Below are 54,627 nucleotides of genomic sequence, written 5' to 3' on the forward strand. Positions count from 1 at the left end.
TTTTGGCCAGTCCTAGGGCTTGAACTCAGGGCCTGAGCACTGTCGTGGGGCTTTTTTTGCTCAAGGCTAGCACTCTACCACTTGAGCCACAGCGCCACTTGTGGCTTTTTCTGTTTATGTGGTACTGTGGAATCGAACCCAGGGCTTCATGCATGCAAGGCAAGCACTCTACCACTAAGCCTCTTCCTTTGTTTTTTTTTGTTTTTTTGGGGGGGTCCGGTGGTGGGCCCTGAACTCTGGGCCTGGGTGCTGTCCCTCAGCTCTTCAGCTCAAGGCTAGCGCTCTACCACTTGGAGCCACAGCGCCACTTCCGGCTTTTTTCATTTTGCTTATGTGGTGCTGAGGAATCGAACCCAGGGCCTCATGCATGCAAGGCAAGCACTCTACCACTGAGCCACCTTCCCAGCCCTCTTCCTTTGTTTTAAAAAGCCCTTTATTTCTGCCCCTGGCTATACCCTCCTTCCTAGTAGAGAGTTTTCTGGTTTTGTTTCTTGCTGCTGTTTCTCAGTCCATGGTGAGACATAGCCTATCTTTTTGTGGGATTCCCAAAGTAGACTCCATGTTGGCGATCGCGGTTTCCTAGACTCATTTCAGGATTCTGATGTTGAGCAGCATCAATCAGAGTACTGGCTTTGTAATTATATAAACCTGCCACTTATGGGTCACCTGAGCAGCCTCGTTCTAACCTCAGGCAAGGAGAGAAGTTACCTCATAAATTACGTCATGGACTTAAAGCCCTTAGCACAGGACCTGGTGTGTAAGAAACACCTAAGTACCTGCCTCCATTATCACTATCCGTACAAAACATTTCTGGAGAATCACACTGTACCCCATGATCAAGCCTTAAGCCTAATTAAGAGGTGGGATCTCTTTCAGGAAGGAAGTGGATTGCCTTAATTTAGTGTGATGATACTGTGATCCCATGCACACAAATTCTTAATTGGGAGTTTTATGTGGCTTTGGTAAAAAAAAAAAATTTTAAAGATACTACTTACTAAATACATTTGGGCAGAGAAGCATTGCCGACCTAAAGTGTGGAGTATAGAGAAAAAGGAGTCACAGGGCCTGACTGTCTAGTAACTATGCAGTCTGGCTAGCAAATTTCCCTTGGTTTTTTTAGACAAGTCTCACTGTGTAGCCCAGTCTGGCTTCAAATTTTCTATCCTTTTGCCTTAGCTTCCTGAGTACTGGTATTGTAATGTACCATGCCTGGCCAGAAAAAGAAAAGGAAGGGAGGGAGGGAGGGAAATAACTTTTTTTAAATAATGAAAGTAGCATGGACCTTGTGACTAGGCCTCCCTCAGAAGCTTTTGCTGGGAATATACATTAAGCAGAGCAAGCAATGCTGGTCCCATTATGTCCCATCATGAACAAACGACTGAACAAAGACTTGAAGTGAGAGAAGCTGAGGGAAGCCACCAAGTACAAACCCCCATTCCCACCCCATTGTACAATGGGGAGGTAGAGAATAGAAAAGAAACTTGCCCCTGATGCCCCAGCCATCCCATTGTGGAAATTTTCTTCTAAGGTCCCTCACTCTATCTAGCATCCTTTCAAACAGACCAGGATCCCACCCAGAAGGGACATCATTCTGCAGCATTAATGAAAGTCACCAGGAAGTTCTTCCTAGATGCAGAAACCATTCTCCCTACTGTCTTCCCTCCACACCTTCTACCACTAAGAGCAATATCCTCTGTCACACATCTGTTAGTCCTGACAAAACAACAAACAAGTGGAAGACTATAGTGCTGGTCCACAGATTCCCTAGTTTGAGTGTTTAGAAGAACTTCTTGCAGCACCCTTAGCTGGAGATGCTGGTTGTATGCATCAGAGATAGGTCCTGAGAATATGTATTGATGGGTTCATTTACATGATTCTTAGAGCCAAGAAAGTTTGGAGAAAGCCAGAGTCAAGCCAGGCTACCAAAGGCTTTTGCCTTTAGTGATCCATTTGCTACACTGTGCTGTTCTTATAGCACAGAATTCTCCCAGAAGAACCGAATTCTGGGCACACATGACATCTCAGACATGTTGACCTACTTTAGGAAATGATTTCAGTGGAAGACACCCAGCCTCGCCTGGCTGACATTAACGTCTGTCTCTCTTTTGCTTTGTGCTTAGACTGAAGAACCTGGAACTGGCTGCGGTGAAAGGATCAGACGTCCACGTGAGGATGCTGGCAGCCCCTATCAATCCATCTGACATAAATATGATCCAAGGTAACCTTGGTTTCGGGAGCTTATGTTAATTGGCTTTTTCAATCTGCTGCCACCTCATTTCTGTCCCTTCTCAGGTGTGGTGGGTGTGACATCCCTGTGATTAGCTGAAGCTGTTCACCAGAGGAGCCAACTGCAGTGTTCTCCTTCTGACCTCTCTCCTCAGGACCCCCAGGCTTTGTGAGAGGCAGAAAGAGTGCAGTGGAGAGTAAAGTGAGCCCCAGGAAACTGCTGGGACATGACTAGGCTCCTTCCTGGGATTTTTTTCCTCCTAAGTCTGAGCAGTGTTAAAGAGGATTAGCCCCCTAGTCAGGAAACTGAGGCTACAGCTTGGTTAGGTAGACACCCTGTTAAAACCCAGGTGGGCTCAGGTCTGACTGACTCCAAAGTCTGTGTCCTATCACTGCCCAGGCCTGACTAGATGACCATCTGTGCTCTTCTCCCTCAGGGAACTACGGCTTCCTTCCCAAGCTGCCTGCTGTCGGAGGGAACGAAGGCATCGGGAAGGTGGTAGCCGTGGGCAGCAGTGTAACTGGGTTGCACCCAGGAGACTGGGTGATCCCAGCAAATGCTGGTTTGGGTGAGTTTCCCCAGGTGTGAACAGCCTTTTCATTCATTCAGATGCTGTTTTGCTCACTCTGGAGACTCCTACTCATTGGCTTAGTGTAACTAAGCAATGTGGATGCATTAGTAAGTTCGTAGAGATGGGAACTGAGTGAGGAGTGCAGAATTCTATTTCTTTTGCTCTGGAAGAATCACTGCTCAGGGGAGCTGTGATTCTCTGAATCTCTAAACCCTTGTTCTAAAGTTCATGGAGAATACAAATCATGTAGGCCCTACCCTCCAGGAGCTTCCATTCTAATTGAAGAAGTCTGTAAACCCATAACCTTAATAAAGGGAATGGTCTAAGTACACAGGAAGTAGAGGTGACTCTATGTGCATGTGTGTATAAGAAAGTACTAGAGAGTTAGCAATGTGGCTCAGTGGTAGAGTGCTTGCATAGCATGCATGAAGCCCTGAGTTTGATTCCTCAGTACCACATGAGCAGAAAAAGCCAGAAGTGGTACTGTGGCTCAAATGGTAGAGTGCTAGCCTTGAGCAGTAGAAGCTCAGGGACAGGGCCCAGGCCTTGAGTTCAAGCCCCAGGATTGGCAAAAAAAAAAAGGAAAAATAAGTACTAGAACAAGAGAGAGGCAAAGACAGTCCTAGAGAGGGGTCAGAAAAAACATTGTGGAGGATGTTTCATTAGAACAGGTCTTTGATGGATTGGTTTTATTAGGTAGAGATGAGCCAAAACTCATCTCATGCAGAGGATTTAAAATGAGCCCATACAAAGGTGAGTTTGGGAAATGGTGGAAAACCAGTGTGTCTCCAGAAGAAGATTTGTATGTGGAGAGGGTTGCAAGAAAGAGAAGGTTAAAAAGATGAAGAGGGGCTGGGTGCCAGTGGCTCACACCTGTAATCCTAGGTACTCAAGAAGCTAAAGTCCAGAGGATTACAATTCAAAGCTAGTCTATTCGAAGCTAGCTTTTCCAAATGGAAAGTTCCACAAGACTCCATCCCAAAAACCACTAAAAAAAAAAAAAAAAAGCAAAAAGTCAGGTTGGAGGTATTGGTAAAGCACTAGCTGAGCAAGCAGATACAAAGCGCTGAGTTCAAACTCCAGTAACACCAAAAAAAAAAAAAAAGGAAATCAAAAGGTGAAAGCAGCCACAGACAGGGCAAGGCCTTCCTTACAGAGCCACACTAAGGAATATGGCACTGTTCTAAGCACTTCACACATATGAACTCAGTCATTCCCCCAACATGAGGTAAATACTTTATTCTCCACATTTCACAGATGAGATAAATGTCAGGGATTATGTAATGTGCCTGAAGTCACCAGTCATAAAAGAGCAGTGCCAAGATTGAAATCTATCTGATATGTAGCATTCATAGATGACCACCTGCAGCTTGAGGTTTGCATCACCCTGAGAACAAACAAATAAGCACACTCCACATGACCATCTGCTGTCTCTCCCCTTGCCCAGCCATGAAGCAGTCACCTGGGACACTGGCTGGACCACTCCAGTTATCCTGGTTGAGTCATTGTTCACTTCTGTGGTACAGAGGGTGGGGCCTTGTGGTAGACAGCTCAGAGGTTAGGAAAGAACACCTCTAGAGAGAGAAAGGTACTAGACAGGGAAACGGCTGTGACAGATGTTTACAAGCTCTTCTCTGAGTTCAGGGAAGATGCCAAGAATAGCTCCACCCTCTCCCACACCCACCTGGCACTGAGAGAGCCCAGCCATCTGAACACTTAAGAGAGGTATAGGACTTCTGAAATACTGCTAAGCCCTAAAAATCCATGTCAAAGGTTGAATTTCCATTGCTGTGCCAGAAGGGGACATAGAAAGCACCCTTATTTCCTACACTAGGTGTTTGGCACTTAGTACCATAAGTGTCTCTGAGATAAAAGGGCATAATGTGTATGAAAATTTGACTACCAGGCTAAATGAAAATGCTTAGGTACCTCCTAGATTCCAGAAAATCCTTTACTTTACCAACTCTGACTTTCTCAGCTACAGAACTACTCTAGGATTGGCAGGACCTTTGATGAGTGTTCCTGCATCCCTGCCCTACCTTCCCACCTCCACTCCCCTCCCCAGACCCTGAGGCCCACATTGTCTCCCTCCTCATGAAGCATGGTTTTTTTATTGCCTGGGCCACTCTCTGCTTCCCACAGCTGGGCCACATGATTACAGATGCTGTTAGAATCTCAGCAGCTGGCTAGTTCATGGGCAGCCAAAAGCTTTAGAAGCTGGTTCACAAGTCCCTACGATATCCCAGACACCAAGCACTGGACTAACAAGACTCAGAGCAGTTTCTCCAAGGTGACATAGAGAGAACACAGTGGAGAAAAGGATTGTCTGATTCCGAGGCCCATATTCTCTTTGTCTTCCTCAAGCAGCCTCCTGCCTGTGAAAGGAGCCTCCCCTGTCACCCATCCTCACCAGATCCTGTCGATTCTGCTTCATCCCCACTGCCAGTAGTCAAGTTCAAACCCCTAGAAGGCTATCACCTTAGAACTCATCCCCTGCCCACTATCTCTCCCATACTACCCTCTCTCCTAGTCTTTCCCCCCAGCAACCTAGAGATCGTAAAGATGTCAGAGCTCCTTGATCCCCGTCAAGGCTTGTCAGAGATTTCCCCTTCTAAATAAATCTACTGCTCACTATGGCCCTGAGCTCTGTGTTCTCAGACAGTAGGCTGTTACCCATAAGCAACATCAATCTAAACACTAGAAAATAGTTTTTTTTTCCCTTTTTACTAAAATTGAGCAGAATGGAATAAAAAATAGCAGAGTATGGCATATGCAGTACATTAGTCACTTTCTGTGGCTGTGACAGAATCAGCTTTAGAAAGAGGAAATTTGTTGTGGCTCACAGTCCTGAAGGCTCCAGTCCATGACTGGTTGGTCTGGGCATATTACTTTGTGCCTATAGCAACCCAGGACATCAAAGTAAGAGCACGTGTCAGAGGAGGCCTGCTGGCTTACGGTAGCTGGGAAGTAAAGAGTAAGAAGAGGGCCTGGGTCCCAATTATCACCTTCAGGAAAACCCCTTAATTGGGGGACATTTAAGATCCAAACTTTAGCACATAATAAAGATAAATATTGCTCCATAGCACTTAGACTTCTGTTATGTACGTCTACTTAAATACGTTTGTAAGACTCATGGTTACCCTGGCTCATGATCAGGAACATCCACCTGACATTCCTCTAGCCTGTGCCCCATCATCAGTCCCATCAGCTCTGTCCCTCCAGTGGCTCTTCCATCTCTCCTCCAGTGTGGGCTCTTCAGTATTATGCTTATACTCAAGAGTGGTTATAGCATCTCCATCTTGTATCTCTTTACCTGTCATCTCCTCAGAAAAGACACCCTTGATTCCCACCTAAAGTAACGCCACTGCTACTGTCTCTATAATTCTAAGATCTACTTGTTTGTTTCTGGCCTGTTTTACCATACTAGAGTAGCAGTAAGGGATATAACAGCACAGAACTCGTTACTTGGGACAAGGAGGCAACAGAAGACCATAGCTGTTTAAAAAAAAAAAAAAAGCAATATTGGTATAGCTCAGTGGTAGAGTGCCTGCCTATAATGTACCAGATTCTAGGGTCAAACCCCAGCACCACAAAAATAAAAAGAAACTAGTGGCGCTGGTAGCTCATGCCTGTAATCCTTACTACTAAGGAGGCTGAGATCTGAGAATCATACTTCAAAGCCAGCTTGGGTAGGAAAGTCTGTATGACTCTTCTTATCTCCAGTTTACCTGAAAAAGTCAAAAGTGGAGCTCTGGTTCAAGTGGTAGAGTGCTAGCACAAAAAAGCTTAGTGATATGCCCAAGCTCAGAGTTCAAACCTAGGACCAACAAAAATAAATAAAATGAAATTTTAAAAAGAGAGGGGCTAGGAAGGTGGCTCAGTGGTATAGTGCTTTCCTTGCATGCATGAGGCCCTGGATTAGATTCCTCAGCACCACATAAGCAGAAAAAGCCAGAAGTGGCGCTGTGGCTCAAGTGGTAGAGCACTACCCTTGAGCTAAAGAGCTGAGGGACAGTGCCCAGGCCCAGAGTTCAGGCCCCGCGAATGGCAAAAAAAAACTTAAAAAATAAAATAAAAGAGAGGAAGGAGGGGCTGGGAAGGTGGCTCAGTGGTAGAGCACTTGCCTTGCATGCTTGAGGCCCTGGGTTTGATTCCTTAGCACCACATAAGCAAAAAGAAAAAAGATGGAAGTGGTGCTGTGGCTCAAGTGGTAGAGCGCTAGCCTTGAGCTGAAGAGCTGAGGGACAGCGCCCAGGCCCAGAGTTCAAGCCCCATGACCGGACCAAAAAAAAAAAAAGAGAGGAAGGAAAGGAAGCACAAACAAGTGAAGGTCTATGTCCAGAGCCTGGTGCAGGTAGCACATGCTTCAGCTCTGCTCACATGGCCAGGAAGCTATGGGCAGGTCATTCCATCAATCTCCATGTCAGATAAGGGGGTGACAGATGGGGGGTATTGAAACTCAGTAAGGGTCTTCTTGGTACTGAAATTCTGCATTGCTTTGGTTTGGAACTAGAATGTGGGCTGGAATAACAATCATTTCTTTCCAGTGGCACAGGATTTGTTCATATCCTCTTATCTCCTTTCATTTGTATACAGCCAGCTACAGGGGAGGTCAGTTTTGAGTGTCAAATCTGTTGGCTTCCACCTTGACATTTGTTTTCTGTAATCTCCCAAGTCAGCCCTTGAGGAAGCTATGGAAGGTGGAGAAGGGGCTTCTCAGAGGCCAGCAGTTAGTGGTCCTCAGCCCCTGCACTGTGACACACACAGACACAGGACACTCACACACAGACACACACACACAGACACACGCCCCACCCCAACCCCACCTTGGAACATTACCTGAAGTTGGCTGTCCTAGCTGCTCATGTACCCAGGAAGGACGCCCAGGGTTGGGTGTGCAGAAGATGCCTCCTCACTGCTCTGCCTGTCCTCTGACTCAGGAACCTGGAGGACAGAGGCCGTCTTCAGTGAGGAAGCGCTGATCCAAGTTCCCAATGACATCTCTCTTCAGAGTGCTGCTACCCTGGGTGTCAACCCTTGCACGGCCTACAGGATGTTGATGGACTTCGAGCAGCTACAGCCAGGTAGGGGCTTGGGGGAGTGGGTATGGGGGTAGCTGGCCAAGGACTCCCCAGCAGGTGTGACTCAATTCTGGTTCTGCAATTATGGGAACTTGCTGAGGAAGACTCTAGGAGGACAACAGCCTCTAACCTAGGTGAGTGTGTTGTTGCTTTTACTGAGAAAAGTGTCTAGGTTCCTAGAAAATGTGCTGAAGTCTCACTAGGAGCAGGCTCTGGGAAACTGCTAAAAGGTCACATTCTCTAGAGCTTGGGATGGAATGCTGTCACCCAGCAAAAATGCATTGAGCTGTGCTAAGCTCTGGGGACACAAAGCCAGACAAGATAGACGCCATCCCTGTGTTTTCAAAATGCTGAACTTTGTTTTAGGGATTCTGCCCACCATTTATACAGCAATTTCTGTTCACATAGTGCTTTCACACGCATAATCCCCATGGACACACATGGAGTATGTCACGTCTTCAAAACACTGAGGTTGAGGTCCAGCCCCAGCCAGGCAAACTTAAGGCTGGACCCAGTCTTAACTTTCTCTCACCAAGTGAATTCAAGTTCCACTTGGAAGATGGAGAAGAGCTCTGAGGACTGATGGATCATTGCAGCATTACACTTAGTACAGGACCTGGCCTAAAGTGCTGTGGTATAGTGACCATGAGCTGCTTTTAGTAGTCTTTGGAGGGTTTTTTTGTTTGTTTTTAATCAATGGGGAAAGAGGCCCCAAAAGTTTGGCTGTTTAAATAAAATCATGCAGTAAGTAAACAGCAAAGCTAGGCATTTTCTTGGTGCTCCACTGAAAAGCTCTACTGCCAGGTCCCAGGCTCCTTTTGATCCTGAGGCCTCCATCTCTTGCCCTATGCTAGGAATCCTGTCTGGAAGTCAGGTCTACAAGGGGGCCTGACTTTTTCTCTTCCTGGTTCCACAGGGGATTCTGTCATTCAGAATGCATCCAACAGTGGAGTGGGGCAAGCAGTCATCCAGATCGCTGCAGCCCTGGGCCTAAGGACAATCAACGTCGTCCGAGACAGGTGTGTGGGGAGGACTAATTCCAAGGCCAGGACTTGTGCCTTTCCACCTCATGATCCTGTAGGTGCCCACATCTCCACCAGATGGCACTTTTGCACAAACAAACGGCCTACTTTATGGATAGTTAAAGTTGGATGCTAAAGCAGATGAGTCAACCCCCACAAATGAAGTTAAGGTGACCTTTGACTGTATCTCTAAGATGTATAGACAGCAAGGAGGAGATGGAGACTACTCGTACTAAACAGCCAAGAGTGGTGAAGACTTGACTTAGGATGTATTTTCAAAACCACAGTTGACATTTAGGAAAGATTTGAGTTGCCGTGTACTTGGCTAACACCTGTAATCCTAGGTACTCAGGAGTTTGAGATCTGACTATCATAGTTTGAAGCCAGCCTGGGCAGGAAAATCCTTAAGACTCTATCTGGAATTAATCACACACACATACACATACACACACATACACACATGCATGCACATGCGCGCACGCACACACACACACACATGCACACACACACACACACACACACACACACACACAGTTGGAAATGAAGTTGTGGTTCAAGCAATAGAGTGCTAGGTATGAGCAAAAAGCTCAGAGATAGTATCCAGGCCCTGAGTTCAATTCCTAGAATTGGCACTAAAAGATAAAAGAAAAAAGAAAGGTTTTAATCCTGGGCTATTCCTCCTGTGAACTGTCTAGCCAGAGTTCCCTGTCCCCTTAGGTTTTATACTAAACTCAGCTGTGAAGGAGATGGGGCAGGTTTGTCATCTCTCTTACAGATGAGGAAGCTGAAGTTTCAGAGAGAAAGCAGCATGCTCAGGAAGACACGCAAGTCAGTAACAGATTATTTCTATTGTTTACCCAGTTCATTTAACCCTCTTCATTCCAACAATATGGCCATGTCTTATCATGGAAGTCCAGTCTTAGGAGAATTAATACTTACTTCAATTCCTGGCTCCTCAGTGACACTAGCAAAAATTATTGTTTGTCTTGGACAGAGAAGCAGGGTACCACCCATTCCTGGGCTAGTTTATGTTTACACAATACTCTGAAGAGCCCCTTGAAAAGAGGAAACTAAGTTTGTCATTTCAGTAGAAAAAACCCGGAAGTGGGTTGGCTTCTCCTGGGTACACATGGTTTCTAGCATCCATGAGCTGGCAGAAGCTACAGAAATCTCCCAACCTGGCTGGGTGCCAGTGACTCATGTCTGTAATCTTAGCTGCTCTTGAGGCTGAAACCTGAGGATTGCTATATGAAGCCAGCCAGGGAAGGAAAATCTGTAACTCCTCTCTCCAATTAACCACCAAAAAGCTGGAAATGGAGCTGTGGACCAAGTGGCAGAGTACCAGCCTTGAACAAAAAAAAACCTAAGGGACATGGATTCAAGTCCCAGTACATACACAGACGCATACACATCTCTCAGTCTTGCTCTGTCTAGTTGGAATGGCCAGTGAGGAAATGAAGCCAAGAGCTGTTGGGATGTGACTAATTTATATGACTGGCCCCTGCTCCAGATCTGGCTAGACCCCAATCCCAGTTTCCCAAAACAAAGTATGGCTTCTTCCTGCTGTGGGAGAAGGGCCCTGAAGCCTTGTGGCAAGAAAGCCAGCAGGTATGACCAGAGACCTTGGATTGTGTTTGGTTTCCAGACCTGACATCCAGAAGCTGATGGACAGACTAAAAGACCTGGGGGCCGAGCACATCATCACAGAGGAGGAACTAAGGAAGCCTGAAACAAAAAACTTCTTCAAGGTACCAGGAAGAGGACATTCCTCTAATGGCAGGCCCTTCTCCCCACAGAAAGCTGACTTAGGTAGAAAAGCTGGAGACTAGTCCCTTGCTCCTGTGTGAAAACCACCTTTGCCTTTTCTTAGAAGAATAAAGCCCATGCCTCCCAACCAGGGGACAGTGTGTGTGAACTGCCCGGATGCATGAGGGAGGCAGGAGAAACAAAGTTCAGGAAACACTGTATGACCTGCAGTCTTAACATCTACAGTTTCAACCCCTTCAAGGGATATGTGTCTTAGAACTGAGAGAGGGCCTGAGGAAACAGGCATAGAGAAGGAAGAGAAAGAAACTACATTCCTTCTGTCTCTCACTTTTCCTCCCAACCCTAGAAAAGTTCAACAAAGTAGTTGTCAGCAGTTTTGTTTTTGTGCTAGTATCAGAGCTTGATCTTAGGGCTTTGCACTCTTGCTTGACTTTCTTCCTCACAGCTGGTACTCTACCACTTCAGCTACGTCTTCTGCCCACATTTTGCTAGTTAACTGAAGACAGCATCTCAGACTTTTCTTCCCAGGCTAGTTTCAAACCATAATCCTCTGTTTCAGCCTCTTGAGTATCTAGGACTGTAGGCTCGAGTCACTGGCGCCCAGTTTTGCCACCAGTTTTATAGATGAAGAAACCCAGACTTAGGACCAAATAGTTACAAATGATATGTTAAGACTGGCCCCAGACAGATATCCCTTCCAGAACATTCACCCACAGCAGGCCCAGGGAGTAAGCAAACTCTGAGTCTCTTTGAATTAGACCATCTGGAAAAACCAAACCCACACTATCAGGAGTGTTTGGAGAACTTTTATGAAGGTTGAGGTTAGACATTAAACAGAGGAGCATTCAGGAAGCTGAGGTCCCTTGAAATTGAATGTAGATGCTTCTTGTCTTTTCCTTCCCAGAAGAAATAAATTTTGAGCCAATTCCAGAAATGGATGATAGGACAAAATTGTTAAAAGGCCTGAGCAAATTCAAAGCAAATTCAAAGGCATGAACACATTCCACTTCCTTCACTCCTTCCTTCTGACAACCTGTGGGTCAGGGCAATACTGTTTGTTGCAGTCGTCAGGTCCTCCCCTCTCTCTCGCTCCCTTCCCCCCTAATCTCCCATCCTGCCCTACCCTCCCCCAGCAGCATGACAACTTCCTCACTGCAGGGTCCTTATTTTCCAGGACATACCCCCTCCACGGCTTGCTCTCAACTGTGTTGGTGGAAAAAGCTCCACAGAACTGCTGCGCCACCTAGCGTAAGTTCCTCAGGCTGCAAGTCCAATTTTCACAATCCCTCCAGATCGCTACCAAGGAAGACTGTCAACTGACCAACAGACCAGGTCCAGTGTCAACATGAGCCAGCATAGAGAAGGAAATTAAGTCTTCTATGGAGACTTCAGTTTTACCAGGGACCGCAGAATTAGAACTTATAACCTAGGGCCCTTTTAAAGGTCACTGAGCTGAGCACCAGTAGCTCGGCATTATAATCCTAGCTACTCAGGAGGTTGAGATCTCAGGATTGAGGTTCAAAGCCATCCCAGGCAGAAAAGACTGAAGTTTTTATCTCCAATAAAGCACTCAGAAAACCGGAAGTGGCCTGTGGCTCAAGTGGTAGAGTGCCAGCCTTGAGCTGAAGAGCTGAGGGGGTGCCCAGGCCCAGAATTAAAGCCCCATGACTGACAAAAAAAAAGTCACAGAGGGCTGGGAAGGTGGCTCAGTGGTAGAGCGCTTGCCTTGAATGCATGAGGCCCTGGGTTCGATTCCTCAGCACCACATAAGCAAGAAAAAAAAGCCGGAAGTGGCGCTGTGGCTCAAGTGGTAGAGTGCTAGCCTTGAGCTGAAGAGCTGAGGGACAGCGCCCAGGCCCAGAGTTCAGGCCCCATGACCGGACCAAAAAAAAAAAGTCACAGAGCCTGAATTTGGTAGCTTTACCAGTTTTTTTTTAAAGTTGCCTTTTAAAACACACATTATGCCTATTAAAAAAAAACATTTGGGAGGGGATATATAAATACAAGAGGAAGGGTGAACATATAACTTATTGCCCCTCTCCATAGCCAAGGAGAAGAAACTCTGTTGCTGAGGTTAGCTGTGCACATTCTATTCTTCCCACTAATGTAGATTTCTCCAGCTGTAGGGCAAAGTGCCTGAAAAGACTCTGCCCAACTCGTATAGGTCCTCCCAGGTGAATCAGGTAAGGGATATGGAGAGCACTCATTAGCTCTCAAGTGCTGAGATTGCTTCACTGAGGGCAGGAAGAGAAACCACCCAGCCAAAGAACTGCATTGCAGTTGACTCACAGTGCCATACTCTCCCACCACCCGTAGGCCATGGCTGCAAATCCACATTCCTTCTATTTTTTTTTTCTCCTATTTTGTGTTGAGGGTGTAACCCAGCATGCTAAGCACATATTCTACCACTGTGCTACACCCAACCCCCATCTCCATTTTATACTTAAAGAATAAGCAGCTCAGAGAGGGTAATCATCTTGTGCAAGGCTTAGTAGGCAGGACAGCCAGGCTTGCCCCGGAAGGTTTCATCCCAACCAGCCTCTGAACTCCTATTATGTAGTTTACAGTCTTCCATCTATTGTCCCAAATATGCCTCCAGTCATCTTGAGCAACAAACTCCAGAGAGGGGAACAAAGACTCCTCCCTCATTAGGACTGTGTGTGTGTGTGTGTATGTGTGTGTGTGTACACATACAGGTGCATATACATGTGTACACACTTAATTTTTTTCACTCAAGGCTGGTGTTCTAACATTTGAGCCATACCTCCACTTCTGGCTTTTCAGTGGTTAGTTGGAGATAAGAGTGTCACAGATGCTGGGCGTCATTGGCTCACACCTGTAATCCTAGCTACCCAGGAGGCTGAGATCTGAGAATTACAATTCAAAGCTAGCCTGGGCAGGAAACTCGTGAGACTCTTATCTCCAATAAACCACTCTGAAAAACCAGAAGTAGCTCTGTGGCTCAAGTGGTAGAGAGGCTCGCCTTAAGCTGAAGAGCTGAGGAATAGTGCCCAGGCCCAGAGTTCAAGCCCCACGACCGACCAAAAAAAAAAAACAAAAAAAAAAAGAGTTTCAGACCTTCCTGCCTGGGCTGCTTTGAACCATGATCATTAGACCTCAATTTCCTGGGTAGCTAGGATTACACACAGGCATGAGCCAACAGTGTCTGGTTTCATTAGCTTTTTATTTTTTTATTTTTGGACAGTTGTGGGGCTTGAACTCAGGGCCTGGGCACACTGTTCTACCACTTTGAGCCACAGCGCCACTTCCTTACTTAGCTTTTAAAATTACATTATCCTCACTTCTGCTTGAGACAGCAAGTACTAGAGGGAACATATCCTGCAATGCAAGGACAATCATTGTCCCCTACATTGTCCTATCATGACTGCAGAATTATTTCATGGTACTGACAGTCAGGATGAGCATGAGAGGTGAAGTGACAATGTCTGGGCCATTTTCAGTATATTGCCCAAAGTCACATTCCTATAAGCAGTGTGGAGCAAGCTGAACCTGGCTTTGGACTCATCTCCAGCACTTAGTCCTTAGCCCTGGCTAAGCTTCCTGGTCTTCTGGGGAGTATGGCAGGCTTTAATTGTTTTGTTTTGCTTTGCTGTATTGAAACAGGGTCTCACAATATATCTAAGCTAGCCTGAAACTCCATAGGTAGCCCAGACTAGCTTCAAACTCATGATTCTCCAACCTCAGCCTCCAATGCTGGGATTACAAGTGTTGTATACCACTATAACTGGTATGTATGTATGTGGTTTTTATGTTGCTAGAGAACAAATCCAGGACCTTACACATGCTAGGCAAGCATTCTACTCAATTAGATTCCCATTCCTGTGTATTGTTTTCTTTAAAATAACTTCTTGCCTCCTAATTCTAGGTCAGGCCTAGAAATCTGCATTTTAATCCTTCCTGGGGATTCTGGGAAAGAGCTTTAGGAATTAGGGTTGAAAAAAATCAGTGTTGTGGTGGGTTTCCCCAGGGGTACTACTGATCATGTCAGTTTCTTTCTGCCTGCACGTACTCTTTGTTCCCTTTGGACTGTGCAGGCCCGGAGGAACCATGGTGACCTATGGAGGGATGGCCAAACAGCCTGTCACAGCCTCTGTGGTAAGCTAGGGGGAAACATGCCTGCAGACCAGGGTCCAGAGGCCCCCACAGCCTCTTCCCTGCCTCTGCAGGTGTCTACACTCAGGCTTAACCCCCAAGTCTGGAGGGATTCTGTGCCCTTAAGTAGTACCTGAAGTTCTCACCCTCATCCCAGCATGTCCCCCCTGTGTCCACAGAGCATGCTCATTTTTAAGGATCTCAAACTTCGAGGCTTCTGGTTGTCCCAATGGAAGAAGAACCACGGTCCAGGTAAGTAGATGATGATCTGATGCCTAAGATCATAGAGAGCAGTGTCTACCATGACTTCAGAAGCCACCAGCTTCTCTGAGCCCCACAGCGTTGAATGGATGCCAGCCCCAAAACAGGATAAAGGAAAACAGCCTCCAGCCACAGCTGTAGTCAGCAGCTAGAGTAACTCGAAGTATCAAATAAGTAGCAGGACATGGGTGGCTCACACTTGTAATCTTAACTACTCAGGAGTCTGAGATCTGAGGATCATGGTTCATAGGCACCATAGGCAGACAAATCCACAAGATTCTTATCTCTAGGTAATCAGCAAAAAAGCCAGAAATAGCCTCACTGGTGGCTCACACATGTAATCCTAGCTACTCAGGAGGCTAAGATCTGAGGATTGTGGTTCAAAGCCAGCCCAAGCAGGAACCTCCGTGAGATTCTTTGTTTTGTTTTTGTTCCCTCCCCCTCTCCCATCATGAGGCCTGAACTCTGTGCCTGAGCACTGTCCCTCAGCTATTCAGCTCAAGGTTAGCACTCTACCACTTGAGCCACAGCGCTACTTCCCACTTTTTCTGCTTATGTGGTGCTGAGGAATCGAACCCAGGACCTCATACATGCAAGGCAAGCACTCTACCACTCTGAGCCACCTTCCCAGCCCCTCCGTGAGATTCTTATCTCCAATAAACCACTCAGAAAACTGTAAGTAGCTCTGTGGCTCAAGTGGTAGAGTGCTAGCCTTGAGCTGAAAAGCTGAGGGACAGCGCCCAGGCCCAGAGTTCAAGCTCCATGAGCGACAAAAAAGCCAGAAGTGGAGGTATGGCTCAAGTGGTAGAACACCAATCAGTAGCAAAAAAAGGCAATCGAGAGCCCAAGATCTTGAATTCAGGCCCCAGTACCAGCATGCATGAACGCGCATGTGCACGCGCGCACGCACACACACACACACATGGCACTGCCCTTATCAGGCCCCAGTACCAGCATGCATGAACGCCTGTGTACCATGCATGTGTGCGCGCACGCACACACACACACATACACACCACTGCCCTTATCCTAACGGCCCCAGTACCAGCATGCATGAATGCCCGAGTGCCATGCGTGTGCCTGCGCACGCACACACACACACACAAACACACACCACTGCCCTTATCCTAAAGGCCCCAGTACCAGCATGCATGAACGCCCTGTGCGCACACGCACACACACACACACTGCCCTTATCCTAAAGGGCTGACAGTAGGAAAGACTACCAAGTAAAGAAAGCAGGCTGGGCATGGTGACTCACACACACCTGGAATCCCAACATTCAAACAGCTGAGGCAGGAGAATTACAAGTTCCAGATCAACTTTTAACTACAGGCCTACACAAGGAAATACCATTCCCAAAAAAGGGCTAGGCACAGTGATTCACACCTTTAATCCCAGCTATTTGGGAGGCAAAAATTTGGAAATTGGGGTTCCAGGCCAGCCCAGACAAAAAGCAAGACCCCCATTTTTGCCAGCAAGCTATTTTTATTTTTTGTTTTGTTTTTTGGTCTGTCATGGGGCTTGAACTCTGGGCCTGGGCACTGTCCCCAAGCTCTTCAGCTCAAGGTATTGCTCTACCTCTTGAACCACAGCATCACTTCCAATTTTCTGGTGGTTTATTGGAGATAAGAATCTCACGGACTTTCCTGCCCTGCTGGCTTTGAACCTCAATCCTCAGATCTCAGCCTCCTGAGTAGCTAGGATTACAGGCGTGAGCCACCGGCACTCAGCCCTATTACTTGTTTTTGAGCTAGCGTCTCTTTAGTTTTTCCCAGGCTGGCCTTGAACTTGAGATCTTCTAGCCTTTGCCTCTTTAAGTGACTGGGCAGTGCCACCATGCCCAGCTCTTGAGGCTTTACTGGCATTCAGCACCAGCTCCTGCCCACAGCCCTATCGTCCTGTCTGACATCCTCCCATCTCTCACAGATGAGTTCAAGAAGTTGATCCTTACTCTATGCAACCTCATCCACAAAGGTCAGCTCACAGCTCCAGCCTGCTCTGAAGTCCCTCTGCAGGACTACCAGCGGGCTCTGGGAGCCTCAATGGAGCCTTTCGTGTCTTCAAAGCAGATTCTCATCATGTGATCATCCTAGAGGAGCTGGAGGGAGGTGGGAGTGGAAGCAGACCAGTGGGGCTAGCTTTGGGTCTCTCCTTCAGGCCCAGCCTTCTCAGCCAGGAGGATGGAGTGACCAGCCTCACTGTTGTTAATAAAGCCTGGACTTTTAAGAACAAAGACTATAAATCATCTCTGCAGACATGGTCCTGTGCAGCGGCCACCTCACAGCACTAAGAAGCCCCTGCACTGCTCTTCCCTCACCTGCTCCCCAGTGGGCATCTCCTCACTCCCTGAAAGCAGTCTGGGTGTATGCTGGCAAGTGCAAAAGCCAGTGAGCTGCAATGTCTGCTCCTAGGCTGTATAAGCCTGCAGAGAAGAGTTTCATAGAAAGGTTAGACTTGTTTCTTGGTAGCCTGTGGCTCTGCTCAAGCCTGTGGGACCAGCTACAAGGAAGAAGTGCCAGAGTGAGGTCAGCAAGGCCCAAGGAAATGAGGACGGTGGTCTCAGGTGGCTGGCCCAGCCCTGGCACCTCCATTCTAACTGGAGAAATACGGTTACTCAACCAGAGTAACCAGAGGCAGTATTTCCCCTGGGGACATTTTTGGCTGTCCCAACTTTGGAATGGGTTGTAAGAAGCCAGTGGTGCTTGTAAACATCTTGCAGAGAAGACTACGGGTGCAACTCAGTGGTAGAGTATTTGACTACCTTGTGTAAGGCCCTGGGCTGTGCCAGAAACCAAGCCTACAGTGCCTAAGCCAGCTCCCACAACAGAGTCATTGGATTAAAAGCGTTCATAGTGGTGGTGGTGGTGCTGCTGCTGCTGCTGCTGCTGCTGCTGAGAAAACCTGATATACAATCCCCGGTGGAGTAGACAGATGGACCCTGAGAAATGAGCATCATTCAGAAGAGCTGCCTTAGTTGACTTTGATACTTAGTTGACTTTGCATCATGATCCACTTGATCAAAGCAGAATACAACCTTGGTGATGTCTTCCTTGTTACCTGGCCCCTTGTACACATACACATTTCATACATGGAACATTCATTGAGTGCCTACTGTGCCCCTAAAGCTAGGGGTGCTCATGTTGTATAGCCTAGTACAAGAGACAGTATTAAATGTGAGGCCACAGAAAGACCGGGGACCCCAACTCAGCCTGAGGCAATTAGGGAGAATTCCTGGAGGCAATTTTGTCGAAGCAGGCAAATGTATATACCATGCAAAGGCCACAGCTTGTGGGAGTTTGGAGTCTGAAAAGATTCTGGCCCTTGGGAGAAAAGCATGTTATATAGGCTGACTGGGAGGGGGTGAGAACAGAGGTGGGAGCAGTGGCAGGAGGAAAATGCCAAAGGGCCTTGTAGTCAGGACTGATGCTGAAGTCCTGAGGGATTTTGAGCAGCAGGGTAGTAATGGAAAATCTGGATGGGAGGTTTAATTTCATGCAAGTGTGTATACATGCCCCAAGAGCTGGGAGCTTCTTTTAACCTCTGGAGAAAAAACTCAGCTTGAGCCTGTGACCAGGCTCTCAGAATCAACCCCACTCCCCCCTTTTTCATTTCCCAATCTGTCCTGTACGTTCTGGGACAAGCAATTTGTATAGGATTCAAATGTGGGCAAGTGAGAAGGCCGCAGGGGAGGGGAGGCTGCATGGAGGCTAAAGGAGTGAAAGTTAGGTGAGGGTCTTAGGGGTTAGGGGACTGACAGGCCCGAGGCCAAGAGGAGGCTGGCAGGAAGCATTCCTGACACCAAGCTTAATGTTGCAAAAGACAGTGATGGGAATTTGGCCCTGCCTTTGGGGGTCTGGAGGTATGACATTTGGGCTGGTCTTGAAAGGATAACTGCAATTCACCCAAGGAAGGAAGACAAGCATTTCATACTCAGAGACCAGGTAAGCAAAATTACAGAGGCAAGGCTTTTAGGTGGGAACTTGGTAGGCTGGACTCCACTGGATTTCTCTACCTTCCTTCCAAGTAACAAGGTTGACCCATAGTGTCAGCAGAAGTGTTAGGTGTGGGTTTCTTAGGAAGCTCTTTAAAATGTACATACTGTGCATCTTGTATCTCTCTCCCCTTCCAATTTCCTCTCAGCAAGAATAAAAATATGATTCCTGGGGTATACACTACCATGTTTGACCTTGGCAAGAATGGGACAGAGACCCCAGCTGCCTATTTCAGGGCCCTGTTACATGTGAGCAATTAGCCTGTACCTCACTGTAGGCCCTAGTATGTGACATTTCACTGAACTATTCCTAAGTGATACCATTCACTGTCTTATACCAAAATCAAGTTAGCCCATATGAAGCACAAAAAGTTAACTGGCAAGTTATGATTCCCAGTGAAGGAATTTAGTCTACTCATTGGTATTTAGGGACAAAAGATTTGTGAACCAGAAGAACCTGCTCTGGAAAAATCTCTGGCAGTATATTTACAGACAATTTGGAAGAGGGAGGCTTTAAAGAAAGTTAAAAATTCTCAGGCTTGGGCTGGGAAGGTGGCTCAGTGGTAGAGCACTTGCCTTGCATGCATGAGGCCCTGGGTTCCATTCCTCAGCACCACATAAGCAAAAAGAGAAAAGCCGGAAGTGGCGCTGTGGCTTAAGTGGTAGAGTGCTAGCCTTGAGCTGAAGAACTGAGGGACAGCGCCCAGGCCCAGAGTTCAGGCCCCACAACTGGAAAAAAAAATAAAAAAGACTAGCAGAGGAAACAAAGCAATGTCTCAGGGAATATAACTTCCGATGGATCATCAGCTCTTCTAACAAGTGAAGGAGACTTTATTTTCAGATTGAATAATCTGTGGAGTTAGTATGACTCTTCAGGTCCTCTAAGAAAACACCTTTGGTAAGTAGGCTCTGGACTCCAGAACTAGAAGACAAACAAGTATTATTTCCTAAAGCAAAACAAGTGCACCTGAAGCCCTGCAGTGGCCTCATTGCCTCTCTTTCTCCTCTTCTGGGACCAGCCACCCTGCAACTCCTACAGCCACTGCCACAATATTGGTAAGTGCCTGAGCCTTGGGAGATGAGCTAAGTCTGTTTTCCTCAAGGGAAGGACAGTTTCAGGAGAAAAGTTCTTGCATGTGCACACATGTTACAGGCATCACTGTTCTCATGCCTGAAATCGTCAGTAACACACCCAACACCCACAATGCCTACTGGCAGACACCAAGCCCTAGGGCCCTAGGTAGAGCAATAGTCCCCTCCTGAACAGCCTGAAGCTGTAAGCAAGAAAATGCCTGGGTAGACATCAAGGCTAGCCCAAAGCAGACAATGGCATCTTCTGGAAGGGGAAGAAAGAAGCCTTGCTTTTTTTTGGGGGGGGGGGTCCGGTCGTAGGGCCTCAACTCTGGGCCTGGGCGCTGTCCCTCAGCTCTTCAGCTCAAGGATAGCACTCTACCACTTGAGCCACAGGGATCGAACCCAGGGCCTCATGCATGCAAGGCAAGCGCTCTACCACTGAGCCACCTTTCCGGCCCCAAGAAGCCTTGCTTTTATCCCTAACCTTTAGCCATGCATAAGTTTCAAATGCATTTTCCTTTTATTTTTCTTTTTTTACAACTTTCTGATATCACTGAAATTTTAATATCACCAGCGACGAGGAAGCCACTAACAGGAGAAAGGAGTTCTTCCAGGTCACACAGAAGGCAAAGAGAGCTGCCAACAGAAGCCAGGTCTCTTACTCAGTTTGGCACCAGACCAAACATCTTTTAGCCTTGCTGGGCCTTGGAGCTGGGTAAAATAACCTCTGGAAGGATATTTAAGAAATTGTCTCTGGGGAGGCAAATAAAAGGGTGGCCCGGAGAAAAAGGAAAACTTCCCACTGTCTATCATTTCAAATTGAATTATCCTCTCAGACTATAAAGAAACACATGCAAAGAAACAAAACCCTGGTGGCCCTAAGCAAATTATTGGGTCCAATAAAAACCGGGCTCCTGCACCTTACAACAGTAACGTCCACTCAAGCTATCCCCCCCCCCTTAGTTTTCCTGGTATTTCATTGGGATGCAATTCTACAAGTTAGAAAATAGGTTAGTTTAGGTAATTTAACTCAGTGTCACATCTCGTCCAGCTCCTAAATTCTAGAATTCTTCACTGTGCACGCTGCTTCTGTTTAAGCAGTGTCCTGTTGTTACTCTTTTAAATAAATACTGGGAGAGGGGTTCGGGGTGGGGGGAGTTGCTGGGAAAGTGGCTCAGTGGTAGAGCGCTTGCCTAGCATGCATGAAGCCCTGGGTTCGACTCCTCAGCACCACATAAGCAGAAAAAGCCGGAAATGGCGCTGAGGCTCAAGTGATAGAGCGCTAGCCTTGAGCAAAAAGAAGCTCAGGGTCAGTGCCAAGGCCCTGAGTTCAAGCCCCAGGACTGGGATAAATAAGTAAATACTGGGGCTAGGTGTGTAGCTCAGTGGCAGAACGCTTGCTTAACACTCGAGAGGGCCTGGATTCGAATGCGGGCACCACGAATAACACTACCGTTCACGGAGCACGTTCGGTGCACCGCAGCCCGAAGTGCTTCACGTACCATTCGCTCGTAATTCTCAGGACAACTGAAGGGTAAGAAGTACTGAAGTACTTTGGCAGGGAAGATAAAGAAGCTCGGAGAGACCGTGCGAATCCAGCCCAAGGTCATGGCTGCACACACACACACACACGTGTGGAAAGCAGGTTCCATTCCACGCTGCTTTGAATCGGAAACAACCCCCGGTTCAAAGGACAGAGCGGGAACGCACTGTGCGCGCGCGCGCGCAAGCTTCCGGGAAGGGGGGCAAAGCCGTAAGGCGGTGCCGGCGCCAGAACTCGCGAGAAGACGTGCGAGAGCGCGGGCGACACTGTCGATCGCCTGGGCCCCGCCCCACGCCAGCGCGCCCCCGGGAAGGGCCCGCCCCCAGACCTAGCCGGGCGGGAAGCGAACGCGCGCTTTCTCCCGTTACCCTCGCCTGCGGGTAGGGCGGGGGAAAGCCGAGGCGCGCGCTCTCGAGCTGCGTGCTCGCGTACGTCGCCGGGGTTCAGCTGCGTCCGTCCCGCCGCCCGCCCGTTGCCGCCGCCGCCGCCGCGTTCTCGCTTCTCCGGCCGCCACCTAAGGGGGGGTCGGGGCCGGGGCCAGTCACCACTGCCTTTGCCGGGATGCCGCGGGTGTACATCGGCCGCCTGAGCTACCAGGCCCGGGAGCGCGATGTGGAGCGCTTCTTTAAGGGCTACGGGAAGATCCTGGAGGTGGATCTGAAGAACGGGTGAGGAGGGCGGAAGCGGGGTCGGCCGAGGGGACCGGGCCTTGGTGTTGGCGGGAGGCCCCGGAGACCCGTAGGAGGGGAGGGCGCCCCGCGCGAAGTCGCTGCGGGCCTGCTTGGCTCCGCCATGGTCGCGCCTCGGGGGCGCGGGTAGGCCCGCTCCCACTGCGCCTGCGCGGGCGGGGAAGGAGGGATAATGGGAAAGGTGGCGGGGACTGAGCGGGACCCGAAGAAGGAAGCCCCACTAGGACTGGGTCTCCCGGCGTCCGGGAAGCCTGGGTCCCGGGACCGAGGCCTGGAGTGTCTCCGAGACCGACATTTCCCGCTCAGAAGGCTGCTGGAAATAAACAGACAGGATTTCCTACTACTTTCACCTCTTCCCAGCCCGGTGGATCAGACGGTCTCCGCGAGTCTTTCTCGGGGTACAGAAGCTCTGAGGGAAGGAGAAGGCCCTTTTTTAGGCTTGCCATGTGCCACACTTTTTTGGGCGGGAGATTGCAGTTGGACTAGAGTAGTGACAGTTTCCAAAGTATCGTCTTGCCGCGTTGAAAGCCTTCACCGTTCCCTGTGCTAGAGTGAAGTCTTAGCTCGTTATCTTGGAAGAGTCCAGGCTGAGTTTCCATGCTGTGGTTTCTGTTCTCCAGCTTGGGAACAAACAAAAAAGGAAAATTGCTTTGCTGTCGTAGAATTTTGTTAGAGGATAGTGGCCATCTAGCTAATGTGTGCGTTAGTGAAGGTGGATCACGTCTCGAAATGCAAACAATCCCTCCCTAGGACGAGCTGTTCTTGTATTATCTTCTGCTTCAATAAAATAGACCCAGTAGGGGCTACTGGTTTCAGGCCTGGAGAAGATCCTCAATGAGGAGCAGTAGTAACGAGGAAATGTTAGGGCTTGGAAGGCATTGATTGAAAATTTCAGAAACCTAAGAAGAATATTCAGGATATTAAGCTTTGCGTGTAAGAGGAATATTTTCTAGAGAAAGAATATTTTGCAACAGGTCTGATATGGCCAGATTTTACTCTTCTATTAGTAGCTGTCACTTGAGAGGTTAAGAAAGATGTTAGTGTAAGTTGCACAAAATTGTTTTAAAAGCCGTTTGGAAAGGATGATTAGGAAGAATCACCTTACTGAAAACAAGTTCAATAAAATGTTTACTGTGAAAAGTGATATAGTATAAAAGGCCTAGAAAATTGCTCATTTTGTACGATAGCATTTTCACTTATTAAAGACTATATTAAAGTGGAGGGTTGTCACTGTGACACCTATCATATATTTGAGAGTTTATACCCCCAAGGGTTTTACTTTTATTTTTATTTTTGTCAGAGTCCAAGTAGGTTGATAGAATTACTTGCAGAAAAAACATGGGCTTTGAAGCTAGGTAGGCCTAAGTCAAATATCCCAGCTCTACTACTTTTGAGTTTCATTCACATGGGAAAGGAAGATGTAAAGAACTATATGATGGAGATTTGGCTGGTCATTAAGGAGGCATCTTAGCTTGTTAGTGTTTGATAGCAAAGTATACTTGATGAGATATGTTTTCTAAGGACTAGTATAATAGTGATAATCATTGAATAACTCAGTCTGCTCTTGAGTAATGTATCTGGAAATACTTTTATGTTGTAATTAGTGATGACACGGTCCAGTAAGGAACAATTGGAAGAAATAATCTAACTTGGATTGAGCCTCATGAAGGATCTAGGAATTTGATAGTAAACCAGAGCAACTACTAAAGATTTTATATTATTATAAGTTCATGAGTAAGAATTAAGAGACTCTGAGCTGGGCACCAGTAGCTCACGCCTGTAATCCTAGCTACTCAGGAGGCTGAGATCTGAGGATTGCGGTTCAAGGCCAACCCAGGCGGGAAAGTCCAAGAATTTTTTTTGGGGGGGGGGTCTAGTTGTGGGGCCTGAACTCTGGGCCTGGGCAATGTCCCTCAGCTCTCCAGCTCAAGGCTAGTGCTCTACCACTTGAGCCACAGCGCCACTTCTAACTTTTTTCTTTTTGCTTATGTGGTGCTGAGGAATCGAACCCAGGGCCTCATGCATGCAAGGCAAGCGCTCTACCACTGAGCCACCTTCCCAGCCTTCAAGAGATTCTTATCTCCAATAAACTACCAGAAAACCAGAAGTGGCACTGTGGCTCAAGTGGTAGAGCACTAGCCTTGAGCTGAAGAGCTGAGGGACAGCACGCAGGCCCAGAGTTAGAGCCGTCCACACCTGACCAAAAAAAAAAAAAAAAGAATTAAGAGGCTGTCTCTGGAGGGTAGAATTGAGCTACTCAGGACATGGTGAACTGTGAGAACCTGAAATATTGAGTCTTATCTTTAGAAACTATTCGTTCTTACATTTACATTCACTACAAAACATGAGATACATTAAATCCATCATTGTAAGTAAAAGTTAAAATGAGGGATGGGAAATCATTTCAGATATTCAAGGCAGGTATTAGAATCACCAAATGGCACACTGTATGATCTGGGAACATTGCAAAGAAAAATTACTTCTGGTGAAGATGTAGTTCAAGTGGAGACTGCTTGAACTAGATGCAGGGAAGTCTGAAAGGAAAAAGTAAGAACAAAAGGAAAAGATAGCACAATTCAGCTGTGTGCATAAGTTTATAGTTCCAAACCTGGAAACAGTGAATCTTCTTTCAGAGAAGCATCTTAGCAAATACCTAGGTTGGCCAGGTGCTGGTGGCTCATGCCTGTAATACTAACTACTAAGGAGACTGAGATCTGAGTATCATGGTTCAAAACCAGCCCCGGCAGGAAAGTCAATAAGACTTATCTCCAGTAAACCACCAGAAAACAGAAGTGGAGCTGTTTCTCAAAGTGGTAGAGTGCTGGCCTTGAACTGAAGAGCTCAGGGACAGCGCCCAGGCTCAGAGTTCAAACCCCATGACCAACAGAAAAAAAAAATTACCTGGATTGTGATTGCTAGTATCCAGAGCATATTTAGATGAATTGAAGAATTGTTGAAGAGTTTGAATTTGTAAGCTGTATCTGTAGGTGTTATATAGACTGATGGTTGGTTGGTAAATTTTAGAATTAGAAAAGATATAAAATGGTTGTATAATAGAAAATGAACAAATGAAGAAGTAGATGAACTTTCCAAAGGAGATTTAGTGTTCCAGAAAGATTCTATAGACTATCTTGGGATGTGGAGAAGAGGTACATTTTCTTTCATAAGACAACTAACTTGCTTTTGTTTTACAGTACTTCTATAGATAGGTTTTCTATAGATAGATGATTCTCTTAGAGACAACAAACATTAAATAGATCTTCCAGAGCTATATAGAGAGCTTTAGATCCTCTACTAGGGTCTACATTTCTGCCTTTTAAACTTAGAACATAGAAGCCACAATGGGGAGAAGAGGGAAAGGCTTTGCAAAGGGAATCCTAGAAGTGTGTCAAGGAAATAACACTATTTGTATCTCTATAGCTTTTCAGCTTTGTGTAGCTTTCACTGGCTTTAATGACTTGGCTTTCTTTATTAATAGATTAGTTTCATCTTAAATTGTGTAAGGGTTTTTTCACCAGAGTATGCTTTTGTTGCAATATTTTATGGTTTCAGTTATAGATGTTTATACACTTTATTTATTTTGGGGGGGGGTCCGGTCATGGGGCCTGAACTCTGGATCTGGGCACTGTCCCTCAGCTCTTCAGCTCAAGACTAGCACTCTACCACTTGAGCCACAGCGCCACTTCTGGCTTTTTTCTTTTTGCTTATGTGGTGCTGAGGAATCGAACCCAGGGCTTCAGGCATGCAAGGCAAGTGCTCTACCACTGAGCCCCTTTCCTACACTTTAATGAATAAAATTTACAACATATTAAGATCATTTTGCCTGCTTAAGAGATAAGGAAGTAAACCCCCAAATTATTACAGGATGTGTGTGTTTTAAGTGGGCTAAAGCCCTGGATTGAAACTAAACAGAAAAGCTGGGCACTGGTGGCTCACACCTGTAATCCTAGCTAGTCAGGAAGCTAAAATATGAGGATCACAGTTCCAAGCCAGCTCTGGCAGTAAAGTCCTTGAGACTCTTATCTCCAATGAACCATCAGAAAACGAAGTGGAGCTGTGGCTCAAAGTGGTAGGGCTTTAGCCTTGAATTAAAGAGTTCGGGGACAGCACCCAGGTTCGGGGTTCAAGCCCTGTGACTAACAACAACAAAAAAGACTAAAGGAAATGGTGATAAATTTCATATAACAGTGAAATTGTGGATAGCTAGATTCTCAGGTGATACTCTGGTTTGTTTAATTGGACTTTTATCTAAGTATTATGAGGAATTTTTTTCAAGAAGTATGTGCCTTGAGCCAGACACCAGTATCTCTTAGGCTTGTAATCCTAGCTCTTCAGGAAGCTAAGATCTGTTGATTGCTGTGCAAAGTCAGCCTGGGCAAGGAAGGCCTCAAGACTTAACTCCTAATGCCAGAAGTGGACTTGTGGCTCAAGTACCTTGAGGGGACAGACCCCTGACCCTGAATTCAAGCTCTAGTACTGACACCAAAAAGAAAAAAAACTATGTACCTTGACTATATATATATGTATGTATGTATAAATATAATTTTATTTTTTGAGTAAATCAGATCATTGTTCTGTGTCCTTATTGTTATTAAGTATTGGTGGCCCTTATGCTGAGAAGAATTTCTGCAAATAACATAACCTACACAGGTATTTTTCTATTTACTGATCCTTAATAAGAGCTTGTTCAGTTGTTAGTCATTAGTTTGTTTGTTTGTTTTGCCAGTCCACGGGCTTGAACTCAGAGAGCCTAGGTGTTGTCCCTGAGCTTTTTTTGCTCAAGACTACCACTCTATCACTTGAGCCACAGCTCAGCTTTCCAACCTTTTGGTGACTAATCTCATAGACTTTCCTCCCAGAGCTGGCTTCAAACTGTGATCCTCAGATCTCAGCCTCCTAAGTACACACGATTACAGACATAAGCTACTGGCACCCAGCAGGAGCTTGTTCTTTTTATTTTTCCTGTAAAGGAAGTTGAATTAATGTCCCAGGTTATTGGTTTCTGGTTAGTTTCTGGTTATGGGCCACTATCAAATGGCAGATAAATGCTTTATCATTTTTATGACAATGTTATAAAAATAAACACTACAGTTAGAAAATCTATCAGCCACCTTTGTATTCACATGCCATTCTACTAGCCTTAGAAATAATGTCCCATTTAGACCTGCACGTACCAAGCATTGGAGTCCATATTAGAAGAATAAAGCATCTGGCTCTGCATTAATTTTATAACTAGAAAGGAATTAAACCAGTTTTCTTTTTTAAAAAAGGTTTGAACAATTGCTTATATGTAGTTAAGATTGAAAACACTCTTAAGTTGTATTCTAACTTCAAAATAGCATGTGTTATTTCCAGTTTTAATAACTATATGTTTATTACAAGTGTTAACATAAGGGACAAAAGCCATTCAGAGATCACATTGTCTCTACTTTGATCACTTTGATCAGGGTTTAATTTAACTTTTCTTCACATGTAAACTTTGGACATGTACATTACCCCTTTTCCATTTATTTCTTTTTATTTTTTTATTTTTTTCCTTTTTGGTTGGTCATGGGGCTTGAACTCTGGGCCTAGGTGCTGTCCCTCAGCTCTTCAGCTCAAGGCGAGCACTCTACCACTTGAGCCACAGCACCACTTCCAGTTTTCTGGTGGTTAATTGGAGAGAAAAGTCTCACAGACTTTTCCTGCCCAAGCTGGCTTTGAACTGTGATCCTCAGATCTCAGCCTCTCCTGAGTAGCTAGGATTACAGGATGTGAGCCACCAGCACCCAGCCTCATTTTTTCTTTAAACAGACTTCGGGTAACCTATCTGATTTGCCAAAAGCTTGGTTGTTTTTTGTTTTGTCAGAAGATGTCCTTCCTTCTACCTCCAAGATTTCTGTCTTTTGTCTTTTGTTTTGTGGTGCTTAGGATCAAACCCAAGGCCTCATACCAATACTCTACTATTAATTGACCTATATCTACAGCATCTACAATCTGCTTTTTAATGGATACATAAGTGTTCTCACATATAAACGCTATTTAATGTGTTCATTCCTAAAACCATGTTGAAAGACATTTAAATTCTTTTTGTTTTCATTATCTTATGCCTATAGAACAATGGTGAATTTTTTGGGGGGTCATGGGGCCTAAACTCTGACAGGCCTAGGCACTGTCCCTCAGCTCTTCAGCTCAAAACTAGGGCTCTACCACTTGAGCCACAGCGCCATTTCCAGCTTTTTTCTTTTTGCTTATGTGGTGCTGAGGAATGGAACCCAGGGCCTCAGGCATCCAAGGCAAGTGCTCTACCACTGAGCCACCTTCCTAGCCCCAATGGTGAATTTTTTTATGTAAAATCTTTGCACTTTTTTTTTTTTTGCCTTTGAACAGATTCCTGAAAGTGCACTTTCAAAATAAAAGCACATATACAATCATGTATTTTTCTAGTTGTGGGTTTCCATTACCTCCTAGTGATTTTTTTCACTTGCCATGTTTAAAAAAATTCTATTTTTCAAAATTGTGAACTAGGATTGTAAGTTTTTAAATAATTTTTTGTTTTTTTTTTTCATTTAAAACTGTATGTAAGCCAATACTGGTGGATCACACGTGTAGTCTTAGCTACCAAGGAGGCTAAGATCTTAGAATCTAGGTTTGAAACCAGCTCAGCAAGCAAGTATGTGAGACTTTCATCTCCATTTAACCAACAAAAAGCCAGTAGTGGAGGTATGGCTCAAGTGATTCAGCACTAGCCTTGACTAAAAAATACAAGCAAGAGCACAAGGCCTTGAGTTCAAGCCCCAGTACAGGCACAAAGAAAAAGGGAGAAAGAAAGAAGATGAAAGGGGGAGAGGGAGGGAGATAGAAGAATAGAGGGGAAAAGAATACAAACACAAAACAAAATATAGACTGAATGATAGGGTTTGGCTTCTCTGTATTTGGGCTGTCTCTAGGGAACCTGCACTAAAAAATGGTACTTTGAGCTCCTCAGAAAGAGCTGCTTCATCCATCTGAGAGAATGCTGTTGACAGTGGTAATTTTACATTGGTAAGCTACCACTGAGATCCTAAAATACAGAAAATATTAATAACATACGTTTGTGTACTTTATTTTTCAACTGCTACATCAAATCACGTTACAAACAAGTGTCCCCCGTTTGTGCATATGGGGGAACTGAGGCTTGAGTGATTAAGTGATGGGCTCAAGGTTACAGAATGCATTGTTGACAGCTATCATTGACATTGGCAGTCAGCTTCACTTAGGCTATGATTATGATGGTTTTTTGTGTTTTGGTTTTTTTTGGGGTCCGGTCATGGGGCCTGAACTCTGGGCCTGGGCACTGTCCCTCAGCTCTTCAGCTCAAGACTAGCGCTCTACCACTTGAGCCACAGCGCCACTTTCCGGCTTTTTTCTTTTTGCTTATGTGGTGCTGAGGAATCGAACCCAGGGCCTCAGGCATGCAAGGCAAGCGCTCTACCACTGAGCCATCTTCCCAGCCCCGATTATGATGGTTTTGATCTCTTCCAGATGGATGAGTTCTGTCCTTGGAGCACCTGCCTCCAAGAGTGAGAGAGTAGTTTGGGTGCTTTAGCCTGTTCATTGGATAGATTCTGACCCTGCCATCTAGTTGACAAGTTATTGCCAAAAGTGACACACATGGTCCTTTCTTTAATGTTGGCCTTGAAGTGGATTGTGACTGCTAGAGTGATTATCTTCCTCCTCTCAACAGCTCTTTAAAGAGCTGTAAGGTGGTGGTGGCTTTGGTGGGTTGACTAGGGTAGAATGTACCCCCGTACACATTCTCTGAATTCTGTCACTCCTAGGGCTCCTTGTCTTAGAACATCCTAAGGTACATGATTGATCTTGCTCCAGATTTGCATGTCCATATTTTGAGGAAAGGCACTGCAGGACATCCCTCTTCTGAGATGAACGAAAGTCATCCAGGCTAGAGGTCTGTGAGCTACAGGTGATACCTGAGGAAACACTTAGGATACTTGGCATTCTTCCAGTCCCCAACCATGTCTTTAGGTCTATATGCCACAAAGGGCCTTCATGATCAGAAGCCTTCAAGTCCTAGAAAGGAAAAATAAAGGCAGGAGCTTTGAAGTCAGCCTGCAGGAATGAATGGTGATTAGAAATGGTCATTAAAATGGTGAACTGGCCAATTTCAGGGAGAATTCATCCCCAACAAATAACATGGAGAGTGGCATCTTTAACCAAACTAAAAGAAGAAACCACTGCTGCCCAGAAGCAGTTAAGAAGGATGTGTGCACAGCCAAGATGGTCCCAGAGGCATAATCTTTATGTGACTTTAACACCTGGCAACCTGCTCTTATTTTAGATGTGAGTGTGAATGGGCTTTGTAGCTTTGGTGTGGAATTGGGTTATACTGTCTGCTAGTATTAGTCTGATATTAGTAAGTAGGGGTATATGCGCCACTTCCAGCTTTCTGATGGTTAATTGGAGATAAGAGTCTTACAGACTTTCCTGCCCAGGCTGGCTTTCAATCATGATACTCAGATCTCAGCCTCCTGAGTAGCTAGGATTACAAATGTGAGCCACTGGCACCCAGCAACTATGGTTCTTTTTTTAATCCCAAAAATTGTATTTTGAATTAATAATGTGGCTTTCATATCTTGAGTTCTTTAAGGTTGTTCTTGGTTTGTAATTGAGCCTTCCTGAGTTTTGGTGTGGTCTCAGGTGTGATACAGTGTTGATTCCTTTTGTGGGTGAGACTTTTTCATTTCACTTACCCTTTGTGTTAGTAAGAATCAGAAAATTGAAATGTACATGAGAGATTATGTGTCCTCTCATCTTAAAGAATATAGCCATGTTGAATTTAAAATATAAAAATTATGCATTTTGTTGTGGCAGTTACAATTATGCTTGTTTGATATACAACTAATTACAAATAATGTTGCTTTCAAGGTAGTTCCATTTTGTAGGATACAAATATGGTGAGAGACTAGTAAAAGTGAAATTGCTTAGCAGACTTAGTCTTTTGGGGATGCTGGAGGAGTGGAGCTGGGAACCAAACCCAGAGTCCTCTTAATTTTTGAAATGTTTTGGATGGTTGGAGCAAGTTGTACAAAGGCTTTTAGAGCAGTTACAGTGTAGTACAAGTGTAAATCTGATAGTAGATTGCTCTCTACTACTGGGCAGGAGGGGGAAATTATTTCTAGATCATTGTTTCTGATTTTTTCCCACCAGTGTATGAATATTCCTTTAGAGATGAGCTGTTAAGTGCAGTGTAGACTCAATACCATCAGCTTTTGTTTTTTTCTTCCTCATTCTATTCTTGTTTTTGTTTTTGTTTTTCAACAAATGGTTTACTTCATGTATTGGTTGCTTTTCATTGACCTGAGCAGATCAGTTAAGAGGAGAAAACATTTATATTGGCTCATAGTATATAGGGTTTCAGTCCGTGGCTGGCTGACTCCATTGCTGTAGGTCTATGGACAGGAAAAAGGGACCAGGGACAAGATCCACACCCCCAATGACCTGCTTCCTCCAATTCAGCAGCACCTCTGAAAGTTTGCACTACTTCTCAATAATGCTGTCAAATTATAACTATTAGTAAATGGATCCAGGAGTGGATCAGAGCCCTCATAAACCAATCAGATCTCTATGACCCGTGCCAGCTGGGGGCTACGTCTTCAACATGTGGTCTTTGAAGGACACATCATATCTAAACTAGAACAGTTTATTTGAGAAAGAAGAGTTATGAGTTTAATTTTCTAGCCAATATGTTTGTGTGTGTTTATATTCTTATTACTGTGATATAGGGTTCCCCCCCCAGAATTTCATTACTTTTTATTATACCCCAACTAAGGTATATTTTAGGTCTCTTTTTAACAAAATGCTAATAAAATTATCACATGCTATGTGATTTAAAAAAATCACAATTCTACAGTTCTTTACATATAAAGTGGAATGTTCCAGTAGTTAATATCCACTTGGGATACAGGTTTCTTAATGATAATTACCTTTATCTTTCCATGGACTACTGTTAAAATCCATTTATAGGTTTAGTCCCAATAATAGATTAGTAGAGAATAAATGTAAACAGCTTGATGAAACTAATTTTCTATGCTCCTGGAGTTCGTGTTTCTCAAACTGGTGTTACAGACTGCTTCTTAGATTTGGTGTATAGTGGAATGTATAGTGTATAGTGGAATGTAGGACTTAGTGTGTGCGTTGGAAGAATCCAAGTATTACAAGTTACTCAGCTGCTCTAAGTCTTAGTTCTTCGTGTGTGCAGTATCAGCATGTGGTATCAGTAAACCTCAGAGTTGTGAAAGTTATATGATATATAGCATTATGCTTGGTATTATAGTAAGATATTCAAAAATAGGGATAGTTATTACAAAGAAACTTGAAGAAGGACAGTGGCATGGTGTAATCATGTTCATGGTTTGGAATCTTTCAAAGTTAAATCAGGCCTGATGCCATTGGCTCATACTTGCAATCTAGCTACTCAGAAGGCTGAAATCTGAAGACTAAGGCTGAGAGCCAGCTGAGGCAGAAAAGTCCATGAGACTGGAGATGTTGCTCAGGTGATAGTGTCAGCTGTGAGTGAAAAGGCCAAGCAAGAGCATAGGGTCCTGAGTTTAAGCCCCATTAATTGCACAAAAAAAAAAGAGAGAGATCTTGTATATCATCCAGTTTCTGCTGCAATCACCTTAGTTGAAAGTCTGTAAATGTTCCAATACTTATGGCACATTTTTTTTCTCCCACTATTCATGTTTACATTTTGGTTCCAGTCACCATTTGTTGCAAAAGTAAATTCATCTTTGAGTACATTATGTTGTTAGTGTCCATTTATGTCTGAATGAACATCATGTCAGCTAGCCCCATCTAATTTTGTGCTGGTCTAATTCTTAGAACCACAGACAGACTCCAGGGGTTGATGTGGGACCTCTAGAATGGGGATTGCACAGAATAATCTTATTTTTCCTCTATTCTTCTAGTCTGTTATGTTCTGAACCCACACATGTTTTCGGAAGGACCAGATGGCTGACACTGGCTAATGGGAACCAAAAGACAAGAGTGAAAGTAACCTGGTTGTCACATATCCCCAGCTTAGAGGTGCTTCACCTGCCCCAAGATCATGTTCTTTTTTTCTCTGGAGACTTCACCCTGCTGTATCAAAAACTGTACTGCAACCTGGCTTATCTGAGGTTAGATTATCATTAAGTCACGCAGCAGTGTTTATTAAGTGAAAAAAAACTATATTCAGGACTGTGGATGAGGAGAAGTCATCGGCCTTTAAAAGGCATGGGGACTTGTGGTTTAGAGCTAAAGTCAAATCCAGCTCCACCACTGGTGACCTTCTTGACTGAAAAAATAGCCTCTAAAAAACCTCAGTTTTCTCATTGTGAGTGGAAATAATACATCATATTAGTTATGAGAAATGAGTGAGATACTATGGATAAATTATTCACTACGTGCCAGGCACTTTTTAAATACCCAGCAGACCTCATAATTTAATGAGAAGATAAGTTTAAAAGAAAAATGAGCCAGGCACTGGTGGTTCACACCTGTAATCCTAGCTACTCAGGCTGAGATCTGAGGATCTCGGTTCAAAGCCAGCCCAGGCAGGAAAGTCAGTGAGACTCTTATCTCCAATTAATCACCAGAAAACCAGAAGTGGAGCTGTGGCTCAAAGTGGTAGAGCACTAGCCTTGAGTGAAAAAGCTCAGGGACAGAGCCCAGGCCCTGAGTTCAAGCCCCACGACTGACAAGAGAAAAAAAAAAAAGAGCAAATCTCAAAAGGCCACAAAATCATTGCTGTGAAAAACGAACTTGACTAGAAGTGCTAAAAAGAGAGTCAGGCAAGTTTCTGAGGCTTCCTGCCAGGTAATTCTCAAGCCTAAGGAAGGAAGAAAGTTAAAATGATTCAACTTGTTAGAGAGTAACAAGAAGAGAGATTTAAGAATTATAGACCTCTAAGCTTTAAAAGATGATTTGGCAGCTGGTTTTCCCTGCCATAGTGTAAAGAAGTTGGCTAAAATAGCTATAGCATAGAATGATGTAAATTCTAGCAGGTAGACCCAGCAAAAAGCAGTTTAGAACTTGGCAATAGATTCAGGCAGTAGCTAGTGAGGAGTAATCAAGGTTATTGGAAGGAAATTAGATCATCAGAGGATCTAAAAGAGAAATCATGAGGTAGGTTTTCTTCTTTGAAGGTGGGGAAAGATCAAGTGCAGACTGAGCTGTGGCCAACCGTTTGCAGACCAGGAATCCACACTAGCTCTAATCAGAGAGCTCATGGTGTGCGGGAACTGCCAGTTTGCCGACGTGAAAGAGCCCCAGGCTGGGTAATGGTGAGCCCTGAAGTCGCACCCCAGCTCTGCCACTCAGTGAGCACGGGTAAGTCATCCACCTTCTCCAGGTGGCCTTGAGGGCCCTCCCACCTCTGAGACGACAGCAAGGGAGGCCAGAAAGCCCAGAGCAGTCTCCTTCCTGTCTCAACATAGGAAAGGACCTCAGGAGCCTCCTCATGTGGTAGCTTCCAGCTGTGGTTGCAAGCACCCTTCTGTTACTGGGCAAGTCAGATTGCAACCGTGATCACTGATCCTAAGCAGTCAACGTAACACTGATTAATTCTACTGTGAGGGCCTGACCACTAGTGCCCTGGATGTCACAGCCTTGTGAAATTGAGGCAGTCACACTGTTCTCGTTCACAAGCATTTGTCTGAGTTGGCCTCACCTGCAAAGTAGTTGGTTGCAGACCTGTCTTTGTTCTACAGGCTTCTAAGCACTTTATACAGACAGCAACACTTGCTGTTTTTATTACTGTCCTGCCAATGTGTCCTTTTTCACCTGGTATGACCAAATTGGCTGAAACGTAGGACCAACACTGAGTGCTTTGAAAGAAAGCTGTTTTGATTCTTGTTCACTGAATGCCATTTCTTTCAGGGCAGATTTAAGGGCTCTGCCCTTAAAATACAGTGCTACTGGCTCTAGATTGAGGGTCCAAGCCACCCCGTGGGTTAACTTCAACAGATGAAAATTTTTCCTTGGCTACAGCAACATCCCTAATCCTGACCAGCCATGGAGAGGTTCGGTTCTTACAAGAAAAATGAGTGAATGTGGGAATGGCTCACCACATTGGGAAAACAAAACTCACATCCTGCTGATGGTTGACTGAGGACTCTCATGTCCACATACAAAGAAAAGCATGTGGCACAGTTGTAGGACAAAGGTGAGCAGAGATCCACCGTGGAAAGGGGCACATTTTTCTTATAGAGAGAACATCCAAGGCATGCCCCTCGGTAAGCAGTTGGTGGGTGACCATAGTCACACGCATGGAGGCTTGCTTTCCCTGCTCCTCAGATCCACTCCCTACAGGTTCAGGTTGTGAGCACACACACCCCTGCCCAGTCAGCCCATCTCCAGATTAAGCCGTACCCATCAATGCTCAGATGTTCCTATCCTCTAGTCCTCTGATCAGTTCAGTGAGGATATTTAAAGAATGGCTTTGGTGCCTTAAAGTCATTCTGATGAGGGTGGAGTAAACTCTGCATCCTCTTCAGGAGAACTTAGAAAGGAGATTGCAGGCCTAGTGGTTGAGGGACTATTTGTGTCAGGTATTAGGATCAGAGACAGCCTATTTGGCAGCAATATGAGCTTGAATGATAATTCTCGGATGAAGCGGATTTAACATTCCTTAAAGTCTTGGAGTACCTTGGTTTGAAAACATGTCATTCCATTTGTACCTTGCTAGAATTATGTCAGATAGATAACCTGAGCAGTGTATCAAGTGTGGCATCTTGAGGAAGACTAGATATAGCATTGCACGGAGTATAAGAGCTGACTTAAAGCCAGGCATAGTAGCACACATCTGTAATCCTAGTACCCAGAAGGCAGAGGCAGGAGAATCAAGTGAGGCCAGCCTGAGCTATATAGCAAGTTCAAGGTCAGTTTGAGCCATATTGTGAGACCTTGTCTCAAAAAAATTAAACTCTGGCACCATGGCTCAGGCTGATAGTTCTAGCTGCTTGGGAGGCTGACATTGGGAGGATATCAGTAGAAATGTTCTCAAGACCTTGAATGAGCTGGTCATGGTGGTGCCTGTTATCCTAGCTATTACAGGAAGCTAACATAGATGGATTGTGGTGCTTGTACCTCATGCCTATGATCCTAACTTTCAGGAGGCTAAGATCTCAGGATTGCAGTTCAAAGCCAGCCTGGGCAAGAAAAATGGTGAGAATCTTTTATCTCTACTTAACCAACAAAACTTTCTCCAGAAGTATAGTTGTGGCTCAAGTAAAGCAAAAGCACAGGGCCTTGTTCAAGTTCCAGTATCAGCACACACAAAAGGCCAGTTCAGAAAGGTGCTGGGGGTAGCCTGGCAGTAGAGCTATCTAGCAAACACAAGGCACCCTGTGTTCAAACCCTGGTACCACCCCCAAAATGAACTGGGATAACACGCAGAATTCAACATGGCTTTTACTCTGTGATATCCAGGTACCTCTCTTGACTTGGTCAGAATCATGATGCTTTCTTTTTTGTTTTTTTGTTTGTTTTGTTTTTAATGAGGAAAGTGGAAGCAACTTACTTTTCTCCTCGCTCTTAAATTTGTCCTGTGAGCAGAACCAGAGGAACTTTGGGGAGAGGCAATAACAGTAACTAGAGGAGGGGAGGTTTTTTTTGTGTGTGCTGTTGAAATAAAAGTACCCTACATGTCCTAATAAGTCCTGCTTTCTGTCACATATCATGGAGAAAGCTGGGAAGACTGTCATCTAAGAGTAAGCTTGAGTCATGCTCGGGGTGGGGGGTGGGGGGGAGGCTTTTGTTTCGAGGTTTGGTTTGGTTTTATCAATCCTACTGTGTAGGGGCTTTACAGTTTTGTCTTAGATTCATTCTCCTTGATTTCTTCATTCTCTTCTAATACTAGAATTACAGAAAGGCATTGTTTGTTTTTAATAGAGTAAAGAAAGGAAGGGTGTCATACACTTAGCTCTCAGGTTGTATTTTGGGAATCTTATTCACAGGTCCCTCCAGAGATCTGTATTCATGCATATAATTGTGTATAAACATCCATGTATGCATTTTGTCCCACTGCTCCTATACGTAGACAAAAGTTTCAAAAAAGACTAGTTTTTGAGAAAAGAAGCTAGTTTCATGTTAGTTTGCTACAAAGCATTAAAAGGGCATTTAAGTTGATTTTTACAGGACTCTGGTATTAGTTACCAGAAAGAGCCTTACCTCCTGAATGAACTAAAATTCAACTCAAGGACTATTAAAATGATTAAATAAAACAAATACTGAGACCATAGTACATGGTAGAAATTTGATTCATCCCAGTACCTTTGTTGCTACCCTTTTTGCCCATCCTGCCAAATTCTGGAGTTTAGCCATCCTTGATTTAACCTAGTGATTCATGCCTACAATCCTAGCTACACATTCAAGAGGCTGAGATCTGAGGACGACAGTTCGAAATCAGCTAGGGCAATAAAGTCTATAAGACTCTGATCTCTAATCACCACAAAACTAGATATGGGGCTACACTCAGGTGAACTACCAACCCTGAATGAAAAAGCTTAAGGGTTGGCATCTAGGCCTTAAGTTCAAGTCCCAGTATACCACACACACACACACCCATACACACAAATACCTCCTTAAGCCAAAGTATAAATTTTTATTATAAATAAATTTTTATTACTTATCTGCCATGCTTTGGGTGTTAGAAGAAAACTTGGAGATATGTAGTGTAGTTCTTTCATTCATAAATAAACTGCCCAAAGAAGTAAAATGATTCTTAATCCTTAAATGCACTGTTTAGTGTTAGTTTCTCACAGAACTAGGATGAGAGCCCAGTCTGTGTTTGTGCCTTTTGTCTTAATGGTTATGAGTTCTGATTTCAGACAGAGACTTTTAATGCCAGCTCTGCTGGGTTTCTTATGCAAGTTCTTTATACAGTTTCTCATCTTAGGAAATAGGGACACTAGTTCCTGGATCTTGTGTGCTACAAATATCAAATAAGATGGTAATAACATTGTCTGAAATAAGAGATTACTTAATAAATGCTAGCTGATATTTGTTATTGTCAATCTGGTCTTCCTGCCTTACTTGGGTGACCTGTCCATTAGAATTATTCGAGGAAAGCCGACCTAAGTAAATGGTAATTTGGTAGAAGCAACAACACACTCAGCTGTTAGCTTTACTCTCAGAATGGGAGTCTCTTACCAGGTATGGTTTCTTGTGTGGGAGTTGGCTGTTTTCATCCTCTGTACCTACTCAGCATGCCAGTGGCAGAGAGAAGTGGCAATAGGATGCCTGGTTGATCCTTGACCTGCAGCTTTTCACAGAGGAGTAGCCGAAATGTTTTCTGTGAAATAAGTTGGACATTTATATCAGCTGTTTTAATAAAGTGACGTGGATTATCCCCATCTTAAATTTAGCTACCGAGTCACCAATTTGTTGGAATTTAAAACAAGTATTAGGAAAAGGTAGCAGGGACTATTTTCCTCTGGCAACTCAGGAAAGTGTTACTGACAAGTTATGCCTTGCTTCAACCTTGCTCGTTGAGATTGGTATGTCTGTGTGAGTTCTTCTTTTTCAGTGATTGCTCCTGGGCTCGGTGCTTTTCCTGAAAGTCAGAATGAGTTCTGCCTGTCAGCTTGGAACAGGATGACCTGAGTCTGGCAGAAGCATCTGCAAAAACTGAGCTTTCCCTCTCAGTTGCCCTGCAGAGCTTAGGGGCCTTGCATTATGCCATCCCTGATTTTTATAACCCCCAACTATGTGGTGCATGTGCTTACTCCTCAGGAATCAGTGCTGTTCTGACCCCACTACATGAGTTCTGGGTACCCTTTAGGGAGGGAGGCCATTTCATTATGTCCATTCTCTGTTCATTGTTTCATTCATTCCTCAACTTGGTGTCACATGGTGCCGAGCCCAGTGATTGTATGGACAGAACTATCCAACAGGTCTTGACAATTACACTTTTTCCTTTTGGCATTTTATGATTTACCTGAATAAATCATAGACAGACCAAAAATAAACCAGAATCAGGTAGTTAGGTTTTGCTTCTTAAATTTTTTTAACCTCTGGAAATAATAACATAGCAAGAGGGACTTGGAGACACTTACCTGTTCAGATACCTTGTCAGATGTTCAAAATCATTCTTAAAGTTCTCCACAATTCTGGCCTATGAATCAGGAAACTGTTTTAAAGATACTTCACAGCCCATGAATTGGGCCAGATGACTTCTGAACTGTTTCTGCAAAGGACTTCTTTAAGATAACCAGGTGTGTCTAGAGTAGAGATTCAGTGACTAAAAAGTTTATGTGACACTCAGGCATTTTACTATAAAGAACCCTCTAGGGACTGTGACCTACACCTTGTCACCTTGAGAGATTCTTGTAGGAAAAGAACTCTTTAGTAAAGGAAAATGTCAGCAATCTGAGTTCTGTCAGCACATATTGAGTATTGTCACATACTCAAGAAACTTCAGTAGTCAAGCATGGTGGTGCACATCTGTAATCTGAACATTCAAGTTGCTTAGTGATGAGGATTGCAAGTTCAAGACTAGTCCTCAGTTGATCCTTGTTTCAAAAAGGGGTGGGGGGGGACTGAAGTAGCAGGCAGAATGAACCCCTGGGCAAGTAGTGTATCTAGTATCAGTGTGTTTTCATGGAGAGGAACACATTTTGCCTCTGTATAGACTTTGTCAGTGTAAAGAAATTGCTTGTAGCTTTCTTTTGTGATTAGGTAGGATCCGTACAGACATTTGGATTACAGACACTAGTGGCTCAAGCCTGTAATCCTTCTAACTCAGGAGGCTGAGCTCTAGAGGATTGTGATCCAAAGTTAGCCCAGGCCAAAAAAAAAAAAAGAGTGACACTCCATTTCTGAAATAACCAGCAAAATGCTGGGCTGGAAGCATGGCTCAAGTGGTAGAGCACCACCTGAACAAGAAAGCCAAGCAAGCTGGAGACCCTGAGTTGAAACCCCAGTACCACCACCAAAATAATAATCATATAATCACAAGGATATGCTTTTTTTTAGAGCAAACCAAAGAAACATTTTCTATTTCCCATTGCAGGGAATAGGAGTTAAGAGACTCCAGTATCTTGTAAACGTCGTGCTTTGCTTAATTATACTCTATTTAGTAGGAGCTAATAGGATTTGAGGGTTCTTTTCCTCGTGTGTGGTAAACCATCATCTCTGCTGGAAAATTCCTAGCAATGCTTTGTAAGGAAATTTGTGTAGTTACATATAGGTTCAGCCTATTCAAAACTTTAGGGAATTGAGTTTGAAATTTCATGGGGAAGTAAATAGCTCCAGGTTTGTTTTTTGTTCGTTTGTTTTTGTCTGTTGTGGGGCTTGAACTCAGAGCCTAGATGCTGTCTGAGCTCTTTTGCTCAAGGTTTAGTGCTCTACCACTTTGAGCGAGCCACAGCTCCACTTCTGGTTTCTGGTGGTTAATCGGAGATAAGAGTCTCACTGTCTTTCCTGCCCAGGCTGGCTTCAAACCTCAATCCTGAGATCTCAGCCTCCTGAGTAGTTAGGATTACAGGTGTGAGCCACCAGCATACAGCTCCAGATTTGTTTTTTTAAACCATTAACTTCTAGAACAGTTAATTTACTTATGACTAATTTGTTTAGAGAAACAGGAACATTTTTTTTTCTTTCACAGAGGGGCTTTTAGAGACTGATTTTTGCCTATGGTGTTACTCCAAGCTGAGTATAGGACTACTTATTGTCTAAGATACCACTTTTAGAGCTAAAAAAGAGTATGTTTTTATATGATATGTTGAAAGAACAAATGCAAATACTTGATCTTCTGGGGCTCTAATAGTGTATCTTAAGCCAAGCATTTCCAGAAGTGATTGCAGATGCGAAACGTGCCTAGCCCGCCCCCTGCTAGAAAGTGAGGGTCGTCTTACAGAAGCCTTATAATGTCTCTTGGCACAAAGTAAAGCAGTTTCAGAAAGCTGACCCTTAGTTTGCAAACCCCAGCTAATCTATGCTAAGCATGAACCTCATTGATTTCTCTTGTGTTAGAGAACTTGAATGTCAAAAGGGTGCCAATTGTGATTTTGTTTGCTCTCTTGTAGGTATGGTTTTGTGGAGTTTGATGATCTGCGTGATGCAGATGATGCTGTTTATGAACTCAATGGCAAAGACCTTTGTGGTGAAAGAGTAATTGTTGAGCATGCCCGTGGCCCACGGCGAGACGGCAGTTACGGTTCTGGACGCAGTAAGCATTTAAAGGACATATTTGTGTCCATGATGTGCCTTTGTTACTAAATGCTAATTTTTTAAGTAATGAATTAATTAATGTTATATTTAAATATACTGATGTTTATAAGACATTGCTTTGATAAATTTTGTATCTTTTAAATGTCAAATTGCAATTAAATATCTTTGATAATGTTTAATTTTTACTAAATGAGATTGTTTTAATATTTACAAATATGTTTAATGATGTGTTTGTGTTGTTTTTTTTTCTCTGTAATGCAATTGTTTAACATAGATTTAACAAAGACCTCAATGTTTTAATTAAAAGAATCCTTTGAGGCTAAGATGACTGCCTGTTCCATTTGCTGACCTTGGGTTACCTTTCCATGCGTGGCTCTTTGAACCTTTGTGGCCCTTGGCTGACCAAAAACAGGAAGCCATGTGACGACCGCACCCTCCCCCATTAGGCCTGGGTGGTGAGGACCCCAGGGTTAGACACAGATGGGATTAACTGAAATAGGTGCCTGACAATCTTTTTTTCGTTTAAAATATTGACAAAAACTTTAATCACTGTGAGTAGCAACAGTAACTGATTTAGTAATTTGTTTATTTCTAAACTTTCTGATACTTTTATGCATGTTAATTTTAAATGTAAATATTAATATATATACTTACAACTTTGTAAATTTAATGTTCATGTTTAACTCAGATTTTTTTTGAAATCTAGTTTAGAATTAAGGGTGGGGCTAGAGTTAAATTAAATTTGGGGTGGGGGAGTAAGTAATATATTTTATGGGGAATATGTGCTGTGTCTTCTTTTCCTTTGCCTCCACTAAAGTAATCATACGTATTCGAACCTTCCAAAGGTGGATATGGTTATAGAAGAAGTGGCCGAGATAAATATGGCCCTCCTACCCGCACAGAGTACAGACTTATTGTGGAGAATTTGTCAAGTCGGTGCAGCTGGCAAGACTTAAAGGTTTGGGCCTCATTAACTTTTCTGGGGTAAGGTTGGGCAGGAATAAGATTAGGAAACAGGTAACTTCATGCAGGCCAAGAATTGGCAGAATGTAATGGGCGCTGCATGTTGAAAGCCTCACTAGTGCAGTGGCGAAATCGTTCAGTGAAAGACAACTAGTACAGAGACATCAGCCTTCACCCTGGCAGGACTGCCCATCACAACGTTTCATTACATGAAGCTTTCCTCTGTAGATAATGTTGTAAGGAGATGATAGGGTGTTTTTTTTTTTTTACAAAGGGAGGAAGTGGGGGCACCACTATGTTACTGGAAACACAAGCTATAAGTTATGTCAGCTTCTAGCATACACCCTCATGGGTGATATTGACTGTCTAGCTCATTTTCTTTTGTAAGACTTCTTTTTTTTTTGGTCCAGTTGTGGGGCCTGAACTCTGGGCCTGAGTGCTGTCCCTCAAGGTTAGCGCTCTACCACTTGAGCAACAGTGCCACTTCTGGCTTTTTTTTTTTCTTTTTGCTTATATGGTGCTGAGGAGTCGAACCCAGGGCCTCAGGCATGCAAGGCAAACACTCTACCACTGAGCCAACTTCCCAGCCCTCTTTTGTAAGATTTCTTATTCAGGGAATATTTACCCTGAAAGAATTTTTGGTGTTAAAAGTTAAGGTCCACAGTTGTAGAAGTAGTAGTAGTTCAGTGTTAAAGCCTAACATTTATGAGGGCCTAGGTTCAATTCCATGGATGGATAGATGGATGGATGGATAGATGGATGGATGGATAGATGGATGGGAAGTTTACTGTTGCTTTACTGTACACTGCAGCTCATTTTCTGAGTATAGTATTGTTTAACCTTGATAAGAAGGAATACTTACTATCTTAAACTGGATAGCTTAGGCAACCTGACTAGTCTACCAATAAGTAAGTTGTCTTTAGTCGAATGAGTATATTCAGGTTCAAGAGCACTCTACCACTTGAGCCACAGTGCCACTTCTGGTTTTCTGGTGGTTTTATTGGAGATAACGTCACACGGGCTTTCCTGCCCCAGCTGGCTTTGAACCGTGATCCTCAAATCTCAGCCTCCTGCATAGCTAGGATTATAGGCATGAGCCACCAACGCCTGGCTCCAAAGAGGTTATAAAATATAGCCAGATATTGTTGGTTCACATCATAACCTTACTCAGGAAACCAAGATCCAGTCTAGGCAGGAAAGACTGTGAGGCGCTTATCTCCAATAAACTGTTCAGGAAAAGGCATAAGTGAGCTGTGACACAAGTGTTAGAACTCTAGACTTGAGTAAAATAAGCTCAGGGATAGAGCCCAGGCCCTGGTTTAAAACTCAGGACCAGCATAAAAGAAAATTTTTTAAAAAGATAACTGTTCTTATGATAATTTCATAATCTCTTTATGGATTTGCTTACACTTTATGAGTATGTTTTCCAACATGGACATAGAGTATGACAGGTAAAAAGACTTACCTTGCTGGGATGATGGTGGCACATCTGGAATCCTTGCTGGGAGGAAGATCTTGAGGTCAGGACTGGCCTCAATCTAACTTATTTACAGTCTATCACTTAACTAATGCCCAGTGCTATAAAGAACCTGAATGGGTGGTTGGTGGGAGGAAAGCTGCCATTTTGTAAAAGAAAAGAAAATTTCAGCCTCCATGATTGCCTTAAATGTTTTAAGAAAATATATCCTAATATATTCAAGGATTTTTTTTCTTCCTTAGGATTATATGCGTCAGGCAGGAGAAGTGACCTATGCAGATGCTCACAAGGAACGCAAAAACGAAGGGGTGATTGAGTTTGTATCTTACTCTGATATGAAAAGAGCTTTGGAAAAGTTGGATGGAACTGAAGTTAATGGCAGAAAAATCAGATTAGTTGAAGACAAGCCAGGTTCTAGACGGCGCCGGTCTTACTCCAGGAGCCGGAGTCGCTCAAGGTACTGTGGATACTGTCTATGTGTTGTCACTGCTTGTTAATGAGCACAGATCCTCACTAATGTTCCCCTGTCAGGTTATCAATAGGACAATTCCATCTGGTTCAGTAACTCAGAACTTTGTCCTGAACATTTGTTTGTAAAGCTCCCGATCTCTTATGTCACAAGTATTGATAGAAGTAAAGTCCTTTCTCTGAGACAGAAATCAGTGACCTTTCACACTTTCTGGGGACTGATCATAAGCTGATATGCACACATGACCACGGACACATGGTGAGAACCCATGGAGAGAGTATTGCTGACTCTCCCAAATATACCAGATACTCAGGAGTGAAGAGCTTATTTTCTTGGGTAGCTGCTCTGCCAATAGGCTAAGAAGCATTGGGGAAGACGCCTGACACCTCCTTCACTGGAGAAAGGCAGTAGGCAGAGGCTTGCCACAATCATAGGTTCCTTGAAGGAAGTACACTTAGCACACCTAAACTGAAGACTATCACGTGTCATAGATGTTGAACCCAAAAAGCAAAGCTGGAGATGGTGGGCCGAGAAGGGAGACAAAAGCATGCTGAAGGCTAGAGATAGGAATGAGTAGGAGCCTGTTATGGATTAATTTTGAAGAAACAGGGTCATTGTAAAGACTATCCCATTTTAGATCATGCTGAGCGCATCATTATCATAAAGTTTAACTCATTCTTTTAGCCGATCCCCGATATGTTCTGTAGTCTCAATAGACTACTTCATTGATAGTACTTAGTACATCCTCCTGCTTCATATCTAGGTGATATATGCATGAATATTAATTGTGCCTTTTTTTTTCTTTTGCCATAATGGAGCTTGAACTCAGCCTGGTGCTCCACTTCTTTGATCTAGCAATGAACCACTTAAGCCACGCCTTCAGCCAGCTTATTACTGGTTAACTAGAAATGAAGTCTCACAGACTCTCCTGCCTGAGTTGGCTTTGAACCTCAGGGTCCTCCTGGGTAGCTAGAATTACAGGCGTGAGCCACAGGCACCCGCTCGTTACAGTCTTTTAATGCTTAGAAGGTGTTGTCGTGGTCTTTGGGAACCCTTCAGATTAGCTCCTGTCTTCAGTCTTCTCTGTATTTTGGTTTTGGTTTTTTTGTGTCACTGCACATTACTACTTCCCCATATTTTTTCTTGTGGTCACTTTGAAACATAAAAGTTGAAATACCAGTTCATGAAAACCCGTATGCCCCACCTTCTGGCTTTAATAGTATTTTTCCTTTCTTTCTCTTCCACATGTGCGTGCGCATGGATGTGTTTCTGTGCTATTTGAGAGAGAGTTGTAAAAATTACAATGTTTCACTCTTGTATACGTGCCAGTCCTGGGACTTGAACTCATAGTGCTGTCCCCTAATTGTTCCCTCTCTTCCCCTCCTCTCCTCTCCTTCCTCCCTCTCTCTCCCTTTCCCACCTTCCTTCTCCCACTCCTACTTTCCCTCTCTCTCTCCCCTCAGAGCTGGTGCTCTACCACTTGAGTCACAGCTCCATTTTTCGCTTTTTGGTAGTTAATTGGAGATACGAGTCTCTCAGATGTTCTGCCCAGGCAGGCATGAGCTACTGGTGCTCTGCATGCTCTACTCTTGAACACTTCAGCATGTGTGTCCAAGGATGGTAAGGCTAGATGCTGGTGGCTCATGTCTGTGATCCTAACTGCTCAGGAGGCCAAGACTTGAGGGTCATAGTTTGAAACCAGTCCAGGTAGAAAAGTCCTCAAGACTTCATCTCCAGTTAATTAGCAAAATGCTAGACTGGATGTGTGGCTCAAGTGGTAGATATCCAGCTGTGAGCAAGAAAGCTGAGAGTGTGAGGCCCTAAATTTAAACCCTAATACTGGTACTAATTTTAAAAGGGTACTAAGTTCTCACCTGAGAACACCATCCTGTCAATCACCTACTGCTCCAGCTGAATTAATATTTCCCTGATTTGATAGACTCCATGTAATCCAATCATGTTTGCAAAGTCTCTTTAGTCTGGACCTGCCCCACCACCTTTCTTCCCCATGACATTTTATTTTCTTAGCTTTTTAAATATTTACCCGCACTGGATTGATTTGTTTGTTTCTTCTTGATATTGCTGAAGTGTGAGACCTTATTCCCTAAACTCTCTGCAAGCTGGAAATTACCTCTGGTCAGGTCTGATTAAGATAAGAATTAGACTTTCTGTGAGAAGGCTTCAGAGAAACAGCACCAAGAAGCGGTGATCATTTCTGTCCCTGTTACAGTGAGATTTCCTTCACCCATTTTGTTTTACATACTACCCTCCACTTGGAATCAGTCATTCCCAAGTAGAAAGTGGCCAAAAGAGTCTGTAGTATTAGTATGTCAATGGTTTAAGACAGTACAAAGAAAAACTATTAGAGATGTGACTCAAGTGGTAGAATGCCAGCCTTGAGTAAAAATGCCAGGTGAAAGCACCAAGCTGTTTTCCAGCCCCAGTACGGGGCGGGGGGAGGGGGGGGAGACATTCCAGAGAGGAGAGGTAAAGGGCAGGAGTGCTTGCAGAAAGGTGAATTGGGAAGCTCTCTCAAGGCGCCAGAAAGGGGAAGTGGGTAGACTACAAAGCACACAGAGGCAGCATCGCCACTGTGTAGAGAGAGAGGTAGTAGAGGACATTTATGATAAACTGAGTAAATCATAGTGGCCCAGATGACAGTTAGGAACCCAGTGATAAAAGGTGTCAGGTCTAGGGGCAAGTCAGAGTTTGGGGTTTGAATTGGGAAGTTTCAGGGGAGCCATCCACATGTGTGTGGGAAACTGGTTCTATGGTCCTGGACACAGCAGTGGGCCTAGTTCTGATTGAAGGAATGGTTGGCTTAGTTAGCTAGCCCCCTGCCAGGTGCCAGTAGCTGACTGAGCACCTGTATTGACTCTAGCTAGTCAGGAGTCAGATCTAAAGATTGCAGTTTGGGAAGGAAAGTCCGTGAGGCTCTTACCTCAAATTAACCACTAAAAAAGCGGGAGTGGAACTGTGGCACTAGCCTTGAGCAAAAAAGTGCAGGGACAGTGCCCAGGCCCTAAATTAAGCCCCAGGACCAGCACACAAAAAATGTTAATTAAATAAAATCTTTCTCCACCAGGTCCCGCTCTCGAAGTAGACATTCCCGGAAGAGCAGAAGCCGAAGTGGCAGCAGCAAAAGCAGTCATTCTAAGAGCCGGTCCCGATCCAGGTGGGTCTGCCCTGCCGCACGAGGAGGTCAGCAGGAGCACTTTTACCTCATATCTCTCTCTCTCTCTCTCTCTCTCTCTCTCTCTCTCCTCTCTCCTCTCTCTCTCTCTCTCTCTCTCTCTGTCTCTCTCTCTCTCTCTCTCTCTCTCTCTTTCTCTCTCTCTCTCTCTCTCTCTCTTTCTCTCTCTTGCCCAGTGACCCACCCTCTTAGTCCCAGCCTTTTTAGCTCCACTCTAGAATTGATGTGCATAGAGCAATCCTTGGCCAGTGTAGTCCTGCATCCCAGTGAAGGATACAGCTCCACACTTCCCCTCCAGTCTTTTTTTGGCCAGTGCTGGGGCTCAAACGCTAGGCCAGGGCTCTATCCCTAAATTTCTTTTGCCCAAGGCTAGCACTCTTACCACTTGAGCCACAATGCCACTTCTGGCTTTTTCTGCATAGTTTATTGAGGATAAGAGTCTCTCATGGACTTGTTGCCTGGGCTGGCTTGGAACCACAGTCGTTCAGATTTCAGCCTCCGGAGCAGCTAGGATTACAGGTGTGAGCTACCAGTGTCCAGCCCCCTCTAGTCTTTCATCTGATTAGCATGAAGTCAAGATCGCTGTGACTCACAAAGCACTCCCATCTCCTCAGGTCAGGCTCCCACTCCCGGAGCAAAAGCCGAAGCCGCAGCCCGAGCCGCAGTCGCAAGAAGGAAAAAAGCAGGAGCCCCAGCAAAGACAAGAGCCGTAGCCGCAGCCGCAGTGTCAACAAGAGCCGCAGCAAGAGTAAAGACCACGCTGAAGACAAGATCCAGAACAACGACAGCTCTGGCAAACCCAGGAGCCGCAGTCCCAGCCGGCACAAAAGTAAGAGTAAAAGTAGGAGCCGGAGTCAGGAGAGGAGGGTAGAGGAAGGGAAGCGTGGGAGTAGGAGCGGAAGCAAGGAGAAAAGCCGCAGTCAGGAGAAGAGCCTCCTCAAGAGCCGCAGCCGCTCACGCAGCAAAGGCGGCAGCCGCAGCCGCTCACGCAGCAAGAGCAAGGACAAGAGGAAGGGCAGGAAGAGGAGCCGGGAGCAGAGCCGCAGCCGCAGCCGCTCCCGTAGCAAGAGTGAGCGGAGCAGGAAGCGCAGCAGCAAGCGAGACAGCAAAGGAGGCAGCAGCAAGAAGAAGAAGAAGGAAGACACCGACCGCTCCCAGTCCAGGTCGCCTTCCCGCTCTGTGTCCAAGGAGCGAGAACACAGCAAGTCCGAACCTGGTCAGAGGGAAGGCCGGGGGGAGAGTGAGAATGCTGGGCCTAAGCCCGAGGCCCGATCCAGATCGAGATCTAATTCCAAATCAAAACCAAACCTCCCGTCGGAATCACGCTCCAGATCAAAGTCCGCTTCAAAAACCCGGTCTCGATCCAAGTCCCGATCCAGGTCTGCTTCAAGATCGGTGTCCCGGTCTAGATCTAGGTCCCACTCGAGATCCTAACTGGCTACGACCACAGCTGGAACTACCCGAGGAGTCTTTTGTACATGTTTGGTAGCCGTAGCACAGGTGATTGAAGTAGAACCTACGTCACTGCTGTACATTTTTAACCCCCCTAATGGTGTGTCTATAATTGTTAAATCTAAGTGCTTCCTCTCAGTAAAGCCTCCTGGCACCAGGCCTTCCTGCTCGACTGAAAAAAAATCTATGAACCAACCCCCTTTACTCACGGCCCACAGTAGAATATCCAGAATGCCTTGGCTTCCAGGCCTGGTCTGGCCTCCAGGAGCTTGGAGCCTGGACGGCTTTCAGGCTGGACTGGCAACGGCATAGGTAGGTGTGGTGAGCTCAGCCATTTTGCCCTTGGATTGCCGCCCTGTGATGTACACCACTAGTGAAAGTGCTAAGTCTTCAGTTTCCTGCCACTTTGGTTTCCTACTTTTGGACTTAACGAAGTTGTGAATAGCACAGTTGAGGAAAATTGACACCTGCAGTAACCATAGGAAATAAACTGTAGAGTTCCATATTCTGGTATTGTGATTATATTGTTTTATATTAAAAGAAAAGAAAAGAATTTTTTTTAATTTTATTTTTCCCCGTCTTGCAAAAGTATAGTGACCCCTGTTTCCATTAAATTTGAATAAAGACTATTTTTGCTTGACAAAATTTCATGTGCTTGGTCTGAGTTGTATTTCTTGGTGTGCCTTAGTCCTCAGCAGGAAAAGCTCACTGTGTCACACAGCTTTGTTCCCTGGGACAAAAGAAATCCTAAAGGACTTTTCTTCCCCAGGAGAGTAAAGGCAAATTTTCCAGAATTGGTGATTCTGGAAAGACTCCTAAGACACTTGTCATTGAGACTGCTTGTGAACTCAGAACATCACCAGAGCTCTTCTGTGCTTCTTGGAGTTGCCGTGGATCTGCACCTTCCCGGTCCCCTCTCATCACGTTAGAGTTGGAGCAGAGTACAAGCAGGGAGAGAGGGCTGCATCCGTCCCCCTCCCTTTTGCCTGCAGCAAGCTTACAAACCTCCCCTCTTGCCCTGCCACTTTCCCTTTGCCACCTGTAGCAAAACAGGAGTGGGGGGGGGGCCGAGGGGGAGCCAGAGCTTCATGGGACACTGAAGCTTCCTTGGGGAATGTGGTTGTGGTTTTGGACAGTATATGGTGGTGCTCGGGAGTCTATGGTTTGAGTGGGCATTAGAGAAGCAAATTTAGCCCATTGGACGGGGCCAGGTGTCTCGTGCCAGGAGCACAAGTCATTCTTCATCCCTTAAGACTAGAGCTGTGTTTCTGACCTGACAGTGGCGTGAGGACCTAGATGCAGGAAAAGCAGCGCTCGTGTGTCCAAGAAGAGAAAGCAGCCATACTCGGCAGGTGGCTCAGGGAAAGGGGTTCTCAGGTGACCCCAAGGTGGCGCCGCAGCTATGAGGGATAGAGGAAGAAAGTGAGTTGGTTTACTTTGGAAACAGTTTCTAGAATACACTGGGTAGCCAACCCAAAGGTGTTTTTGGTTTTGTGAGTACTGGGGCTTGAACTCAGTGCCAGCGCTCAATGGCTTGACTGCTACCTTTCATTCCCCCTGGTTATGCTGGTGATCGTGTCTTGTGGACTTTTCTTCTTAAGCTGACTTGGAATCATGATCCTGCAGAGTAGCTCAACAGTAGGATTACAGGTGTGAACTGGTGGTACGTAGCCTTTCTAAAATTAATACAAAAACCACACAAATCTAAAGATGACCCCTATCTACAAAACAGAAAGTTGTGTGCTGGAGTGTGTCTCAAGTGATAAAGCACCTACTTAGCAAGCATAAGGCCCTAAAGGTCAAGCCTGGGTGCCACCAAAAAAATTAGAAAGTCAGGTGCTAGAAGCTCACACCTGTAATTGTAGCAAATCAGCAGGTGAGATTTGAGGATTACAGTTCAAAGCCAGCCCAGGTAGAAAAATCCATGTGACTTAGCTCAATTAAACAGTGTAAAGCCAGAAGTGGGTATGTAGCTCACCTGGGAGAGTGCCAGCCTTGAGTGAAGGAAAGCCAAGCCCGAGTTGAAACCCCACTATGGCACCAGCAAAATAGCTCTGAATTGTGTCAAGACAATGTGAAGATTTGTAATGGCTCTATTGTCAATTGATCAAGATTCAAAGACCTGCCCAGGAGCACCCATTAAGCCAAATGGAGATTATCCCATACCCTAAGAAGCCAGAGTGGAAGGGGAAAGTTGGTTTTGTTTTGGCTGGGAAACAGTTCATGAGTGCCCAGGAGGATGTACACAGTGTGGCTCAGTGGTGTCCTAGAAAACAGAGCCCTGAGCTCCCCTCCCAAGTACTGCCAAACAAATATCCACATTGGAAAATCGCTCAAAAGTAAGCCAAAGGAATACACAGGTCTACTATACACTTTGGGGTGCTCAAAAGACACATGTGCCCTTTCCTGCCTGCTACAGGAAACAAGGGCAACAAATAGAAAGCAGTAATGTGGCAGATACTGGACTGTTCAGGAATTGCTTTTGATGTCAATGGCCTAAGCAAATGGACTGTCAGAATGGATTTTAAAAAGCTAGGCTCAGCTGAGCACAGGTGGCTCACGCCTGTAATCCTAGCTACTCAGGAGGCTGAGAGCTGAGGATCCCTGTTCAAAGCCAGCCTAGGCAGGAAAGTGTGAGGCTCTTATCTCTAATTAACCACCAGAAAACCAGAAGTAGAGCTGTGATTCAAAGTGGTAGATCATTGGCCTTGAGCAAAAATGCTCAGGAACAGCATTCAGGCCCTGAGTTCAAGACCCACAACTGATAAAATAGCAAGGCCCAACTACATGTTGTCTACAAGAAGTTCACTTGGGTGCTGGTGGCTTGCATCTGTAATCCTAGCTACTCAAGAGGTTAAGGTATGAGGATCATGGTTCAAAACCAGCCCAGGCAGGAAGGTCCCTGAGACATCTCCAATTGATCTCAGAAAAAGCCAGAAGTGGTGTTGGAGCTCAGGGACAGCACCCAAATCCAGAATTCAAGCCCCAGAACTGGCTAATAATAATAATAATAAATAGAACCTGCAGAGGTGGGGGTGAGTGGGATGGAATGTAGCTCAGTGATCATGTATGCTTAGCCCAAGAGAAGTCAGGTTTGATCCCCAGCACCATAACAAATGAATATAAGTAAATAATGGATTGTAAGAGGGGAGAAAAATGCACCACATAGTATCGATCAAATGAAGCTATTCTTTTAAAATTAGCTATACTAATTTTACATGAATTCAAGGCAAGGAAAATTAGGAATATAGACAGGTATTACATAATAGGAACAAATCCATTCTCCAAGGCCAAAGTCCTTAATGTGCTTCCAAGTATGATTTCTGAGCTTGACAGTTAACCATGCGTGAGCCCTTGAACTCAGCCCCAGCTCCCCAAGAACAAAACTATGCTCTTACAGCAAAGCAACAATTACACGAGGCAAAACTGATAGAACTCAGCCTATCACTAGTGCTACTCAGGAGACAGCTGCTCAGGATGGAGGTTTGATGCCAGTCTGGGCAGAAAAAGCCCTTGGGACTCCATCTCTAACTAGTAAGAAGCCAGGCTGGTGGCAGGGCTCCAGTACGAACAAGCAAGCCAAGGGCAAGTGTCAGGAACTGAATTCAAGCCCCAGAATTGCGGGGTGTAGGACCTCCTTTACCACTTGGTGACTTCACCATCCTCTTGATAACAGACAGATCTAGCTGGCAGAAAAGTGAGGAAATATTTCAGCTGAACAGTGCCGTCGATTAAGAGGATCTGTTTGGCTTTACAGAGTATTTCATATAATACCAGCAAAATAAACTCATCCATCAAGATGGATGGGCCATATTCTGGACTGTAAAACACTCCTAAATCACTTTAATAGGATAAAATGTATAGATTACTGCATTAAGAAACCAGAAAAAGACAAGTCCAAAGTAAGCAGCAGAAAACAATTTTAAAATCAGAGCAGAAATAAATGCAATTGAAAATAGGAAAATCAATAGAAAAAATGCTGGCTCTTTGAAAAAAATAAGTCAATAAACAGGTATCAGGAGAAAAAAAAATCTCAATTCAGTTTGAGGCCAGCCTAGTTTTAAAAAAAATAATAAAGAAGGGAGATCATGTTTCAAACAATCCAGGAATGGTGGTTTGTGCCTGTCAGCTCAGCTACATGGAATGCAGAGTTAGATCACAGTCCAAAGCCGGGCGCTGGTGGCTCACGCCTGTAATCCTAGCTACTCAGGAGGCCGAGATCTGAGGATCGAGGTACACAGCCGGGGCAGGAAAGTCGATGACACTCTTATCTCCAGTAAACCACCAGAACACCAGAAGTGGCACTGTGGCCCAAGAGCTAGAGCGCTCACCTTGAGCTGAAGAGCTGAGGGACAGCGCCCAGGCCCAGAGTTCAGAGTCCAGGACCGACAAAAACAAAAACAACAAAACAAAAGCCCTCTGGAGTTCCGGAAGCTGAGACCTGAGGGTTTGAGGCCGGTCCCGGCAGTAATTAGCCACCCAAAAGCCGGAAGTAGTGCTGTGGCTCAAGTGGTAGAGCGCTAGCCTTGAGCTGAAGAGCTGAGGGACAGCGCCCAGGCCCAGAGTTCAAGACCCATGACTGAAAAAAAAAAAAAAAAAACTTGGACGCAACCATGATGCCCTTCCATAGATAAATACGTAAATAAAGTGGTACCAATGCCAGCCTGGCAGAATCTGACCACCTCATCTCCGGACCAGCCAACATGGCTCACCTCTACCTGTGGCCTGCACACCGCTCTCAGCTCCTTGCCTGAGTCCACGCAGCTCTCCAGCCACCGAGTGCAGTCCGCACAGGGTGTGACCTGGCTCACCTCCTACAAAGGACGACCAGGAAAAAAGCAAGTTTTTTTGTTTTTTTTTTGGGGGGTGGGGGGGAGGTTTGGGTCCAGTCGTGGGGCTTGAACTCTGAGCCTGGGCATTGTCCCTCAGCTCTTCAGCTCAAGGCTAGCGCTCTACCACTTGAGCCACAGCGCCACTTCCGGCTTTTTTCTTTTTGCTTATGTGGTGCTGAGGAATCGAACCCAGGGCCTCATGCATGCAAGGCAAGCGTTCTACCACTGAGCCACCTTCCCAGCCCCGTGGCACGGTTTTGTCTACATTCATCACAAAAGAGCCATGGAAGGTTCTTGAGCAGGAGAGGCAGTGGCTGCAGACGTCAGGACTCTCTGATGACCTCCTTGCCTGGGTAGTGGGAGTTGAGTGTCTCACATCTAAGCTGGGTAGACTGGCCTGGGCAGAATGCTAGGGACACGGGTATCTCCCCCACCCCCAGCCCAACCCCATCTCTACCCGGGCACCGAAGCAAAGCTCTGTCTGCCCTGTCTGTCCATCCTGTGTCACTAGCTGTGCCCCTACAGGGACTCGCGGGGGACAGATGGGGACATTGCTCTGAGGTGGGGAGCAGGGGGCTCACTAAGATGCAAAGGGAGTCTAAGAAACATGAGCCCACACCCCGGGTCTATCCCTGCCAGGAGCAGGGCTGCACGTTTGCAGTACGCCACACCCCGGGTCTATCCCTGCCAGGAGCAGGGCTGCACGTT

The 54,627-nt window shown here is 45.0% G+C and overlaps 2 protein-coding genes across 3 annotated transcripts in view; both read left to right on the plus strand.

The window, feature by feature from the left end:
* Mecr (mitochondrial trans-2-enoyl-CoA reductase) overlaps positions 1 to 17,282 on the plus strand; it is a 27,966-nt gene extending 10,684 nt beyond the window's left edge. Inside the window, exons 2-10 of the mRNA XM_013033039.1 lie at positions 2,121 to 2,218; positions 2,664 to 2,795; positions 7,739 to 7,882; positions 8,796 to 8,898; positions 10,547 to 10,649; positions 11,843 to 11,916; positions 14,724 to 14,784; positions 14,961 to 15,033; positions 16,972 to 17,282. Of these exons, the coding sequence (XP_012888493.1) occupies positions 2,121 to 2,218; positions 2,664 to 2,795; positions 7,739 to 7,882; positions 8,796 to 8,898; positions 10,547 to 10,649; positions 11,843 to 11,916; positions 14,724 to 14,784; positions 14,961 to 15,033; positions 16,972 to 17,129 (946 nt within the window). The 3' untranslated portion in view covers positions 17,130 to 17,282. The remainder of the gene's footprint in view (positions 1 to 2,120; positions 2,219 to 2,663; positions 2,796 to 7,738; positions 7,883 to 8,795; positions 8,899 to 10,546; positions 10,650 to 11,842; positions 11,917 to 14,723; positions 14,785 to 14,960; positions 15,034 to 16,971) is intronic.
* Positions 17,283 to 21,865: 4,583 nt separating this feature from the next.
* On the plus strand, positions 21,866 to 49,735 carry Srsf4 (serine/arginine-rich splicing factor 4). 2 transcript variants are annotated; one of them, XM_013034555.1, is made up of 6 exons: positions 21,866 to 22,321; positions 41,389 to 41,531; positions 42,379 to 42,491; positions 44,216 to 44,430; positions 47,528 to 47,617; positions 48,250 to 49,735. In XM_013034555.1, exons 1-6 carry the CDS (start codon positions 22,215 to 22,217, stop codon positions 49,067 to 49,069), a joined length of 1,488 nt encoding a protein of 495 aa, XP_012890009.1. In that variant the 5' UTR covers positions 21,866 to 22,214; the 3' UTR covers positions 49,070 to 49,735. The 2 variants fall into 2 exon arrangements, with proteins under 2 accessions (XP_012890009.1, XP_012890016.1); XM_013034562.1 differs by lacking the exon at positions 21,866 to 22,321 and adding an exon at positions 41,841 to 42,032 and having other exon boundaries at positions 41,463 to 41,531.
* The last annotated feature ends 4,892 nt before the right edge of the window (positions 49,736 to 54,627 follow it).

The sequence above is a fragment of the Dipodomys ordii genome, unplaced genomic scaffold (genome assembly GCF_000151885.1).
Source record: "Dipodomys ordii isolate 6190 unplaced genomic scaffold, Dord_2.0 Scaffold6, whole genome shotgun sequence".
NCBI classification, from domain to species: domain Eukaryota; kingdom Metazoa; phylum Chordata; class Mammalia; order Rodentia; family Heteromyidae; genus Dipodomys; species Dipodomys ordii.

What these genes read in the sequence shown, in the direction of transcription:
- Srsf4 (XM_013034555.1), top strand. Translation starts at nt 22,215, where the DNA reads ATGCCGCGGGTGTACATCGGCCGCCTGAGCTACCAGGCCCGGGAGCGC. An exon ending in GCAGCTGGCAAGACTTAAAG is followed by an intron (nt 42,492 to 44,215) that starts GTTTGGGCCTCA and finishes TTTCTTCCTTAG; the next exon opens with GATTATATGCGTCAGGCAGG. An exon ending in AAGAGCCGGTCCCGATCCAG is followed by an intron (nt 47,618 to 48,249) that starts GTGGGTCTGCCC and finishes CCATCTCCTCAG; the next exon opens with GTCAGGCTCCCACTCCCGGA.